The sequence below is a fragment of the Cetorhinus maximus genome, chromosome 29, assembly GCF_964194155.1.
Source record: "Cetorhinus maximus chromosome 29, sCetMax3.hap1.1, whole genome shotgun sequence".
Lineage (NCBI taxonomy): Eukaryota > Metazoa > Chordata > Chondrichthyes > Lamniformes > Cetorhinidae > Cetorhinus > Cetorhinus maximus.
The window spans coordinates 4,805,171-4,876,890 of record NC_135907.1 but is presented as its reverse complement, the minus strand read 5'-3'; the positions used below and the strand labels follow the sequence as shown (position 1 = coordinate 4,876,890).

General features: G+C 49.6%; 7 pseudogenes; all 7 read left to right on the top strand.

Moving 5' to 3' along the window:
* The first annotated feature begins 23,689 nt into the window (after positions 1-23,689).
* LOC144669807 (U1 spliceosomal RNA) lies at positions 23,690-23,833 on the top strand (annotated as a pseudogene).
* Positions 23,834-28,959: 5,126 nt separating this feature from the next.
* LOC144669723 (U2 spliceosomal RNA) lies at positions 28,960-29,140 on the top strand (annotated as a pseudogene).
* Positions 29,141-38,317: 9,177 nt separating this feature from the next.
* LOC144669706 (U2 spliceosomal RNA) lies at positions 38,318-38,497 on the top strand (annotated as a pseudogene).
* A 9,039-nt stretch (positions 38,498-47,536) lies between these two features.
* LOC144669682 (U2 spliceosomal RNA) lies at positions 47,537-47,716 on the top strand (annotated as a pseudogene).
* A 5,351-nt stretch (positions 47,717-53,067) lies between these two features.
* LOC144669641 (U2 spliceosomal RNA) lies at positions 53,068-53,246 on the top strand (annotated as a pseudogene).
* A 5,888-nt stretch (positions 53,247-59,134) lies between these two features.
* Positions 59,135-59,311, top strand: LOC144669714 (U2 spliceosomal RNA; annotated as a pseudogene).
* Positions 59,312-68,338: 9,027 nt separating this feature from the next.
* LOC144669681 (U2 spliceosomal RNA) lies at positions 68,339-68,518 on the top strand (annotated as a pseudogene).
* Positions 68,519-71,720: the final 3,202 nt, after the last annotated feature.

The window sequence follows — 71,720 nt, the reverse complement described above, 5'->3', positions numbered from 1 at the left end:
GTCTGGTCATGGTGTATCACCAATTCCAGAGCGGATTCGACCCGATTGGCGATGACCTTGGACAGAATCTTATAGTCCACATTCAACAGTGAAATGGGTCGCCAAATTCTAATTTCCTCCCTTTCTTCCTTGTGCTTGTAGATGAGGGTGATGATGCCTTTCCTCATGGATTCTGACATGCTGCCGGCCAGGAGCATACTCTCGTACACTTCTAGTAGGTCTGGGCCCTTCCTGTCCCACAGAGCCGAATACAACTCCACCGGCAAGCCGTCGCTTCTGGGGAGATTTACTCTTCTCGAAGGACTCAAGGGCCTAAGTCAGTTCGTCAGGAGTTCGCGGTTTGTCAAGCCTCTCCCGTGTACTGTCGACTAAGACCTCCGTGATAGAGGACAAGAAGGACTGGGAGGCCGTGCTGCCCGTGGGCTTCACGTCATACAATCCGGCATAAAACGATTTGCTGATCCTCAAAATGTCGGACTGCGCTGACTTTACTGAGCCGTCTTCTTCCTTCAGGCTGCTGATCACAGAGCTCTCTCTCTGTACCTTTTCGAAGAAGAAACGTGAGCACGTCTCATCCTGCTCCACGGAGCGCGCTCCGGAATGGAAGATGTTCTTGGAGGCAAAGGGCTAGGCTTGCTGGCTCTTCACCTCTTAGAGTTCCTCCTTGACATCGACCCCCACCGACTGCAGCCGGAGCAGATTCTGCATGTATTTCAGGAGTCGGGACATTTCCCTCTGTTCCTTTCTAGCTTTCTGGGTGCCTTTGACGATGAAAAACCTCTTGATGTTTCCCTTGATCGCTTCCCACCAATGTGTCAGGGACTCAAAGAGGGGTTTCATGGTTCTCCAACCTTTGTAATCCCTCTTGAGCTCCTCAATGTTCTCTGGGGTCAGCAGTTGCACGTTTAGCTTCCATGCCCCCCTGCCCACCCTCTGGTCTTCCTCTAAGTGACAGTCAACCAGTAGGAGGCAGTGGTCAGAGAACACCGGCTTGACATCGGTGAATCTGACTGCGAATGCGCGGGACACAAACAGTTAGTCTATCCTGAAACGGATGGACCCGTCTGGTCGCGACCGGGTGTATCTATGCTGTGCTCAGTCTGCAGGGTTGCTGAAGACGTCGTGCAGCTTGGCATCCTTAACTGTTTCCATCGGGGATCTGGACGTAGCGTCCAACCTTCTGTCGGCCCTGCCGGATCGTCCAGCCGCATCGATGTTGCAGTTGAAGTCACCGCCCACAATGACCGGCCTGGACGTCACCAACAGCAGTGGGAGCTGCTGAAAAACCGCCAGCCGGGCGGTCTTTTGTGCCGGGGCATACACGTTAATTAACCGGAGTGGAGCATTCTTGTACATTACTTTTGCTACGAGGAGGCACCCACCCATGACCTCCTTAACCTCGGAGACAGTGAAGTTGCCTCCCCGCAGCAGAATACCAAGGCCGGAGGAACGAGAGTCGTATCCGTCCGATCAGATCGATGGCCCGTATGACCACCACCGTGACCATTGTCTGTAGTAGCTGAGGTGCGGTATCGCACACTCCTGCAGAAACAACAGGTCAGCTTTGACCTTGGCAAGGTAATCCAAGGTCGCTACACATCGCGTAGTTGATTTAATGCTATGCACATTTATGGATACCATCTTTACACCCATTTTAAAGCATTTAGTCTCTTACCAAACCTGTTGCCTCTGAGAGTCCCAGGCCTTTGGTCTGCTCCTGCATACCCATAGTGTTTACAAATTGCCTCACTTTGGATGGGCTGAGGAAACTGTCCTGAACATCCCCATTGGCAATGTTCTGCTCAGGTGGCATCTGGGGTTCGTGCAGAGAATGGGATTTGAAATGTCCTCTGTTGGAGAAGCTTCTCCAATCCTCTCCCTCTCTGGGGCGTTGCTACTCCCGGCTTCCCGGAGCTGGGGTGCGCTGAGCGCCTCACTGCTCCCAGATTCCTGGGGCTGGGATGCGCTGGCCTCTTCGGGTTGTGGGCAAAGTTGGGGTGCGCTGGTCTCCTCATTGTCTCCAATGTTCTGGAGCTCAGGTGTCTCGTCCTCCAACTCCCTAGAGCTTTGCCGCTTCTTCTGCAGGTGTCGCCCAGGCACTTCTTCGTCCGAAGAGCAGCTGCCCTTGTTATCCGTGTCGGATGGGAGACGCCTCTTGCCTCTTGTCTGGGAAGTGGCTTGGTCCCTTCTTCCTTTTGGCTCTCTTCACCAGCTGCCACTCCCCCTGCTGATTTTCCGCTGCTTCCTCCTCCTCCATTGATTCGCTCTCCTGAGGAGTGGGAGGTTCAGGGGGCAGTGCTGTTGATCGGTTGTCTGCTGCCTCAATCTTTTCCTCCACCTTGTCTCTCCCTGTGTCCTCCTTTGTCCCCTTGTTTTCACTGGGGGCCATGGTGGTTGGAGTGTTGCAAGTGTCCTTGGTAGTGGTGACTCGAAGCATTTCTGCTGCTTCCCCCTCTTTGGCTTTGGCTGCCTGTGCATAATTGAGGCAGCGTTTGGGGCAGGTCCTGTAGAGGTGAGCTGCCTCGCCACACAGGTTGCAGCTCTTAGTCTGTTTGCAATCCTTTGTCTGGTGCCCTTCCTGTTTGCAGTTCTTGCAGAGGGCGCCGATGCAGTTGGCCGCCACATGACCAGACTTGCCGCATGAGCAACAAAGTTTGGGTTGCCCAGCGTAAACAAAGTAGCCATGGCTTCTCCCGATAGCGAAGCTGGAAGGAGGGTGGAAGATGGTTCCCTTACCGTCGGGGTCTTGAGCGTGACCTTAACCTGGCGTTTGCATGTCCAAATCCTGAAGGCGTCTCTATCCTCGCTGGAGCTCCCAACTTTGTTGACGTACCTGGCGAGGAAGGTGAACACGTCGGCGACAGGGTCGTAGGGGTTACAGAGACGCACCGTCACCACATGGTCCCGTTGCAACGGCGGAGCAAAGAGCGGCTCCACCGTCAGGATCTTCATCTCCGGCTGGTCTCTGTTCTCCTCGAACACCTTCAGGAACGTGACGCAAGCTGCCACTCGCTTGAAAGTCACATCGAAATGTCCAGCGCTTGGGAAGTCTTGCAGGGAGTAGATCTCCTCCGCTTCAAATCCACATGCCTTCAACAGGATCCGCTTGATGAAGAAGGCCCGATCCATGGGTGCTCCTCCTTCGCTGCCCTTCACCGTCACCCGAACAGTGTTACGTACCCCATCATATGGGGCTCGACTGGTTATAGCCATCGCTTCACGACTACACTTGATCTTAGCCAAAAGGCCGAGTCAATCGAATGTTGGCCAACAAATCCCAAAATGAAGAGCTGGTACCGGCAAAAAATCTCATGTCAGTTTCGGCAGCTTTACCACAGCCACCAGTAGCTGCACAATACGCAGATAATATAGATTGGAACGGGCTGGTGCAACAGGCAGCAGGATATGAGGAACAACGGGAAGCAGGTTGGGAATCACCACCCCCATAACCCGTGGCCCCAATTAAGATAGAGCATGTGCCCCCGGTGTCCGGACAACCAGGCAGACCAGCTCAAGCGGCCGTACCGGCACAAAATGGGCAGCCGGCCCAGGCGCCAATACACGGACAGAGAGCTATAACGGGGGGTTCCTGGCGCAACTGAGAACCACGTATGTGTCCCTGTCACCTAGCGACACTATGAAGCTATTGGAAATAAATTACCCCAACTAAAACCTAGACACGGAATGAGTCGTTTTGGCAAAAATTGAGGGAAATAAGGCAATGCCACCGTCTCCATAACAGGGACGTTCGCGGGTTAGTCCGGATAAAACTACCTGAGGCGTTTTGGGGACGGCTGCGGCGAGCGTATCAGGACGGAACCTGGTGTAATGATATCGCTGCAGACCAGGCACAGCAGCAAGCTGATTTCCGAGCCTTTAGAGCAGAAATGGCACAAGTCTTAGGGCAAGCCCCAGTTAATTGGAATACAGTGACTGGAGTAAAACAAGAAAAGGGCGAGAGTGCCCATGAATATGGCAATTGGAAGTTTGAGGCATATTGTAACTACGGGGGTGTAGGTGCACTGGAGGTTCACTAGAGCTTTCCCCACCAGGGACTGCAACGCCACCACGGCCACAAAGATCCTCGCTTTTGAAGTAGTACCAAGGTGGGGAATCCCTTTACAGATAGATTCGGATCAAGGAGCGCATTTTACGGACAGTATTATGAAAAGGACGTGTGAGCTGCTCGGAGTAAAACAGAAATTTCACGTACCTTACCATCCACAAAGCTCAGGAATGGAAGAATGTATGAACCGCACGTTAAAAAATGCTATTGCAATGGCAAACACAGCAACTAGTAGGGGATGGGTGGATGTGCTCCCCCGCATATTGATGCGACTGAGGGCTACCCCCAACAGGACAACTGGTTTAACCCCTTATGAGTGGATGACCGGGAGGGCAATGCGCTTGCCAGAGGGCAGAGCCACCGGAAGTGAGGATATGGGACCCATCAGAGATAAAATTAAAAACGATATTAAGCAATTGGATGGACAGCTAAAGGAATTACAACAGGAAGTGAAGGACCAACAGGCTATCAGGGATTTAGAAGAGAGGACAAAAGGGGGACCCCCGTCACCACCGGCTGAGGTCGGAGACATGGTGTTTGTTCAAATCACCCCTAGCCAACCAGGTTTTGCCCCAAAATGGACTGGACCGTACGGAATTATTCACGTGCCTGCGTCGATATGAAGGGAAAAGCTAGGTGGAAACACTGGTCGCAACTGAAAAGGTATGATGTAAGTAAGAAAGACTAAATTACCAGGCAGCGGGGGGAAAACAGGCAACGAGCAGTCCGTACTGTGTTAGCCAAGTGGTTTAGGATTCATTCCCGATCTGGAGGACTGGCCATCTGAAAGACAAAAGGGGGAATCCTCAACTACGGGCAGGGTCACCGTGGGCTGTGCACAAGGAGGCACGTAAAGGAGAAAGCTGCCTCTTATATCCAACCTAAACCCTGGTGATCACCAGCAGTGTGCTTCATTACAGAAATAACAATAACCGGGTAACCTCCACGCCAAGATGGAAAAAAGCTGGGTGTCCATGATCATTACCAGGGCCCTGGCTATCGCAGCCACCGGCATACAGAATGTAAACCGTGAAGCAGTGGCCGGTATGGGCTTATACTACAAGAATGTCAGCGACGGATATTGCGTGAAAGGTGTGAATGTCACAACGGAAAGGTCAATGCTCTTCAAGTGTGGCACCGGGCTTACGCAACTATCCATTGGAACGAGCGATGGTGAGAGCCTAGGGCAGAGCTCGCATTCGGGAACGGAACTCCGATGGAAAAATGAGGGTCCACTATGCTTCCAGATCAGCGATGGTTCGGACGGACCCTGGACATGTGCGAAGGGGGCACAGGTCCAGATACAGTGTGTGAGAGATTTTTCGCAATTTACCTTCACAAGGAGGACTTGGGAATGACAGATACCTGGCATTGGATCTTGAGGGCCAAACACGGAGAGTTGACTGCAACGGCGGATCCCCGGACCGACACCACCCCGCTATCACAGGACGCGACGACACCAAAGAGACTATCTTGCCCAGACATGACCCCTGGGCCACAGAATGGACTGCTACTGTATACGGACGGTGAACTCTTGTATGATAATTTTAAACATGAAATTGTACAAGTAATTGTGAACCTGGCAGGTATGCGACTGCCTGAGTATTGCAGTAACCAAGCACCTCTACGAAAACTATACAAATTACTGAGTAAGGCTGTGATTAATCAGGCGGCCGACGCCACGGGTGCCACTAGATTCAGGGGACATCCTGCTTTCCACCGCCAGAAGAGAGAGTTAGTGTGGAAGAATAAAATACATCTACAGGTCAACTAAGGGTTAAACAGTTAGCACCATCGTGGAATACTACAGCACTGTTCCCTCTCTCGTTAGCACCATCGTGGAATACTACAGCACTGTTCCCTCTCTCGTTAGCACCATCGTGGAATACTACAGCACTGTTCCCTCTCTCGTTAGCACCATCGTGGAATACTACAGCACTGTTCCCTCTTTTGTTCTAGCAGGTACACCTGCAGCTGCCAGCTAATTGAGCAGGAGGGGAGAAAGGGAGTGTCATGGGCAGGCTTCCTGGAGTCATTAAGACGGGGCTGGGATGTCTGCCCCCAACACAAGGAGACAGGATCAAGCAATGGTCATCTGTTCTCTAGAGTGTACACTGCCTAGCACTAAAGATAAGGTCAAGCATGGTTATCTATTCTCTGTCTCACTTTTTATTAGTACGTGAGCTTCCCCTAATATCCTGTATAGTCATAAACTTAGAATAGACTAATTGTGTGACAATGATTCTCAATGTAATTGATCATTGAAAGTTAGACAGTCTTATCACCTTCAAGCTCTTTGATATGTACAACCTCTACTATAAATATGTGTGTGCTCTGATGCTTCCTCAGAGTGTGCTTGTATGTTACTGGGCTCTCCGTGATATCACGATTAATAAAGGCTTCCGAGACAAACCTCCTGGGTCTGAGTGTTCACTCCGATTTCCGCGACAGTTAGTTAACAATGTACTGACAGGGGTGAACACAGGGACTTCCCTGGTAAACTCTCTCGACATTCAAGGAATCAACTCCGAGGTCACGAATCTTAAAGGGATCATGAGGCAGCTTGCTCATAAGAGTAGCGAGGGGTGGTGAAACGGCAGCGGCCCTAGGGGGCAAGAGTGTGGCATCTGTATTGGAAAGCGTACACGTTATAGAGACCCATGCTAAAGCCACCAGCCAATTAACAGAAAGGGAGGAACGACAAGAGGGCAGCACCTAAAAAAGCCAGCTTACGGCCAGTGGCTGATCGGGCAATTAAGACACAATCTGGGCCAGATCCAAAGGGGGGAGGTACCGGGCTGGATCAACAGTGCCCGGTTGTGGGGGATGGCCAAGAACCCAGGCATCATCGACGCATGTACATTGAAAGGAGTGACCAGGGTGTATGCGGTGATTCAGAAGTGCACCTCAAACCAAATGAACGTGATAGGTATGGGCAATCCCCTCAGTCACAGCAGACACGGGCCCACACCCTCAGTACCAAGTGGAGAACATTGGGTTAATCTGAGACAATGACTCCCTCCGGTACTACCCCATAGATATGCATGCCATACGCAAGAATGAGGGCATACACAGGGTATCACTGAGCGGGTGCAGGAGGAAAGGTAGCCTCAATTTGCTCCCATCCAGTTGGAACGGGGGTGGTGCTGGACAAATGTGGGTACAACCGAATGGAGGGTTGTATATTAGAAATTACCCACAGAGGAAACCATCACACCCGCTCAGGATACAAGGGAACCCCGGCTCCCAGTTACTATCAGACACAGCGTGAATAATGTACGTCCAACAAAGGGGTCAGGTCTCAGTCAACGCCTCCGACACACTCCACCATACCCTGGAACACTATGACGAACCTAAGCAGGCCCCAATTCCCCACCTTCCCAAAAGTCTGACAAAGTTTGAAGGTGACTTATGAAAGGTGAGGAATCAGCATTACGTGTTACAGGCGGTGTTTAAAAGGCTAATCAATGATACGGAAGAGCACTTGAGAGATCAAGGGGAATGTCCCCCCACCCACTCAGGGAATGGCTCAGGGAATCCCCCCCCCCACCACACATGTAGCTCTCAGCGATTGCGAGCGAGCATCACGCTGCCCGGGCCTTAATTGGCCCACCCACATAAAATGGCAACTCGCCCCCGATTGGGGGCGTCAATTGGGTTCACGCCGGCCCCTGCACAACTCCCCCCCCCCCGATGGGGGGAAGATTCAGCCCATGAATATATTTCAATCTGCGTCACTCGGCAGTGAGAGAAAAGCTGAAAGGATCAATGATATCCTCAGGCTCGGTGTTCATACTTGAATTGTTGGCCTTTGTGTCATCGCATATCACATTTGGACAAAATGCTTTATAGTAAGGTTGATATAAATTGGAACTATTTCTTCCCTTCTATCACTTTACAGATAAACTGCTTTATGCAATGTGCTGCTGACAGTGGAGAATGGCCTTGGCTGACCTCTTTCTCCGGACATGCTTATTCGTACTGTCCACTTTAACAGGCTTCTCGTGGAACCCGCTCAACAGCTACCACCCAGCAAAATAGATGTGGCTGACTTCTTACCTTCCCACTAACTTCCTCATTTTTAAATTAATCCACTGGCCGTCGACATTTTGTTCAAATCGATGGGATTTTACTTTGTCCGAAAGCCTTGCAGATCCGACTAATAATAATGGATCTTTCTGATGGTGATCAGAGAAACAATGAGCGGGACATCCATCGATGTTTGTCCCCCTGTTGGAGCCACTGTCCTGGGTCATGGGAGAAACTCCGTTTCCTGACCACTGTTTCCATCCCTGGCATCTGTCGAAATCTGAGCTCCTTTATTGACAAGAAATCTTGACCCCAAGATGAGCTTCTGAACACTGAGCTGGACCCGGATTTTCCTCCACTCGTTTCTTTCCGCCCACCCAGCCTTTTTCCAGCTCCCACAAACTCTAATTTTCCTAATGACGGTTTTCCTTTCATTCCCCAATAGCTTGTGACTCCAGCCCCCTCCCCGCCGCCGCCGCCCACCGACTTGCTCCCCCCCCTCCCCCACCCCCCAGTCTCCCGCCCCGGAGTTCTCTCTCCCCCCCCACCACACCCCCGTCTTCCCCTCCGAGCTCTCTTCCCCCAACCCCGAGCTCCCCTTCCCAGCCCCCTGCGCTCCCTCTCTCCCTCCACCCCCCAGAGTTCTCCTCCCCCCCCGCGCCGAGCTCTCTCTCCCCCCCGCCAACCACACCCCCCCCCGAGCTCCCCTTCCCCCCGCCCCACCCAAGATCCCCTCCCCTCCACCCGAGCTCCCCTCCTCCCACACCCCCCAACAAGCTCCCCTCTTCCCACAACCCCCCGAGCTCTCCACCCCCCCGCCCCCTTCCCCCCGAGCTCACTCTCTCTCCTCCCCCCGCAGAGCTCTCTCTCCCCCTCCGAGCTCCCCTTCCCCCCCCAGCTCTCCTCCTCCCCCTACCCCCTGAGCTCCCCCTCCTCCCCTCCACCTCTCCCCCGAGCTCTCCCCTCCCCCGCTCCCTCCTCCCCCCCAGCACTTCGCCACGCCCCCCCGAGCTCCCCTCCTCCCTCCCAGCTCCCCTCCTCCCCCTCCAGCTGTACCCCCCACCCGAGCTCCCCTTCTCCCCCCCCAGCTCTCTTCCCCCCCCCCAGCTCTCTTCCCCCCCCCCAGCTCTCTTCCCCCCACACCCCGAGTTCTCTCTCTCCCCCCACCCCCACCCCGAGTTCTCTCTCTCCCCCCACCCCCACCCCGAGTTCTCTCTCTCTTCCCCCCCTCCCCCCGAGTTCTCTCACTCTTCCCCCCCCTCCCCCCGAGTTCTCTCTCTCTTCCCCCCCCTCCCCGAGTTCTCTCTCTCTCCCCCCCAACCCCCGAGTTCTCTCCCCTCCCCCCCCACTCCCCCGAGTTCTCTCCCCTCCCCCCCCACTCCCCCGAGTTCTCTCTCTCTCCCCCCCAACCCCCGAGTTCTCTCCCCTCCCCCCCCACTCCCCCGAGTTCTCTCCCCTCCCCCCCCACTCCCCCGAGTTCTCTCCCCTCCCCCCCCACTGCCCCGAGTTCTCTCCCCTCCCCCCCCACTCCCCTGAGTTCGCTCCCCTCCCCCCCCCCCGAGTTCTCTCCCCTCCCCCCCCACCCCCCCGAGTTCTCTCCCCTCCCCCCCCACCCCCCCGAGTTCTCTCCCCTCCCCCCCCCCACCCCCCCGAGTTCTCTCCGCCCCCCCACCCCCCTCCGAGTTCTCTCCGCTCCTCCGCTATTTCTATATTTTGCCCTCGGTCCTTTTCTCTCCCGTTTGATTCTCGATCGCCGCGTGCGCCATTCAGTTTACCGCCAAAACCAACCGCCGCCTCCCGATCCCCGGCAACGGCCGCGTGACCCGGCTCAAACCTCGCGAGAGGGCCCCGGAGCGGCATCACGTGACAATGGGTATTTAAGGCGCCGCCGGAGCCCCTGTCTCTCCAGCGGGCAGGGTTTGGGAATTTATGTCTTTGGGAACTCTCATTGGGGGGAAACTCTCAGGGAGGGAAAAACGGGCCGAATGGGCTTTAGTCCGATGAGGCTGTGTGGAGAGCTCGGGCTCGGCCACTGACATTAACACTCGATGTCCGGCTCTCTCCGCTCTTTCCAAAGCTTCTTGTGACATTCAGGCTTTTTCTTCTCTTTCCATCCGGATGAAGCAAATGTGGCTGCAACAAAACAAGGCCAATGCGGTCAGACATTGTGGAGAATGTACTGCCTGGAAAGATGCTGGAAGCCCATGCAATGATTTCCCTAAAGGAATTGGACATCAGCTTGAATTGGAACAATGGCTGGGGTTGGGGGGAGAGCAGAGGAATGGGATCAATTGGATCTTTTAAAGAGCCAGCACAGCCTCAATGGTCGAATAGCTGCCTTTTTTAATGTATGATTTTAGACACTGAAGAATCAATGGGAATCTGCATTGGTGCAAGAATTCATCACATTAATCCTCATTAATTTAGCATTTAATTAGTTCCCTGATTCAAGAAGCTGCTGATCATTTCCAGAGAGTATTTATATTTTCCTGATGCTCTGGACATTGGTGAGAAGTTGTGTAAACATCAACAGCTTGTGTTTTTGTGCAGGCTCTCCCCATAAAAGGATGCCCCAAACTGCTGAATTGTTTAAGTGCTGTCACTTATTGTAAAGAGTCAACACTAAAATGGAGGCCCTTTGGCAAAACTGTTCACTGATTTTAAACTCCTCAGGAGTTCCCTCCCACTCTGAACTGTTTCCACCTGCCTGTATTTCTCTATTCCCCTCAGGCTCCCCTTAAATGTTTGCAATCTGTTCTACTACTCTGTGGTAGTAAGTTTCATCAGAGTATGCAAGTATTTTCTCTTTAAAATCTTGATTTGATTTTAGTGGTTCTTGTATTCATTTAAGCAAATGTGGGACCCCTTTCCCTCAGCAGACTGTCACTGACAGCAATGAGTGTTCATCTGTCCTTGTCGTGTAATTGATCTCCCTATATTTTCTGAACATCAACTTGAATAGGCAAACAAAGCACCCCTCTCAACATCTTTTGCTTTTGGGGGATTTCTGATAGTACGGTGGACACGTGTTGGGGAGTAAGAAGCTGGGGGAAGTCTGGAGGGTATTAAATAATAAAAAGGTACATGTCTTTATTACATCATCTGATTTCTGGATTGTTTAAAAGAATGCAGTCTATTGCATTGAGCTAAAATGAATTGGTGCCAATATTCTACTCTTATTAGGAAGTGAAAACAATTTGGGTACAGTTTCCAGAGATGCTCAACTTGATTTCCAAACCATTAGTATTTTGGCTGTCAACACTGGCAGGGCACCTACAATCATGGCCCTTAAGGGTGTCAAAAATCAATTTCCAGACTTTGTAAACAAACATCCAGCTCTTGGTGCATGAATGGTTTCTTCAGAAGAGCCATTGCAAATCGTTGTAAAGCCTTTTTTATGGTGAAGGAGGGGCAACAAAAGAGAAGGGGCAGCATAGGACGTGAACATGTCCCAACACCGTGCCCTACCCTGCATAGAATGCAATGTACAGGTAACAAAATCACAAGGGCCTTGGTGAGATGTGCATTAGAATTGTATACCTCAACATAGGGGGTATATGTCATCTCTGCCACCTACTGCATGAAGACCAGCAGCTTATCACCTGTCCAGTTTGAAGGTGTTGACCAAAGTACGTTTATAGCACAGACTCTGAAATGGGGGGGCCTCTGGGACATCTCTGTAATGCCTGAGTCTGTGGGACAGGAGAGCAGGGAAACTGGTCACATTTGTCACCTCAGCAAAGTGGTAGCAAGATGTGGCCATTCAGTCTCACGAGGTCACTGGCTTACTTATGGTCCAGGCTACGTAACTAATGCCATCAATGTTGTGTTTCATTCTCAAATAGAAAAGCACCTCCAAAGGACTTTTACACCCAGAATATACATTGTGCGTGACAACACATGAGGTTTCGGTCAATGTGAAGGATGCTGGAAATTATGATGTGTTCCTTCCAAATTTCTCTTGATCTCATCTTCAAAACAAAATCATTTCAATGGATGGCTTGTGGTTGACCTAAGTTTAGCTCCTCTGCCATGGCTCTGACCTCCAGATGAGTGCTCCAAATGTTACCTGAGGTGTGCCAGTGACAAATTGTGTGTGTGCCTCTACAACAGGATTGGTCATTTACAGATTCTTTGGGATTTTAAAGGGGCCACTTTTGCTGCCTACACTAACCTGTAGAGGCTCTGCAGTATCTTTAGTTTGTGAATATGGGGATATTTGAAACCTACCGCATGCAGTACAAATTCATCATGCCAAAAAAAGGCCTGAGCTGCTTCATTTGAAGTGCTCGGTAGAACGCAGTTTACCTTGTTGTAGAAGGTGTTGAGCTTCTTGTGTTGTTGGAGCTGCACTCGTCCAGCCAAGTGGAGAGCATTTCATCACACTCCTGACTGGTGTCACAGAATTCCCTACACCCATTAGCAATAATGCCGGTAGTTGCAAACGTGTTACAAGAAATTAACAGCGAGTTGTCAACCCCCTGATCTTTCCTTCTAGTAGTTGACCCAGGCTGCTTGGCTAAGCACTTTTATTTTTATTTATTTATTTTTTTGCAACAATTTTTATACCATTGGATGGGCAGGATATTCCATTGACAAGGTCATTTTTAAAAAAATTCATTTATGGGATGTGGGCTTCGCTGGCTGGGCCAGCATTTATTGCCCATCCCTGAAGGAGGAGGAGGAGGAGGTGGTGGTGGTGGTGAGCTACCTTCTTGAACCACTGCAGTCCATGTGGTGAAGGTGTACCCATAGTGCTGTTAGGAAGGGAGTTCCAGGATTTTGACCCAGCTATGGTGAAGGAATAGCAATATATTTCCAAGCCAGGATAGTGAGTGGTTTGGAAGGGAACTTCTACGTGGTGGTTTTCTCATGTATCTGCTGCCCTTGTCCTTCAAGATGGTAGTAGTCGTGGGTTTGGAAGGTGCTGTCGAAGGAGCCTTGGCGAATTCCTGCAATGCATCTTGTAGATGGTACACGTTGCTACTGTGTGTTGATGGTTGAGGGAATGAATGTTTGTGGACAAGTGTAGCTTAAGCTCGATAGGACAACGTGCTCCTTCAGAGATCCAGCACTGATCTGATGGGTAGAATGTCCTCCAGTGCTGTAACCAATGATATTAGATACTCTGTCCATATCCTAGGCTTTCCCTGTCTATCATCCCAGCTGTGTATGATCTGATGGTGTTCCCTTCACAAGCCCCTGTCGAGGTGCTATGTGTTTGCCTTATTTCAATATTAACTGTGTGCAGTCTCTTTGACCTTATACTGTGACTGAGTGCTTGAGAAAGCAGTTCATACATCACCTTCCTCCCTCTTGAGACTTTGGCCTGCTCTGCAGAGCTCTTTCCATATCCAGAGTATTGATCTCAGTCAGACCTCCCACTCATACCATGCTAACTGGCACTAAGTCTCACTTTCTTATGCTGTGCTCAGCACTAAATTTCTTGGCGTTGTGGGTGTGTTTTCCATAGCCTGGCTCTTTCTTTTCCCAGGAAGCCTTCGTAAACGGCCTCAGCATACAATCTGGCAACGTGCTCTCTTTTCCCCAGCTGCTCTACAAAGGTGACAACTTTACACCCCTGGTGGCAGAAATGTTATTCTTGAATCTGCAGCCTTAGCTGAATGCAGCAATTTCTCAGTTGCAGGATGTACCTTTTTTTTTCCTGAGTGAGCTTGAGAATGAATGAAAATTTTTCAGAGCAAATGGATTTGCCATCCTCCTTCAAATTCCTCAGGAAGCGCACCCTTTTGTGAGCAGGGCTAGAAGGGGTGGAATGTACAGAAGAATGGGGAGAGAGCAGTCCCCTCGCGTGACTCAAGGGGTTCACACAGACTCGAGGGTCAAATGGCCTCCCTTTGCATTGTTACATTCCATGATGACTCCAAAGCAGGATGGTGTGTTACTCAGCAAGGCTTGCAGGCAATGCTATTGTGAACTGGGACAATCAAGATTGTCTGTCTGTACAATTTGTTGCAGCATCAACTACAGTTGTCATCTGAAGCTTCATATGGCAATGTTCATTTAGTGAAATGCTTCCTTAGAGTAGATCAGGCAGGCATCAATTTGCCCTAAAATCCTGGAGCTGTGTAAAGTCTGAACAAGTGCATGACCTAGATGTTAAGTGTTCTGAATGGGTGCATCACATTTACAACACTTGCATTTGGCAGGGCAGTGATGAGTTCATTTTTGTTTTAAAGAAAGGAAACATGGGCTAGGGCGAGTCCTGAGCTCTGGTAATTAGGACACAAGTGATGTGGTGGGCAGATGCTGATACTGGTCAGATGGAATATTGGAAGTGGAGATGGAGGTGAAATGGGTGCTGTGCCACCACCAATTTTAACATCATTTTAACTTCCCAGTGTTTAATGCAGTTTGTTCGTGTAATACAGGATTAAGTTTAAAAACAAACACTGGAATATGACCTTGGAAACTCAAAAAAAGCCCAAATTTTTAAAGAGCACTACTCTGGTTTGGTTTTCCCTTTTCTTTAACAGTAAGATATGGAGCTGTAACATGGGCCTTCTAAGCAGTGACTCTTGGCAGAATGTTTAGTGGCCAGTTTCTGCTGTGTGATTTCTAGCATTTCCAGCGACTTTCTGCCCTGGGGTTTCACCTCAGCATACGTATTGTGCACCTCTTGTGCACACTTCACAAGCTTGCTACTGCCAGGATTACTACTTTTGCTTTACTTTGCAAAGTAAGCTACACTTGACTGATCCTCTGCTCAGTGCTAATTTTGCTGTTTGGATGGCGCTGAATATGCTAAAGTTCATCCAGAGGCATCCAAGTCCATGATATTACCCTCGCTGCTTAAGCAACACTTGGCCATAGGCACATACCTGCTGCATAATCCATTTGGTCAGCATCAGCCCTGATAATTTTTGTGTGTTAAATAAACCAATATCATTAGAGGATGATGGTAATACTCAAAAGTATAGCACGCGTGCAATTTCCCTTGTTCTCCAGTCTGAAGTCGCTGGCCATTAGTGACTGATACTGATAAACATTTTGATTATTATCAATGACTCAGAATCCTTGCATTTGAAGAACACTCTTTTTTTTCAATTTGTGTGATTACGTCTAATAATGACCCTGGAACAAATTCCAGGCAGATTCTGTGAATCTGCTTTTACAAGCTCCGCTCCTTCTTCCAATCACAGCACCTCTTGCAGATGGAGAGCTTCAAATGCAAAGGGGAATGAGCTGGTTGAGTGGGTGAACCTGCTGAAAGTAATGTCTGGGAAGAGTGGAATCAGATTAAAGCTTAACTGTTTTTATTGTTAATTCAACAATTTACAGACTTTATTATATCCTTTGGGAGGAAGGGACTTGCCTGAAGGTGGCAGCTCCAAGTTTTACTTCGCAGACTTTTTTTGTACAATTATCACATGAGAGATCTGGATTTTGCTCATCGTGTCCAGAGGTGAAATGAGAACTAGCAGAATGTTGACTGAAGCTTTGCACTTTCACACCGATTTTAATTTGGCGGGGAGGTTTTCTTTCCGGGACAGAGATGAGCATTTTAGAAGATGCAGGCAGCAAATCAACTTGCAGATTCACACTGTCGGCATGAAGCTTAAATGACCAAATAGTGTCTATGGGGGAGAATTGTTGATACACGTACCTATAGGTCCTATAGGGTGTAATAGACAGAGATACCTTGATGTCAACTGACCCACAAGTTTCAGTTCCCAGCATGTGCACCTTTTGTATGGAAGCTCAGAGCTGGCAATGTGAATTCATAACTTGCACCTTTTATGGAGCCTGCTATTACATACTGACTCAGCTACAATTAACAATTAATGTTTTCAAAAGCACTTGAAGTTATTAAGCAATTAATTAATTAAGACATTAATTGCGTAAAAAGACAGACAATTAAGCACAGCTTGCTTTTGTGTCTGTCTGGGGGTTGAGTAACTGGAATTTTGATGTTGCTGAAATTGTCTGGAGTTGGATTCCAGACTTTGATTTTTCTTGCATCCCCTCCAAAACTTTCAAGAAAAGGATCATTAAAGGAAATTGCACGATGGTTCAAACCACAATGCAGGTGCTGTAGTGTCCGGACTGTCACATGACCGGCTGCGAGAGAAACACAGCTGGGAAGATGCTGGGTTAACAGCAGTGCAGTAATATTTTAACAGGAGCAATTACAGCACGAAGATATCGGGATTGGGAGGGTCCAAAATAACAGGCAACACTGAATTAACGCAAGAGTTATTTGAATTCATCTCTGAAAACAATACTGTTGTGACTTTCTTAATTCATTGGAGCACTTCTAATGCAGTAACTTTAAACTGGTGCTGAAAACTGACAGGTATGTTGGCTGTATATTTCTGCTCTGTTTCTCTGCAGCATCCTTCCTGCTGCACTAATACTGGTTTCAGGCTAGCTGAGCACTGATCAAACAATCAAACCATTACCAACTGAGGCAGGAGGGGATCTCCTAGAAAAGTTTCAGGTTCTCTTGACATATGAATGATTTCATATTTTGCAATTTACATTAACTAATGACGTGAATGTGTTCAATCCCAAGTACCAATACTTGATAGTAATGCAAAAGGGTTTCACCCTTACAGTAAACAGCTCTTAAACTGCTGTTGGAATTGATTTTTAGTTTCACCCTAGATGAAAGCCAATCCAGTAGATTCCAGATAAATTTTTCCATAAGCCCATTTTCATACTCATAGGTTGCTATATTATTCGATACGTAAACATTGCAAAGAATATGATCGAACCTCTCCAAAATATAGGATTGTGGGAGTGAACAAAGCATTTTGAGAAGCTCTTTGTCAGTATAAAAACTCGTGGTCTTAGATTGACAGGTGGCAATTAAACGGTGGAGTTATAATAGGCCCTGATATCTTGGAATGATTTAATAGTAAAAGACAGCCAAGAGTATAAACCGGTACCCAACACTTTCCCTTTCCATCCTCCTTTTTCACTGTCAGTGGTAAAGTAAGAGCTTTCAGCCCAGAGAGCAATTAGTGCAGAGGGATTACTGTACATTGAAAGACACGGCATGTCTAACCCAAGCAAACACTTTCAATGTTTCCTGTCATCCAGCCAGCAGTGATCTGCAGCTGGATATTATCATCTCCACACAGAATAGAATCATAGAAAGTTTATGGCACAAAGCGGCCACTTGGCCCATTGTGTCTGCTCGGGCTGAAAAACGAGCCACCCAGCCTAATCCCACTTTCCAGCATTTAGTCTGTAACCCTGCAGGTTCCGGCATTTTAAGGTGCATATCCAGACACGCTTTTAAATGAGTGTTTCTGCTTCTACTAATCTTCAAACTTCTTGATCATTCCCCCTACATTTACATCCAAATTATTAGATATACCTCAAAAAGCAGGGGATCTAATACACGTCAACCCACAAATGCAACTATTTATATGGAAGTATTTCTTCTAGAGCGGCTGAGGTGGGATGTGGTCGTGTTTTATGGAGAAGGTGATGGTTGGGACTGAGCACAAAAAGATCAGTTCTATTGATTTGAAATTTTCACTTGAAATAATAAAGTAATAACGAGCATCACTGCGGTCCTGCAGCTGAACCTTGTAGAGTTTAAAGACTTTCCATTCTGGAACTACCTCACTCATTAAAAATTGGTTCCAGTGTCATTATTAGACCTGCATGTTAAGGACTAGCTGACTACACCTTTTGTAGCCTTCATGTGTACTGTGTATGGAAAAGCCTCAAACCATCCTTGTTCCTGTGAAAGGTCTTTGCATTTTGGTGATGTTTCTTTAACAGGATGTGCACAGCAGCTTGACCAGCTCCAGCTCAAAGGATTTTCCCAGCAGTGGCTGCTCTCACTCCAGGCCTTTATCTGTACCTCAGATCAGCAGGAGCTGAATACAAGATTTGTGCCAGCAGGTACAGGCTAGGTTGGGAGTGGACAAAACTGCAGCATTTCAGGTTCTACTTGGAATTTACTCAGATATAAAGAGTCAAATGTTTCTCCTTTAGCAGCCACTACAAAAAGAGTACAGAGCACTGATCTATTACAGAGCATTGTAAACTGTGAGGAGGACAGTATAGAACTTCAAAAGAACATAGACAAGTTGGTAGAGTGGGCAGATAGGTGGCAGATGAAGCTCAATGCGGAGAAGTGTGAGGGGATGCACTTTGGTACAAAGAACATGGAGAGACAATATAAAATAAGGGGTACAATTCTTAAGGACGTGGCGGAGCAGAGGGATCGGGGTGTTTATGTGCATAGGTCATTGAAGGTGGCAGGACAGTGGTGCGAGCAGTTAGTAAAGCATGCAGTATCCTGGGCTTTATTAAGAGGAGCATAGAGTACAAGAGTGGAGAGGTTATGCTGAGCTCACATAAGATGCTATTTAGCCCTCAGCTGGAGTATTGTGTCCAGCTCTGGGCACCACACTATAGAACGGATGTGAACACATTGGAGAGAGTGCAGAAGAGGTTTACAAATATGTCTCCGGGGTAAGAAACTTCAGTTACGAAGATAGATTGGAAACGTTGGGACTGTTCTCCTTGGAGAAGAGAAGGCTAAGAGGAGATTTGATAGAGGTGTTCAAAATCATGAGGGGGCTGGATAGAGTAGATAGGAAGAATCTGTTCCCGCTCTGAAAAGGATCGAGACCGAGAGAGCACAGGTTTAAAGTGATTTACAAAAGAAGCAAACGTGATGTGAGAAAAATCTTTTTCACACAGCGAGTGGTTCGAGTATGGAATGCACTGCCTGGAAGTGTGGTGGAGGCAGGTTCAATCGAGGCATTCAAGAGGATTATCACTAGATGATTATTTGAATAGAAACAATGTGCAAGGGTAAGGGGAAAAGGGAGGAGAATGGTGCTAAGTCATAATGCTCATTCGGAGAGCTGGTGTAAATATGATGGGCCAAATGGTCTCCTTCTGAACCCTAACAATTCTGTGATTCTGTGACATTATCTGATTGGTTTTCCTTGTGGGAACTTTTATGTTTTTCATTCTAATGGTTCAGTTTCTGCTGTGTTTCTCAACCAAGAGGCAATCATTTCTATTCCTGCTCGCTACTGGATGGTGCAAAATACTTCAATCAATTAAATATTTTTGAAGTGCTGATATCTGTTGTGATGCTGGAAATGTGTCAGTTAATTTACTCACAGCAAAGTCCCACATACAGAAATGACATCATGACAAATAATGTTTTCAGTAATGTTGGTTGAAGGAGAAATATTGGCCAGGAGACCAGGGAGAATTCGGCCACTCTTTCTTGAATAGTGCCATGGAATATTTTGCATCCAGTTATGATGTTAGCTGGAATATCTGCTCAATTCTCTGGGGTGATACTAGATCTCACACAACCCTCTTCCCACAGAAAAACAGCAGTTTAGAGGTCTACTAATGGAAGTCAAATTACTTTTGGTTATTTTAATGGACTATCTCTTTAAATCTATGAGCAGTGGGCAGCCCAGCTCCACAAGCTTTTCACACACAATCTGGAAACAGGCTTTTTATTGGGGTGTGGGGAGCTGTGTAGCTGTTGGGATGAGGCTCTTTGTCAGAACACAGTACTCTCCAAACAAAGGGTCAAAGGGACTCGAAATGTTAGCTGTGTTTCTCTCTCCACAGATGCTGCTGGACCTGCTGAGCTTTTCCAGCATTTTTTGTTCTTGTTTCAGATTTCTATCTGCATCCAGCATCCATCAGCAGTATTTTGCATTTACTCTCTGATCAAATCATGAGTTGTCTGCAATTTTCCGTTTGAATGTCAGACCTGATCTGCAGGGTGTCTTTGTTTTCAATGTGTCTCACTTCTCACTTCCTTGCATGTCTGACCTATCCACATGTTCTTTGTTTTGCTAATGTCTTTAATTTCTTCAATGCTTCTTTCCATTGTTTCCATCTCACTCAACAATGCAGCAGTTTACATCACAGAAACGAGCTGAGATAATTTCACTTTGGGTACAATCGGGAAATTGCACGGGAAGAACACTTGAAATTGTGCAGGTTAGGTTAGGCTTCTGGCCACCAATTCATTTGGAAAATCATGAATGCAAAATCTCCCTGAACCAACGCAACAAGGCAGAATAATAAAAAGTAACTTTATTTTCTCTGTATTCCTTGATGCATTTGAATGGTAGGTGACAGATAATGTTTCAGTGATATATCTGAAACTGGTTTATTGTAATAAAATGAGAATTTGTAATCTGGGTGACCAGTTGTCCCTGAGTAAGCTGATTTAAAATGGCAGAAAAAAAATTATACTGAACCACTTAATTGTTTCATTGGGACACATCAGTAAGTTTCTTATTAAATTAAACAATTCTGATGCGACAAAAACTTTTAAAACATGCCGATGTCCACTACATGCTTTAACCTGGTCTTGCAGGGTATAGCAGAATGGTGCAACTCCCCTGTTTACGATGAGCAGATGTAACAGTCAACAGAACAATGTTTTTACAGCTGCCTGACCATGCTTTACATTTCTTCTGAAACTGCTCCTCATTAAGAGTTGCTTTTCTCACCTTCAATGTGCCATTTACATGTGGGTATTTGCGCTGAAGTTCAGCTCAGGGCCTTGCAATTTTTCTCCTGTGCAGCTAGGCCAGACACTGCCCCCTGTTGGATTTCTGTGCAACTGCAGGCACAACCACACTAAGGCAGTTGTCCACGTTAGAAAATAGGGTGACAGCACCTGTACCCCGCTTCACCCTGTTGGCTGCAGTTTCTTTTGCCTGTGCCAGCCTTCCTATCCTTTGTGCTGTACTCTCCTTCCCTCCACTTTCCTCAGCACAGCCTTAGCGAACCCAAGACCACGGCTCATTCTTCTAAACTCCAGAAAATATTGGCCACTCCATTCAATCTTTACTGAACCATTGTTGCATCCCTACTATGGAAAATATATCCTTCATTTGGTGAGGAGACCAAAACAATGGTACACAATACTCTGGGTATGATCTCGCCAAAGCTCCGTTTGTTGCAGCAAGAATTCATGTAAACACAAATAAGGATCCTCGGCTTTATAAATTGAGGCGTGGAGTCCAAAGGGAAGGAAGTTATGCCAAACCGTTATGATACACTGGTTAGGCTACAGCTGAAGGAACAGGAAGTGACGGAAGGTAAGAAATGCTTTATCTGATTGTGCTGTGCAGCAACACAAAGGTTGACAATTCTTCAGGTGTGAACCCTGGTGAGCACCACTGATCTTTTCCAACTATTAAACCACTGTCCAATAGCACAGAGTGAAATGTGCTCCTGTTACATTTTCCTGAAACTGAAGTCGGTTAAACACAGCAGCCCATGTTGAGCAATGTACATTGAGTTTGGCTGCTGGGTAGTGATGCAGCAATGATGTCATTAGCACAGTGACCTAAGACGCCCCAATGCTCAGGCCCAAGAATCCAGGCCCAAGTGTCACTCCGTGCTGAGATTCTACCTCTTCCCGGTGTTGGGAAGAATGGATATGGCTATGTTACCAGAGAACGCTCCATTCAGTTGGAACCTGCTGTATCACCTATCCCTTGTGGAACAGTTTATGCAGAAAAACCTGTTGACCACAAGTCCATCAGGCAGTGGGCTGCACATATTGTAATGTGGTCCTGCGGGAAAAGGAGATAGTGAATGCTGTCGGGTGGTTTCCTGAGCTGACTGTCAAAGTAATTTGGAAGAATGCCTCATCACCAAAACTTTCAAATTAGCATTAGGATGTAGCTTGGCTGATAGTGACAAAGGCCCTCCCCATCATGTGCATGACGGGTGTGGATACCTGCCTCATCAGCTTGGATCAGGAGAAGGCCTTTGACAGAATACCGCACACCTACATGGTGGAAGTGCTCTCCAAAATGGGGTTTGGGGAGGGAATTCGAAATTGGATCCAACTGCTCTACACTAACATCAGTAGCGCAGTCTCGATCAATGGGTGGGAATCAGATAGCTTTCCTATTAAATCTGGAGTCAGGCAGGGCTGCCCTCTCTCTACTGTCCTGTTTGTCTGTTGCATAGAACCCTTTACTGAGTCCATCAGGAAGGGTTCAGGCATAAGAGGAGTGACAATCCCAGGCAGTGGAGGCACTCAGGCCAAAGCCTCCCTGTACATGGACGATGTCACCGTCTTCTGCTCGGATCCGCTGTCGGTGCGCAGACTGATCCACATCTGCGACCAGTTGGAACTGGCCTCGGGAGCCAAGGTAAATCGTGGGAAGAGCGAGGCCATGTTCTCTGGGAACTGAGCTGACCGATCCTTTGTCCCCTTCACTGTCAGGGCTGACGGCCTGAAGGTGCAGGGGATATGGTTCGGAGGGAGCAGGGCATGCGTTAGAAACTGGAAGGAGCGAGTGTCTATGGTGAAAAGGAAACTGGGCATTTGGGAGCGACGCTCCCTCTCCATTGCGGGTAAGAACCTGGTCATCAGGTGTGAGGCACTCTCGCTGTTGCTGTAGGTGGCGCAGGTCTGGCCCATTCCAGACTCCTGCGCGATGGCGATCACTCGAGCCATCTTCCGCTTTATCTGGAGGTCAAAAATCGATCGTATCCGCAGGGACGCGATGTACAAGCCTCTAGATAAGGGGGAATAAAACATGCCCAACATCGCCCTCATACTGATGGCCACCTTTGTGTGTGGCTGCATCAAGCGGTGCGTAGACCCTCAGTACGCAAACACCAAGTGTCACTATGTGCTGAGGTTCTACCTGTCCCCGGTGTTGCGAAGGATGGGTCTGGCCACGCTGCCGCGGAACGCTCCAAGTAGTTGGACCGTGCCGTACCACCTGTCCCTCGTGGGAAAATTTATGCAGAGAAACACCTTTGACCACAAGTCCATCAGGCAGTGGTCGGCACGTAACGTCTTATAGTCCCTGCAGGGAAAAGAGAGGGTGGATCCTGTGGGATGGTACCCCGAGCAGACTGTCAAAGTCATTTGGCAGAATGCCTCATCGCCAGAACTTTCCAACAAGCACCAAGACGTAGCTTGGCTGGTGGTGAGAAAGGCCCTCCCCGTCAGATCCTTCCTACACGTCAGGAGTCTCACCCCCTCGGTACGTTGCCCTCGAGTTGGCTGTGGTGGGTATGAGACCGTTCTTCAACTCCTTGTAGATGGTGCCTTTGCAAAGAAGGTCTGGAGAGAGATGCAGTGGTTTCTGTCAAGGTTCATCCCGAGCAGTTCTGTGACACAGGACTCTGTGCTCTACGGGCTGTTCCCAGGGACGCACACCGAGACAAACATCAACTGCAGCTGGAGGATCATCAACTCGGTGAAAGACGCTCTTTGGTCTGCCCGAAACTTGTTGGTCTTCCAGCGCAAAGAGTTGTCTCCGACCGAGTGTTGCAGACTGGCACATTCCAAGGCCGAGGACTACGTGCTGAGGGACGCACTAAAGCTTGGGGCAGCCGCCGCAAAGGCGCAATGGGGAAGGGTCGCTGCCTAAGACCTTTCTGCCACAGCGCACCGAGGGACTGGGAACTGTTTAAAGCCCCTCGGGCTGTACAGCTCAAAATGAATGTCTGCAAAAGATAGTAATATTGTTTGTACTGATGCACCTGGTGATACATGTTGTAAAAGTTGAACCGGATTGTACCTTTGTAACGGTGTTTTTGAAATGGTTTGGAATGTGGTTGAAGACATTTTATGAATAAAGTATATTTTTGCAAAAAAAAAGGTTCTCCCAGGACGAGGCTAGCCCATTGCACTTCGGGTGTGCTAACGCCTGCGATGTCCCCAAATGCGGGATACTCGACTGCAAAATTTGTGGTATTGGGGGACTGCGTTCGCGCTCTCCCCTATTCACAATTCAAAGAATGGATTTCATCATATCTTTCATTTTGTGTTCTATTTCCTGTCAGCAACATTTTCTGACAAAAGAAATATATAACCCCCAATGTGTGCTCTTCAAAATCTATACTGGACTGGTTATTTAGTTTTTTCTTTCCTCCTCGCAAATATTATCCAACCCCCATTCTTTTCCTCCCTGTCATTATCAGCCGACAATTATTCCATCTCTGCATCATTTTCGCCAGACTGTTTGTTTTGTGGCTGCCAAATTACTCGCGCCATTTTTAACCCCACGTTTGCCCACTCAAAAATCTCTCTCAAACAACCCCCATCTAACACCCAACCCACCATCACAACAGTCCCCACACTCCCAGCACCGCCCCACCCCCTATCTCTCTGGACGTCTGTATAAATACAAACTCATATCAGTCAGCTATTAACTCATATGCATTCACCATTTTAAACATGTAGCAGCGACCCCTCACTATTTCAAACATGAACAAGCACCCTGTCCCCATGTTCATTCAAATTACCCCCCTCCGAAACGAACAGCAGCCTCCCACCTCCTCTGTATAATCTCCCCCTTAATCAGCCCCCTGTGTAACTCCTACCTTCTGAAACTCCTGCCTCCTCTCCCCATGTGTAAAGTCTTTCCCTGCCCCTTCTGCAGCTCACTTCCCCTGCTGTGGGTCCATCAATTCACCTGTGATTATTCCTTGAAGGCTTAAATAGCGCAAAGCGAAGAAATAAACAGAAAGAAAACTGGAGAAAGACAGATAGAAACCTAAACCCTCAGTAAAATGACCACCGGGAATCCCGTTTAACCGTCAGAATGATCGCACAGCCCAAATTACACGCATTATCCCTGAATTATAACAAGATTTTAGGCAGCTTCACTTTAGGACTTTTCATTTCCTCTTGTGGGGCTCCTGTTCCTCACACACTGGAGGCTAACATGTAAGTTTTAGATTGCAAGGCTGGGCTACTTTAACCCCAAGATTTTCTTTTTGAAACTCCAGGCCCACAGTCCAACAGGAACTGGTTAACCGGAGCCACCGAAAACCAGGGTCCCGGAGAGGAATTGAAATCTCGGGGTAAGAAACGGACACAAACTCACGTGGGCCCATGGAGCACGGCCTTGGAGAAGGTCTCAGGAAACTCCTGAAGAAGAAGAGTCCTTGTCCCAGTCTGGATCTTCAGATTGCAGGTTTCAAAATAAAAATTCTTTGAGGGGTGGGGGAGAAAATTAATTCCATTAAAACAGAGAGCAAAGAACATTTTCAAACAAAATAACGCAAGAGCCAATGAATCACTCTCAGTTACAACTCAGCAACATCCAAATACAAACAAGTCAAAGAGTTATAAAGCAGATTGAGACAGAGGGAACACACACGCACATTAAGCCAGAGTGGGGACTAGCTCCGCACTCTGGAGGCGGTTTTCGGATTGGGTTCCTAGCCAGGTATATCCTGAATGAGCAGTTTGCAGACTCCACCCCTGGCATGTTGGGATGTCTCTCAATCTGCTCCCCAGGAGGCCTGTCCATTGATATGTTAATCCCAGGGCAGGACAACTTTCTGATTCTTCCTGTCCTTTGACGTGTTCACCCCAGGAAAACAATGTTTCAGCCATTTTCTGGTTAATGTTAAAACTTTAACTCATCTTGTCGGGAATGTCACTGCAGTTCGAAATATCAAACACTAAACCCCCAACACAAGACTGTGCAAAGCATGTGGATTGTTACTGAGATTCCGTCTGTGAGTTTTAGTGATGTCAGTGTGGATTGTGTAATCGGTGTGTGTGTGAGTGTTGCTGGTCCCATAATGTAACGCAAATGTCTCCTCGCAGCCTCTCAGTACGCCACTCATGGTCCCCTGGTACTTTTTGGATTGTCTGGAGAAGACATTGAAAGAATTAGAGTTAAACAATGCTAACACTAGCTGCACTGCGACGAGTATATGAGAGCTTATTCTGATCCAGGGGTGTATGTCCACATTCAGCCCCCATTGCCACACTTGCTCCCACCGTCGGATCTCTCAAGTGCTCTTCCGTATCATTGATTAGCCTTTTAAACACCGCCTGCAACACGTAATGCTGATTCCTCACCTTTCGTAAGTCACCTTTAAACTTTGTCAGACTTTCGGGAAGGTGGGGAATTGGGGCCTGCTTAGGTTCCTCATAGTGTTCCAGGGCATGGTGGAGTGTGTCGGAGGCGTTGACTGAGACCTGACCCCTTTGTTGGACGTACATTATTCACGCTGTGTCTGATAGTAACTGGGAGCCGGGGTTCCCTTGTATCCTGAGCGGGTGTGATGGTTTCCTCTGTGGGTAATTTCTAATATACAACCCTCCGTTCGGTTGTACCCGCATTTGTCCAGCACCCCCCCCCCCGTTCCAACTGGATGGGAGCAAATTGTGAGGCTACCTTTCCTCCTGCACCCACTCAGTGATTCCCCGTGTATGCCCTCATTCTTGCGTATGGCATGCATATCTATGGGGTAGTACCGGAGGGAGTCATTGTCTCAGATTAACCCAATGTTCTCCACTTGGTACTGAGGGTGTGGGCCCGTGTCTGCTGTGACTGAGGGGATTGCCCATACCTATCACGTTCATTTGGTTTGAGGTGCACTTCTGAATCACCGCATACACCCTGGTCACTCCTTTCAATGTACATGCGTCGATGACGCCTGGGTTCTTGGCCATCCCCCACAACCGGGCACTGTTGATCCAGCCCGGTACCTCCCCACTTTGGATCTGGCCCAGATTGTGTCTTAATTGCCCGATCATCCACTGGCCGTAAGCTGGCTTTTTTGGGTGCTGTCCTTTTGTCGTTCCTCCCTTTCTGTTAATTGGCTGGTGGCTTTAGCATGGGTCTCTATAAAGTGTACGCTTTCCAATACAGATGCCACACTCTTGCCCCCTAGGGCCGTGCCGTTTCACCACCCCTCGCTACTCTTATGAGCAAGCTGCCTCATGATCCCTTTAAGATTCATGACCTCGGAGTTGATTCCTTGAATGTCGAGAGAGTTTACCAGGGAAGTCCCTGTGTTCACCCCTGTCAGTACATTGTTAACTAACTCTCTCTTCTGGCGGTGGAAAGCAGGATGTCCCCTGAATCTAGTGGCGCCCGTGGCGTCGGCCGCCTGATTAATCACAGCCTTACTCAGTAATTTGTACAGTTTTCGTGTGATCACAGCTCTGTGATCAGCAGCCTGAAGGAAGAAGACGGCTCAGTAAAGTCATCGCGGTCCGACATTTTGAGGATCAGCAAATCCTTTTGTGCCAGATTGTATGACGTGAAGCCCACAGAGAGCACGGCCTCCCAGTCCTTCCTGTCCTCTATCACGGAGGCCTTAGACGACAGTACACGGGAGAGCCTGGACAAACCGCTAACTCCTGACGAACTGACTAAGGCCCTTGAGTCCTTCGAGAAGAGTAAAACTCCCAGAAGCGACGGCTTGCCGGCGGAGTTGTATTGGGCTCTGTGGGACTGGATGGGCCCAGACCTGCTAGAAGTGTACGAGAGTATGCTCCTGGCCGGCAGTATGTCGGAATCCATGAGGAAAGGCATCATCACCCTCATCGACAAGCACAAGGGAGAAAGGGAGGAAATTAGAAATTGGCGACCCATTTCACTGTTGAATGTGGAATATAAGATTCTGTCCAAGGTCATCACCAACCGGGTCAAATCCGCTCTGGAATTGGTGATCCGCTCTGATCAGAGCTGCACTGTGCCGGGCAGGAAGATCTCGGACAGCCTCGCGCTGCTCAGTGATACGATTGCCTCTGTACAGGACAAGGGTGTGGATACCTGCCTCATCAGCTTGGATCAGGAGAAGGCCTTTGACAGAATATCGCACCCCTACATGGGGGATGTGCTCTCCAAAATGGGGTTTGGGGAAGGAATTCGAAATTGGATCCAACTACTCTACACTAACATCAGTAGCGCAGTCACGATCAATGGGTGGGAAACAGATAGCTTTCCGATTAAATCTGGAGTCAGGCAGGGCTGTGCTCTCTCGCCTGTTCTTTTCGTGTGTTGCATAGAACCCTTTGCCGAGTCCATCAGGACGGTTCCGGGCATAAGAGGAGTAACGATCCCAGGCAGTGGAGGCACTCAGGTTAAAGCCTCCCTGTACATGGACGACGTCACCGTCTTCACCAGGTGTCACTACGTGCTGAGGTTCTACCTGTCCCCGGTTTAGCGAAGGATGGGTGTGGCCACGCTGCCACGGAACGCTCCAAGTAGTTGGACCGTGCCATACCACCTGTCCCTGGTGGAAAACTTTATGCAGAAAAATACCTTTGACCACAAGTCCATCAGGCAGTGGTCAGCACGTAACGTCCTAGAGGCCCTGAGGGAAAAGGAGAGGGTGGACCCTGTGGGATGTTTCCCCGAGCAGACTGTCAAAGTCGTTTGGCAGAATGCCTCGTCTCCAGAACTTTCCAACAAGCACCAAGACGTAGCTTGGCTGGTGGTGAGAAAGGCCCTCCCCGTTAGATCCTTCCTACACGCCAGGAAGCTCACCCCCTCTACACGTTGCCCTCGAGGTGGCTGTGGTGGGGAAGAGACCGTTGTCCACCTCCTTGTGGATTGTGCCTTTGCAAAGAAAGTCTGGAGAGAGATGCAGTGGTTGCTGTCGAGGTTCATCCCGAGCAGTTCTGTGACACAGGACTCTGTGCTCTACGGGCTGTTCCCAGGGACACACACCGAGACAAACATCGACTGCAGCTGGAGGATCATCAACTCGGTGAAAGAGGCGCTTTGGTCTGCCCGAAACTTGTTGGTCTTCCAGCACAAAGAGTTGTCCCCGACCGATTGTTGCGGACTGGCACAATCCAAAGTCCAGGACTACGTGCTGAGGGACGCACTAAAGCTTGGGGCAGCTGCCGCAGAGTCGCAATGGGGAAGGGTCGCTGTCTAAGACCTTTCTACCACAGCGCACCGAGAGACTGGGAACTGTTTAGAGCCCCTCGGGCTGTACAGATCAAAATGAAAGGCTGTAAATGATTGTAATATTGTTTGTACTGATGCACCTGGTGATACATTTTGTAAAAGTTTAACCTGGATTGTACCCTTGTAATGTTGTTCTTGAAATGGTTTGGAATGTGATTGAAGATATTTTATGAATAAAGTATATTTTTACAAAAAAAAAAAAAAAAAATCTGTTCTTATCAGTTTAATATCTGATACGTCCCTTATCTGGGGACCATATATTAAATTGATTTTTGGAGCAGGGAGATGGAATAGGGGCTTGCTCCGTCCACTCCACGCATCGACCCGGTATTGCAGTATCTCTGGGAATGGTGCACCACCCCTTTCCAGGGGATTTTCAATGCTAAAAATAGTTTTCTTACAAACATCTGCTTTCTTTACTTTTCAAAACCCAACTTTCTTTCTTTCTCACTCACCCGCACCATCTACACACAAAAAACACGCACGCTCACCCAACGCTCACAGACACCACTCTCATCTCACAAACACTCTACCTCACTCATACAAAAACATCTTTCACTTGCAAATACACCTCTCAAACACTCTCTCAGCTGCACCTTTCGCCTCACAACATTTTCAACCAGCTCTCTGCTGCCGCTCCCGCCCGCTGCTGCTGCTGCTGCTGATACAGCAACAGTCAAAACTCACACCTCAAAGCTCACACACTTTACACAGCTACTCGGAAACGTCTACATCCACGTTCACACAATCCTTACACTGCACAAGGAGCCCATTCCGCCCGTCGTGACTGCACCAGCTCTCCCAATGAACATTTCACTTCGTGCCATTCTCCTGCCTTCTCCACGTAACCCAGCACATGCTTTCTTTTCAAATAATCATCTCATTCCCTCTTCAATTGAACCTGCCTCCGCCACGCTATCAGGCGGTGCATTCCAGACCCTGACCACTCGCTGCTCCTATCACTTTTGCTTCTTCTGCTAGTTACTTTAAACCTGTGCCCGCTCCTTCTCGATCCTTTCATCGGTGCAAGCAGTTTCTCCCTATCTACTCTCTCCAGATACCTCATGATTTTCAATACCTCTATCAAGTCTCCTCTCAGACTTCTTTTCCCCAAGGAATACAGTCCCAACTTCTCCAATCTTACTTCATAACTCAACTTCCTCGCCCCTGGAACCAAACTCGTAAACCTCTTCTGCACTCTCTCCAATGCCTTCACTACCCTCCTAAAATGCAAGTCAAAATGCAATCCATCAGAGTCAGCATGGCTTTATGAAGACAAATCGTGTTTGACTAAATTGCTAGAGTTCTTTGAAGATGTGACAAGCAAAGTGGATAATGGCGATCCTGTAGATGTAGTATGTCTGGACTTCCAGAAGGCATTTGATAAGGTGCCGCACAAAAGATTAATACACAAGATAAGATCACACGCAGCTAAGGGTAATATATTTGCTTGGATAGAGCTTTGGCTAACCAACAGAAAGCAGAGAGTCAGGATAAATGGGTCTTTTGTGGATGGCAAGCTGTAACTAGTGGGGTGCCACAGGGTTCGGTCCTTGGGCCCCAACTATTTACTTGGATTCAGGAGTAGAAGGTACCATAGCTAAATTTGCAGATGACACCAAAATAGGTGGGAAAGTAAGTTGCAGTGAAGAAATGAGAAATTTACAAATGGATATGGACAGGTTAGGTGAATGGGCCAAAATTTGGCAGATGGAGTTTAACGTGGATAAGTGAGGTTATCCAGTTCAGCTCCTACAGGCAATGGTCACGGTGGTGGTCCCACGGGCCATCGATCTGGTCGGGCGGAAACGACTCTCGTTCCTCCGGCCTGGGTATTCTGCTGCGGGGAGGCAACTTCACCGTCTCCGAGGTCAAGGAGGTGGTGGGCGGGCGACTCCTGGTAGCAGACGTAATGTACAAGAACGCTCCACTCCGGTTAATTAACGTGTATGGCCCGTCACAAGGAGCTGAGCGGCTGGAGGTTTTTCAGCAGCTCCCACTGCTGCTGGCGACCTCCAGGCCGGTCATTCTGGGCGGTGACTTCAACTGCATCATCGATGCGGCTGGACGATCCGGCAGGGCCGGAAGCAGATTGGACGCTACGTCCAGATCCCTGATGGAAACAGTTAAGGATGCCAAGCTGCACGACGTCTTCAGCAACCCTGCAGACGGAGCGCAGCGTAGATACACCTGGTCGCGGCCAGACGGGTCCATTCGTTCCAGGATAGACTTCCTGTTTGTGTCCCGTGCATTCACAGTCAGATCCACCGAGGTCAAGCCGGTGTTCTTCTCTGACCACTGCATCCTACTGGCGGACTGCCACTTGGAGAAGGACCTGAGGGTGGGCAGGGGGGCATGGAAGCTATTCGTGCAACTGCTGACCCCAGAGAACATTGAGGAGCTCAAGAGGGCTTATGAAGGTTGGAGAACCATGAAACCCCTCTTTGAGTCCCTGACACACTGGTGGGAAGCGATCAAGGGAAACACCAAGAGGTTTTTCATCCTCAAAAGCATCCAGAAAGCTAGAAAGGAAGAGAGGGAAATGTCCCGACTCCAGAAAAACATGCAGAATCTGCTCCGGCTGCAGTCGGTGGGGGTCGATGTCAAGGAAGAACTCCAAGAGGTGAAGAGCCAGCAAGCCTCGCACTTTGCCTCCAAGAACATCTTCCGTTCCAGAGTCCGCTCCGTGGAGCAGGATGAGACGTGCTCACGTTTCTTCTTCCAAAAGGAACAGAGAGAGAGCTCTGTGTTCAGCAGCCTGAATGAAGAAGACAGATCAGTAAAGTCAGCGCAGTCCGACATTTTGAGGATCAGCAAATCCTTTTATGCCGGATTTTATGACGTGAAGCCGACGGACAGCACGGCCTCCCAGTCCTCCTTGTCCTCTATCACGGAGGTCTTAGGCGACAGTACACGGGAGAGGCTGGACAAACCGCGAACTCCTGACGAACTGACTTAGGCCCTTGAGTCCTTCGAGAAGAGTAAATCTCCCCAGAAGCGACGGCTTGCCGGCGGAGTTGTATTGGGCTCTGTGGGACTGGATGGGCCCAGACCTGCTAGGGGTGTACGAGAGTATGCTCCTGGCCGGTAGTATGTCAGAATCCATGAGGAAAGGCATCATCACCCTCATGTACAAGCACAAGGAAGAAAGGGAGGAAATTAGAAATTGGCGACCCATTTCACTGCTGAATGTGGACTATAAGATTCTGTCCAAGGTCATCGCCAATCGGGTCAAATCCGCTCTGGAATTGGTGATACACCCTGACCAGACCTGCACTGTGCCGGGCAGGAAGATCTCTGACAGCCTGGCGCTGCTCAGGGATACGATTGCCTATGTGCAGGACAGGGGTGTGGACACCTGCCTCATCAGCCTGGATTAGGAGAAAGCCTTTGACAGAATATCGCACACCTACATGGTGGATGTGCTCTCAAAATGGGGTTTGGGGAGGGAATTCGCAATTGGATCCAGTTGGATCCTACTCTACACTAACATCAGTAGCGCAGTCTCAATCAATGGGTGGGAATCAGATAGCTTTCCAATTAAATCTGGAGTCAGGCAGGGCTGTCCTCTCTCGCCTGTTCTTTGCTGAGTCCATCAGGAAGGATCCGGGCATTAGAGGAGTTACGATCCCAGGCAGTGGAGGCACTCAGATCAAAGCCTCCCTGTACATGGACGATGTCGCCGTCTTCTGTTCTGATCCGCTGTCGGTGTGCAGACTGATCCACATCTGCGACCAGTTCGAACTGGACTCGGGAGCCAAGGTAAATCGTGGGAAGAGCGAGGCCGTGTTCTTTGGGAACTGGGCTGACCGATCCTTTGTCCCCTTCACCGTCAGTGCTGACGGCCTGAAGGTGCTGGGGATATGGTTCGGAGGGACCGGGGTATGCGTTAGAAACTGGAAGGATCCAGTGTCTATGGTGAAAAGGAAACTGGGAATCTGGGAGCGACGCTTCCTCTCCGTTGCGGGTAAGAACCTGGTCATCAGGTGTGAGGCACTCTCGCTGTTGCTGTACATGGCGCAGGTCTGGCCCATTCCAGACTGCTGCGCGACGGCAATCACCCGAGCCATCTTCCGCTTTATCTGGAGGTCGAAAATGGATCGTGTCCGCAGGGACGCGCTGTATAAGCCTCTAGATAAAGGGGGAATAAACGTGCCCAACATCGCCCTCACACTGATGGCCACCTTTGTGTGCGGCTGTATCAAGCTGTGCGTAGACCCTCGGTACGCAAACACCAGGTGTCACTACGTGCTGAGGTTCTACCTGTCCCCGGTTTAGCGAAGGATGGGTGTGGCCACGCTGCCGCGGAACGCTCCAAGTAGTTGGACCGTGCCGTACCACCTGTCCCTGGTGGAAAACTTTATGCAGAAAAACACCTTTGACCCCAAGTCCATCAGGCAGTGGTCGGCACGTAACGTCCTATAGGCCCTGCGGGGAAAGGAGATGGTGGATCCTGTGCGATGTTTCCCCGAGCAGACTGTCAAAGTCGTTTGGCAGAATGCCTCGTCTCCAGAACTTTCCAACAAGCACCAAGACGTAGCTTGGCTGGTGGTGAGAAATGCCCTCCCCGTCAGATCCTTCCTGAAGTCTCACCCTCTCTGCATGTTGACCTCGAGGTGGCTGTCGTGGGGACGAGACCGTTGTTCACCTCTTTGTGGAATGTGCGTTTGCAAAGAAGGTCTGCAGAGAGTTGCCGTGGTTTTTGTCGCGGTTCATCCCAAGCAGTTCTGTGACACAGGTCTCTGTGCTCTACGTGTTGATCCCAGGGACAGGGACGCACATCGAGACAAGCAGGTGGAGGATCATCTACTCGGTGAAAGACGCTCTTTGGTCTGCCCGAAACTTGTTGGTCTTCCAGTGCAATGAGTTGTCCCCAGCAGAGTGTTGCAGACTGGCTGGCACATTCCAAGGCCGAGGACTACGTGCTGAGGGACGCACTAAAGCTTGGGGCAGCCGCCACAAATGCGCAGTGGGGAACGGTCGCTGTCTAAGACCTTTCAGCCATAGTGCACCGAGGGACTGGGAAAGGTATGGACCCCTCGGCCTGAAAGACTCACATTGAATGTATGCGGTGAATATTACATTTATCACAATTGTATTGAAGCACCTCAGAGTGCAACATGATCTATGTAGATAACTTGAATACTATTGCACTGTCTGACTGCCTGTAATGAGCATGTTGAAATGTCTGTAATGTTCATTGATCGTATTGAAGCGTCGCAGGGTGCGACATGATCTATTTGAAAAACTGGAATATGATTGCACTTTTTGCGATGGCCATTTTGAAATGTTTTGTAATGTTCTTTCAGATATTTTATGGATAAGGTATATTTTTCCACAAAAAAACGACAACAGTTACAAAGAAAACCAACAGCAGCAACAACAGCTCTTCTCCACAGTCTGAATTAGAATTTCAGAGTCAGAAAACAGAGCAAAAAAACACGCAGCGTCCTGAAATGACAAACCTGAAATGAAAGTGTACTTAGTGTATCAAGCCTTTAAACTGCATTGCTGAAAACTCCTTCCTGCCTGCTAGTGCAACAAGATGCTGCAAAGTATATTACACAGCGAATCAGGCCTTCAGTCGTCTTGACTTGTGCAGCTCCAGTGACTTCAGGCCTCCAAAAGCAGGCCAGTATTTGAAAGGGCTCCTCTTGACAAGTGTAAGACCCTGATCAAACTAAATATTTTAATTTTCTTAACCAGTGAGATTGAACGAACCGTGATGCATGTCCAAGACAAAATAGAATATAAAGCAATGTAAAGTAAATTAATAACAAATTGAGAAAGTAAATATGGAACACAAAATATTTTAAAACTAGGGCACAGGTTAAAAACATGATCCTAATTTCTGTTGAACTGAATGAGGCGAGTCATTACAGTGCGTGACCGATTTGTTTAAGTGTGCGGGCCCATTAAACTTTTTGCACAGCCGCGCAAATTTAAAGGGGCTTATGTGGCGGTGTGTCTGTGAGGAAACCTCTCCTCATATCTTGTATCCCACTGTGAAATCGTCTTCAGCTCCCAAATTGCACTCAGACAATGTGCTACATTTGCATATTGTGCAGGAGTCGGGGGAGGGGTCATGGGGCTGCCCCTTGTCTCTGTACTTGAAATGGCAGCCAGGCAGCAACTGTAGTGCTTCCTCAAATCCAACCTGAAGAAAAGGCAAGACATGTTGGGTGCTGAGAGGGAGAAGCATTGCCACTTTAGGTTCTACTTGGATTTTACTGAGGTAAAAGGTGATTGAAAAAGTCAAGCCTTTCTCCCCTAGCAGTTACCACTGAGGACAGAAATAATACCGAGCGCTGATCTATCACCGAGCACTGAGGCCGGCCAAGGGGAGGCATCTGAAAGCTGCAGAGAGAGCAAGAAGCCAGGATGGACGACTGAGAATACTGGCTGAGATAGACAGCAAAAACTGTGACACAAGCTCAGGTAAGCGTGGTGTTTTGCAGTTCAAGTTCATCACTTTGTGACAGTATAGGTATTTTTCACTTTCCTAGGATAAGGCTGTTCCCTTTCTAGAAGTTAGAAACAGCCGTGCAGATGTATTTTCTGCGCTCCTTTGCTTGCCTGCTGAATAGGACTGATGGGAGGGGAAAAGGTGATTAAAAGAGAGCCGACATCATTGCAGGCTGGCAGATGGTGTGCTGTGCTGTGCACGCAGGTGGTTTTGTTGTTTGGCTTGTGTGTGACTTCTGGTTGAAGCTGAAAGATTTCTAAAATTTTGAAGGAAATAATCTTCGAGAAGGGGAGAAACATTTTCAACATTTTAACAGGATCTAAGGCTGTTCGCTGTGTCGTACCTGTACTTATCCTTGCTGCCACCTGCCTTCTCACTGCTGATCATCATCTTGTGTTATTATAATGATATAATGCATTGGACTTATTTACTGTGACTTCATAACATGACACATTTCCCTTCTGGTGATGTCATGCTGACATCCCGTAAAGGAAATAGACCAACAGTCAGCCCAAAAGAAGGCCCAATGCCAAGCAAAGGAAGCCCATAAACGAGGATGCTAGACAGCTCGTACAAAAGAAAGCAGGGCATCAGGAAACAACTCAACAGCAGCTGACGTAGTACTCTCCAGGTTCAGTGCAGGAGAAGCACTGGAATCAGTAAAAAGTAATGCCCCTACATGTCTGAACATACAACTTAGGAGCAGGAGTAGGCCACTGGGCCCCAAGAGCCTGCTCCACTACTCAGAAGATCATGGCTGATCCGATTGTAACCTCAACCCCACATTCCTGCCTACCAGCGATAACCTTCCAACCCCGCCTTGTTAATCTATCCAGCTCTGTCTTGAAAATATTCAAAGACTCTGTTTCCACCACCTTTCGAGGAAGAGAGTTCCAAGGACTCTCTACACTCTGGGAGAAACGCTGCTGACTTTGCCTTCCCTGTAGATGTGGAAGGACTTTAGCTGCATACCTGGTCAGCTGGCAAGCTCCACAGACCGATCGGCGCAGGCTTGGAGGGCCGAAGGGCCTGTTCCTGTGCTGTACTTTTTTTTCTTCTTTGTTCTTTGACTGCTCAAGCTGAAAGCAAAGACAAAAATACAGCAGGCCTCGATCGAAGAACTCCTCTGCACTGTGAGCTAGTTGCTCACGCGGAAACTCAGCTACAAAGACTCATGGATTGTCTCTCATGCCTGTCACGTGTTCTCCCTTGTGACTGAGTGTTTCTCGAAATTTTCCATTACCTGCCAGTTACACGACACATCTAGCGCAACCGTAGACAGCGACCTTTCTCCATTACGCCTTTGCCCCAAACTTTAGTGCGTCCCTCAGCACGTAGTCCTGGACCTTGGAATGTGCCAACTCTTTGCAATGGAAGACCAACAAGTTTCGGACAGCCAAAGAGTGTCTTTCACCGAGTGGATCCTCCGGCGGTAGTTGATGTTTGTCTCGGCGTGTGTCCCTGGGAACAGCCCCTGGAGCACAGAGTCCATACCTGTGTCACGGAACTGCTCGGGATGCACCTCGACAAGAACCACGGCCACTCTCTTCAGAGTTCTGGTGATGAGGCATTCTGCCAAATGACCCTGACGGTCTGTTCGGCGAACCGTCCGCCGGAATCCACCATCTCCTTTTCCCGCAGGGCCTCTAGGGTGATACGTGCTAACCACTGCCTGATGGACTTGCGGACAAAGGTGTTTCTCTGCATAAGTTTTTCCACACGGGGCAGGTGATACGGCACTTGGAGCGTTCCTCGGCAGGGTGGCCAGACCCATCCTTCGCAACACCAGGGACAGGTAGAACCTCAGCACGTAGTGACGCTTGGTGTTTGGGTCTACACACAGCTTGATACTGCCATACACAAAGGTGGCCATCAGGATGAGGGTGATGTTGGGCATGTTTTTTCCCCCTTCATCCAGAGTTTTTTTACATCATGTCCCTGCAAACAGGATCCACTTTTGACCTCCAGATAAAGCGGAAGATGGCTGGCGTGATCGCCACAGCGCAGGAGTGAGGAATGGGCCAGACCTGCGCCACGTACAGCAACACCTGTCCCTGGTGGAAAAATTTATGCAGAAAAACACCTTTGACCACAAGTCCATCAGGCAGTGGTCAGCACGTAACGTCCTAGAGGCCCTGAGGGAAAAGGAGAGGGTGGACCCTGTGGGATGGTTCCCCGAGCAGACTGTCAAAGTCATTTGGCAGAATGCCTCATCGCCAGAACTTTCCAACAAGCACCAAGACGTAGCTTGGCTGGTGGTGAGAAAGGCCCTCCCCGTCAGATCCTTCCTACACGCCAGGAGGCTCACCCCCTCTGCACGTTGCCCTCGAGGTGGCTGTGGTGGGGAAGAGACCGTTGTTCACCTCCTTGTGGATTGTGCCTTTGCAAAGAAAGTCTGGAGAGAGATGCAGTGGTTGCTGTCGAGGTTCATCCCGAGCAGTTCTGTGACACAGGACTCTGTGCTCTACGGGCTGTTCCCAGGGACACACACCGAGACAAACATCGACTGCAGCTGGAGGATCATCAACTCGGTGAAAGAGGCGCTTTGGTCTGCCCGAAACTTGTTGGTCTTCCAGCACAAAGAGTTGTCCCCGACCGATTGTTGCGGACTGGCACAATCCAAAGTCCAGGACTACGTGCTGAGGGACGCACTAAAGCTTGGGGCAGCTGCCGCAAAGGCGCAATGGGGAAGGGTCGCTGTCTAAGACCTTTCTACCACAGCGCACCGAGAGACTGGGAACTGTTTAGAGCCCCTCGGGCTGTACAGATCAAAATGAAAGGCTGTAAATGATTGTAATATTGTTTGTACTGATGCACCTGGTGATACATTTTGTAAAAGTTTAACCTGGATTGTACCCTTGTAATGTTGTTTTTGAAATGGTTTGGAATGTGATTGAAGATATTTTATGAATAAAGTATATTTTTACAAAAAAAAAAAAAAAAATCTGTTCTTATTGTTTGTACTGATGCACCTGGTGATACATTTTGTAAAAGTTTAACCTGGATTGTACCCTTGTAATGTTGTTTTTGAAATGTTTTGGAATGTGATTGAAGATATTTTATGAATAAAGTATATTTTTACAAAAAAAAAAAAAAAAATCTGTTCTTATCAGTTTAATATCTGATACGTCCCTTATCTGGGGACCATATATTAAATTGATTTTTGGAGCAGGGAGATGGAATAGGGGCTTGCTCCGTCCACTCCACGCATCGACCCGGTATTGCAGTATCTCTGGGAATGGTGCACCACCCCTTTCCAGGGGATTTTCAATGCTAAAAATAGTTTTCTTACAAACATCTGCTTTCTTTACTTTTCAACATGCACATCTTTCAAAACACAACTTTCTTTCTTTCTCACTCACCCGCACCATCTACACACAAAAAACACGCACGCTCACCCAACGCTCACAGACACCACTCTCATCTCACAAACACTCTACCTCACTCATACAAAAACATCTTTCACTTGCAAATACACCTCTCAAACACTCTCTCAGCTGCACCTTTCGCCTCACAACACTTTCAACCAGCTCTCTGCTGCCGCTCCCGCCCGCTGCTGCTGCTGCTGCTGATACAGCAACAGTCAAAACTCACACCTCAAAGCTCACACACTTTACACAGCTACTCGGAAACGTCTACATCCACGTTCACACAATCCTTACACTGCACAAGGAGCCCATTCCGCCCGTCGTGACTGCACCAGCTCTCCCAATGAACATTTCACTTCGTGCCATTCTCCTGCCTTCTCCACGTAACCCAGCACATGCTTTCTTTTCAAATAATCATCTCATTCCCTCTTCAATTGAACCTGCCTCCGCCACGCTATCAGGCGGTGCATTCCAGACCCTGACCACTCGCTGCTCCTATCACTTTTGCTTCTTCTGCTAGTTACTTTAAACCTGTGCCCGCTCCTTCTCGATCCTTTCATCGGTGCAAGCAGTTTCTCCCTATCTACTCTCTCCAGATACCTCATGATTTTCAATACCTCTATCAAGTCTCCTCTCAGACTTCTTTTCCCCAAGGAATACAGTCCCAACTTCTCCAATCTTACTTCATAACTCAACTTCCTCGCCCCTGGAACCAAACTCGTAAACCTCTTCTGCACTCTCTCCAATGCCTTCACTACCCTCCTAAAATGCAAGTCAAAATGCAATCCATCAGAGTCAGCATGGCTTTATGAAGACTAAATCGTGTTTGACTAAATTGCTACAGTTCTTTGAAGATGTGACAAGCAAAGTGGATAATGGCGATCCTGTAGATGTAGTATGTCTGGACTTCCAGAAGGCATTTGATAAGGTGCCGCACAAAAGATTAATACACAAGATAAGATCACACGCAGCTAAGGGTAATATATTTGCTTGGATAGAGCTTTGGCTAACCAACAGAAAGCAGAGAGTCAGGATAAATGGGTCTTTTGTGGATGGCAAGCTGTAACTAGTGGGGTGCCACAGGGTTCGGTCCTTGGGCCCCAACTATTTACTTGGATTCAGGAGTAGAAGGTACCATAGCTAAATTTGCAGATGACACCAAAATAGGTGGGAAAGTAAGTTGCAGTGAAGAAATGAGAAATTTACAAATGGATATGGACAGGTTAGGTGAATGGGCCAAAATTTGGCAGATGGAGTTTAACGTGGATAAGTGAGGTTATCCAGTTCAGCTCCTACAGGCAATGGTCACGGTGGTGGTCCCACGGGCCATCGATCTGGTCGGGCGGAAACGACTCTCGTTCCTCCGGCCTGGGTATTCTGCTGCGGGGAGGCAACTTCACCGTCTCCGAGGTCAAGGAGGTGGTGGGCGGGCGACTCCTCGTAGCAGACGTAATGTACAAGAACGCTCCACTCCGGTTAATTAACGTGTATGGCCCGTCACAAGGAGCTGAGCGGCTGGAGGTTTTTCAGCAGCTCCCACTGCTGCTGGCGACCTCCAGGCCGGTCATTCTGGGCGGGGACTTCAACTGCATCATCGATGCGGCTGGACGATCCGGCAGGGCCGGAAGCAGATTGGACGCTACGTCCAGATCCCTGATGGAAACAGTTAAGGATGCCAAGCTGCACGACGTCTTCAGCAACCCTGCAGACGGAGCGCAGCGTAGATACACCTGGTCGCGGCCAGACGGGTCCATTCGTTCCAGGATAGACTTCCTCTTTGTGTCCCGTGCATTCACAGTCAGATCCACCGAGGTCAAGCCGGTGTTCTTCTCTGACCACTGCATCCTACTGGCGGACTGCCACTTGGAGAAGGACCTGAGGGTGGGCAGGGGGGCATGGAAGCTATTCGTGCAACTGCTGACCCCAGAGAACATTGAGGAGCTCAAGAGGGCTTATGAAGGTTGGAGAACCATGAAACCCCTCTTTGAGTCCCTGACACACTGGTGGGAAGCGATCAAGGGAAACACCAAGAGGTTTTTCATCCTCAAAAGCATCCAGAAAGCTAGAAAGGAAGAGAGGGAAATGTCCCGACTCCAGAAAAAGATGCAGAATCTGCTCCGGCTGCAGTCGGTGGGGGTCGATGTCAAGGAAGAACTCCAAGAGGTGAAGAGCCAGCAAGCCTCGCACTTTGCCTCCAAGAACATCTTCCGTTCCAGAGTCCGCTCCGTGGAGCAGGATGAGACGTGCTCACGTTTCTTCTTCCAAAAGGAACAGAGAGAGAGCTCTGTGTTCAGCAGCCTGAATGAAGAAGACAGATCAGTAAAGTCAGCGCAGTCCGACATTTTGAGGATCAGCAAATCCTTTTATGCCGGATTTTATGACGTGAAGCCGACGGACAGCACGGCCTCCCAGTCCTCCTTGTCCTCTATCACGGAGGTCTTAGGCGACAGTACACGGGAGAGGCTGGACAAACCGCGAACTCCTGACGAACTGACTTAGGCCCTTGAGTCCTTCGAGAAGAGTAAATCTCCCCAGAAGCGACGGCTTGCCGGCGGAGTTGTATTGGGCTCTGTGGGACTGGATGGGCCCAGACCTGCTAGGGGTGTACGAGAGTATGCTCCTGGCCGGCAGTATGTCAGAATCCATGAGGAAAGGCATCATCACCCTCATGTACAAGCACAAGGAAGAAAGGGAGGAAATTAGAAATTGGCGACCCATTTCACTGTTGAATGTGGACTATAAGATTCTGTCCAAGGTCATCGCCAATCGGGTCAAATCCGCTCTGGAATTGGTGATACACCCTGACCAGACCTGCACTGTGCCGGGCAGGAAGATCTCTGACAGCCTGGCGCTGCTCAGGGATACGATTGCCTATGTGCAGGACAGGGGTGTGGACACCTGCCTCATCAGCCTGGATTAGGAGAAAGCCTTTGACAGAATATCGCACACCTACATGGTGGATGTGCTCTCAAAATGGGGTTTGGGGAGGGAATTCGCAATTGGATCCAGTTGGATCCTACTCTACACTAACATCAGTAGCGCAGTCTCAATCAATGGGTGGGAATCAGATAGCTTTCCAATTAAATCTGGAGTCAGGCAGGGCTGTCCTCTCTCGCCTGTTCTTTGCTGAGTCCATCAGGAAGGATCCGGGCATTAGAGGAGTTACGATCCCAGGCAGTGGAGGCACTCAGATCAAAGCCTCCCTGTACATGGACGATGTCGCCGTCTTCTGTTCTGATCCGCTGTCGGTGTGCAGACTGATCCACATCTGCGACCAGTTCGAACTGGACTCGGGAGCCAAGGTAAATCGTGGGAAGAGCGAGGCCGTGTTCTTTGGGAACTGGGCTGACCGATCCTTTGTCCCCTTCACCGTCAGTGCTGACGGCCTGAAGGTGCTGGGGATATGGTTCAGAGGGACCGGGGTATGCGTTAGAAACTGGAAGGATCCAGTGTCTATGGTGAAAAGGAAACTGGGAATCTGGGAGCGACGCTTCCTCTCCGTTGCGGGTAAGAACCTGGTCATCAGGTGTGAGGCACTCTCGCTGTTGCTGTACATGGCGCAGGTCTGGCCCATTCCAGACTGCTGCGCGACGGCGATCACCCGAGCCATCTTCCGCTTTATCTGGAGGTCGAAAATGGATCGTGTCCGCAGGGACGCGCTGTATAAGCCTCTAGATAAAGGGGGAATAAACGTGCCCAACATCGCCCTCACACTGATGGCCACCTTTGTGTGCGGCTGTATCAAGCTGTGCGTAGACCCTCGGTACGCAAACACCAGGTGTCACTACGTGCTGAGGTTCTACCTGTCCCCGGTTTAGCGAAGGATGGGTGTGGCCACGCTGCCGCGGAACGCTCCAAGTAGTTGGACCGTGCCGTACCACCTGTCCCTGGTGGAAAACTTTATGCAGAAAAACACCTTTGACCCCAAGTCCATCAGGCAGTGGTCGGCACGTAACGTCCTATAGGCCCTGCGGGGAAAGGAGATGGTGGATCCTGTGCGATGTTTCCCCGAGCAGACTGTCAAAGTCGTTTGGCAGAATGCCTCGTCTCCAGAACTTTCCAACAAGCACCAAGACGTAGCTTGGCTGGTGGTGAGAAATGCCCTCCCCGTCAGATCCTTCCTGAAGTCTCACCCTCTCTGCATGTTGACCTCGAGGTGGCTGTCGTGGGGACGAGACCGTTGTTCACCTCTTTGTGGAATGTGCGTTTGCAAAGAAGGTCTGCAGAGAGTTGCCGTGGTTTTTGTCGCGGTTCATCCCAAGCAGTTCTGTGACACAGGTCTCTGTGCTCTACGTGTTGATCCCAGGGACAGGGACGCACATCGAGACAAGCAGGTGGAGGATCATCTACTCGGTGAAAGACGCTCTTTGGTCTGCCCGAAACTTGTTGGTCTTCCAGTGCAATGAGTTGTCCCCAGCAGAGTGTTGCAGACTGGCTGGCACATTCCAAGGCCGAGGACTACGTGCTGAGGGACGCACTAAAGCTTGGGGCAGCCGCCACAAATGCGCAGTGGGGAACGGTCGCTGTCTAAGACCTTTCAGCCATAGTGCACCGAGGGACTGGGAAAGGTATGGACCCCTCGGCCTGAAAGACTCACATTGAATGTATGCAGTGAATATTACATTTATCACAATTGTATTGAAGCACCTCAGAGTGCAACATGATCTATGTAGATAACTTGAATACTATTGCACTGTCTGACTGCCTGTAATGAGCATGTTGAAATGTCTGTAATGTTCATTGATCGTATTGAAGCGTCGCAGGGTGCGACATGATCTATTTGAAAAACTGGAATATGATTGCACTTTTTGCGATGGCCATTTTGAAATGTTTTGTAATGTTCTTTCAGATATTTTATGGATAAGGTATATTTTTCCACAAAAAAACGACAACAGTTACAAAGAAAACCAACAGCAGCAACAACAGCTCTTCTCCACAGTCTGAATTAGAATTTCAGAGTCAGAAAACAGAGCAAAAAAACACGCAGCGTCCTGAAATGACAAACCTGAAATGAAAGTGTACTTAGTGTATCAAGCCTTTAAACTGCATTGCTGAAAACTCCTTCCTGCCTGCTAGTGCAACAAGATGCTGCAAAGTATATTACACAGCGAATCAGGCCTTCAGTCGTCTTGACTTGTGCAGCTCCAGTGACTTCAGGCCTCCAAAAGCAGGCCAGTATTTGAAAGGGCTCCTCTTGACAAGTGTAAGACCCTGATCAAACTAAATATTTTAATTTTCTTAACCAGTGAGATTGAACGAACCGTGATGCATGTCCAAGACAAAATAGAATATAAAGCAATGTAAAGTAAATTAATAACAAATTGAGAAAGTAAATATGGAACACAAAATATTTTAAAACTAGGGCACAGGTTAAAAACATGATCCTAATTTCTGTTGAACTGAATGAGGCGAGTCATTACAGTGCGTGACCGATTTGTTTAAGTGTGCGGGCCCATTAAACTTTTTGCACAGCCGCGCAAATTTAAAGGGGCTTATGTGGCGGTGTGTCTGTGAGGAAACCTCTCCTCATATCTTGTATCCCACTGTGAAATCGTCTTCAGCTCCCAAATTGCACTCAGACAATGTGCTACATTTGCATATTGTGCAGGAGTCGGGGGAGGGGTCATGGGGCTGCCCCTTGTCTCTGTACTTGAAATGGCAGCCAGGCAGCAACTGTAGTGCTTCCTCAAATCCAACCTGAAGAAAAGGCAAGACATGTTGGGTGCTGAGAGGGAGAAGCATTGCCACTTTAGGTTCTACTTGGATTTTACTGAGGTAAAAGGTGATTGAAAAAGTCAAGCCTTTCTCCCCTAGCAGTTACCACTGAGGACAGAAATAATACCGAGCGCTGATCTATCACCGAGCACTGAGGCCGGCCAAGGGGAGGCATCTGAAAGCTGCAGAGAGAGCAAGAAGCCAGGATGGACGACTGAGAATACTGGCTGAGATAGACAGCAAAAACTGTGACACAAGCTCAGGTAAGCGTGGTGTTTTGCAGTTCAAGTTCATCACTTTGTGACAGTATAGGTATTTTTCACTTTCCTAGGATAAGGCTGTTCCCTTTCTAGAAGTTAGAAACAGCCGTGCAGATGTATTTTCTGCGCTCCTTTGCTTGCCTGCTGAATAGGACTGATGGGAGGGGAAAAGGTGATTAAAAGAGAGCCGACATCATTGCAGGCTGGCAGATGGTGTGCTGTGCTGTGCACGCAGGTGGTTTTGTTGTTTGGCTTGTGTGTGACTTCTGGTTGAAGCTGAAAGATTTCTAAAATTTTGAAGGAAATAATCTTCGAGAAGGGGAGAAACATTTTCAACATTTTAACAGGATCTAAGGCTGTTCGCTGTGTCGTACCTGTACTTATCCTTGCTGCCACCTGCCTTCTCACTGCTGATCATCATCTTGTGTTATTATAATGATATAATGCATTGGACTTATTTACTGTGACTTCATAACATGACACATTTCCCTTCTGGTGATGTCATGCTGACATCCCGTAAAGGAAATAGACCAACAGTCAGCCCAAAAGAAGGCCCAATGCCAAGCAAAGGAAGCCCATAAACGAGGATGCTAGACAGCTCGTACAAAAGAAAGCAGGGCATCAGGAAACAACTCAACAGCAGCTGACGTAGTACTCTCCAGGTTCAGTGCAGGAGAAGCACTGGAATCAGTAAAAAGTAATGCCCCTACATGTCTGAACATACAACTTAGGAGCAGGAGTAGGCCACTGGGCCCCAAGAGCCTGCTCCACTACTCAGAAGATCATGGCTGATCCGATTGTAACCTCAACCCCACATTCCTGCCTACCAGCGATAACCTTCCAACCCCGCCTTGTTAATCTATCCAGCTCTGTCTTGAAAATATTCAAAGACTCTGTTTCCACCACCTTTCGAGGAAGAGAGTTCCAAGGACTCTCTACACTCTGGGAGAAACGCTGCTGACTTTGCCTTCCCTGTAGATGTGGAAGGACTTTAGCTGCATACCTGGTCAGCTGGCAAGCTCCACAGACCGATCGGCGCAGGCTTGGAGGGCCGAAGGGCCTGTTCCTGTGCTGTACTTTTTTTTCTTCTTTGTTCTTTGACTGCTCAAGCTGAAAGCAAAGACAAAAATACAGCAGGCCTCGATCGAAGAACTCCTCTGCGCTGTGAGCTAGTTGCTCACACGGAAACTCAGCTACAAAGACTCATGGATTGTCTCTCATGCCTGTCACGTGTTCTCCCTTGTGACTGAGTGTTTCTCGAAATTTTCCATTACCTGCCAGTTACACGACACATCTAGCGCAACCGTAGACAGCGACCTTTCTCCATTATGCCTTTGCCCCAAACTTTAGTGCGTCCCTCAGCACGTAGTCCTGGACCTTGGAATGTGCCAACTCTTTGCAATGGAAGACCAACAAGTTTCGGACAGCCAAAGAGTGTCTTTCACCGAGTGGATCCTCCGGCGGTAGTTGATGTTTGTCTCGGCGTGTGTCCCTGGGAACAGCCCCTGGAGCACAGAGTCCATACCTGTGTCACGGAACTGCTCGGGATGCACCTCGACAAGAACCACGGCCACTCTCTTCAGAGTTCTGGTGATGAGGCATTCTGCCAAATGACCCTGACGGTCTGTTCGGCGAACCGTCCGCCGGAATCCACCATCTCCTTTTCCCGCAGGGCCTCTAGGGTGATACGTGCTAACCACTGCCTGATGGACTTGCGGACAAAGGTGTTTCTCTGCATAAGTTTTTCCACACGGGGCAGGTGATACGGCACTTGGAGCGTTCCGCGGCAGGGTGGCCAGACCCATCCTTCGCAACACCAGGGACAGGTAGAACCTCAGCACGTAGTGACGCTTGGTGTTTGGGTCTACACACAGCTTGATACTGCCATACACAAAGGTGGCCATCAGGATGAGGGTGATGTTGGGCATGTTTTTTCCCCCTTCATCCAGAGTTTTTTTACATCATGTCCCTGCAAACAGGATCCACTTTTGACCTCCAGATAAAGCGGAAGATGGCTGGCGTGATCGCCACAGCGCAGGAGTGAGGAATGGGCCAGACCTGCGCCACGTACAGCAACACCTGTCCCTGGTGGAAAAATTTATGCAGAAAAACACCTTTGACCACAAGTCCATCAGGCAGTGGTCAGCACGTAACGTCCTAGAGGCCCTGAGGGAAAAGGAGAGGGTGGACCCTGTGGGATGGTTCCCCGAGCAGACTGTCAAAGTCATTTGGCAGAATGCCTCATCGCCAGAACTTTCCAACAAGCACCAAGACGTAGCTTGGCTGGTGGTGAGAAAGGCCCTCCCTGTCAGATCCTTCCTACACGCCAGGAGGCTCACCCCCTCTGCACGTTGCCCTCGAGGTGGCTGTGGTGGGGAAGAGACCGTTGTTCACCTCCTTGTGGATTGTGCCTTTGCAAAGAAAGTCTGGAGAGAGATGCAGTGGTTGCTGTCGAGGTTCATCCCGAGCAGTTCTGTGACACAGGACTCTGTGCTCTACGGGCTGTTCCCAGGGACACACACCGAGACAAACATCGACTGCAGCTGGAGGATCATCAACTCGGTGAAAGACGCGCTTTGGTCTGCCCGAAACTTGTTGGTCTTCCAGCACAAAGAGTTGTCCCCGACCGATTGTTGCGGACTGGCACAATCCAAAGTCCAGGACTACGTGCTGAGGGACGCACTAAAGCTTGGGGCAGCTGCCGCCAAGGCGCAATGGGGAAGGGTCGCTGTCTAAGACCTTTCTACCACAGCGCACCGAGAGACTGGGAACTGTTTAGAGCCCCTCGGGCTGTACAGATCAAAATGAAAGGCTGTAAATGATTGTAATATTGTTTGTACTGATGCACCTGGTGATACATTTTGTAAAAGTTTAACCTGGATTGTACCCTTGTAATGTTGTTTTTGAAATGGTTTTGAATGTGATTGAAGATTTTTTATGAATAAAGTATATTTTTACAAAAAGAAAAAAAAAAATCTGTTCTTATCAGTTTAATATCTGATACGTCCCTTATCTGGGGACCATATATTAAATTGATTTTTGGAGCAGGGAGATGGAATAGGGGCTTGCTCCGCCCACTCCACGCATCGACCCGGTATTGCAGTATCTCTGGGAATGGTGCACCACCCCTTTCCAGGGGATTTTCAATGCTAAAAATAGATTTCTTACAAACATCTGCTTTCTTTACTTTTCAACATGCACATCTTTCAAAACACAACTTTCTTTCTTTCTCATCGCTTCTCGGCCTTTTGGCTAAGATCAAGTGTAGTGTTGCAGGGGCGACACCATGGTCCTGCCAAGGCAAGGTCGGGATGGAAGGGCGATAACCAATCGCAATCCGAATCCATACCGTGGGTTACCTATCACCGTCCGAGTCACGGTGAACCACAGTGACGAAGGAGGATCACCTATGGATCGGGGCTTCTTCACCAGGAGGATCCTGTTGAAGGCGTGCGGCTTCCAAGCTACGGAGATCTTCACCCTGCACGACTCCCGCAAAGGTGGTTATTTCGACGTGACTTTCAAGCGAGTGGCAGACTGCGTCCGGCTCCTGAGGGTGTTCGAGGAGAAGAGAGACCTGCCGGAGATGAAGATCCTGACGGCGGAGCCGCACTTTTCTCTGCCGTTGCAACGGGAACGTGAGGTGATGGTGCATGTGTACAACCCCTTCGTCCCTGTCGCCGACGTGGTCACCTTCCTCACCAGGTACTTCGATAAGGTGGGGAGCGGCACCGAGATTCGAGACGACTTGGGGATCTGGACAGGCAAACGCCTGTTTAAGGTCACGCTAAAGACCGATGGTAAGGGAGCCATTTTCCACCCTCCCTCCAGTTTCGCCATCGGGGGAAACCGGGGCTACCTGGTCTACGCTGGGCAACCCAAGCATTGTCGCTCATGCGGCAAGGCTGGTCATGTGGCGGCCAACTGCAGCGCCTCCCTCTGCAAGATCTGCAAACAGGAAGGGCACCAGACAAAAGACTGCAAACAGGCCAAGTGCTGCAACCTGTGTGGCGAGGCAAGTCACCTCTACAGGACCTGCCCCAAACGCTGCCGTACTTACGCACAGGCAGCCAAAGCCGACCAGGGGGAAGCAGAAGAAATGTTCCGTGTCACTCCAACCACCAAGGCCCCCAGGGAGCTCAACGGGACAAAGGAGGACACAGAGAGAGACAAGGTGGAGAAAGAGATTGAGGCAACAGAGAGCCAATCAACAGCACTACCCCCTGAACCTTCCAGTCCTCAGGACAGCGAATCAATGGAGGAGGAGGCAGCAGTGGAAAAGCAGCAGGGGGAGTGGCGGACGGTGAAGAACAAGAAAAGTAAGAGGGAGCGAAGAAGAAGCAAAGGCGTTTCCCAGAGAAGCGGCAAGAGGCGTCTCCCATCCGACACGGATGACATGGGCAGCAGCTCTTCGGATGATGAAGTGCCAGAGCGGCACCGACAGAAGAGGCGGCAAAGCTCCAGGGCGTTGGAGGACGAGACACCCGAACTCCAGAAAATTGGAGACAACAAGGAGCCCAGCGCACCCCAACTTAGCCTGCAACCTGAGGAGGCCAGTGCACCACAGCCCCTGGAATCTGGGAGCAGTGAGGCAATCATCGCACCCCAGCTCCAGGAAGCCGGGAACAGCAACCCCCCAGAGGGGGTGAGTTTTGGAGAAGCTTCTCCAGCAAAGGTCACCTCAAAACCCGCTCACTACGTGAACCTCCAGATGCCACTGGAGCAGAACACGGCCAAGGAGATCTACCTCAGCCCATCCAAAGTGAAGGAATTTGAGCTCACTACGGGTATGAAGGAGCAGACTAAAGGTCTGGGACTCTCAGAGACAGTGGGTTTGGTAGGAGAATAAATGCTTTAAAATGGGTTTAAAGATTGTATCCATAAATGTGCGTAGCATTAAATCTACTACGCGATGTGTTGCGACCTTGGACTACCTAGCCAAGGTCAAAGCTGACCTGTTGTTTCTGCAGGAGTGTGCGATACCGCACCTCAGCTCCTACAGGCAATGGTCACGATGGTGGTCCCACGGGCCATCGATCTGGTCGGGCGGAAACGACTCTCGTTCCTCCGGCCTGGGTATTCTGCTGCGGGGAGGCAACTTCACCGTCTCCGAGGTCAAGGAGGTGGTGGGCGGGCGACTCCTGGTAGCAGACGTAATGTACAAGAACGCTCCACTCCGGTTAATTAACGTGTATGGGCCGGCACAAGGGGCTGAGCGGCTGGAGGTTTTTCAGCAGCTCCCACTGCTGCTGGCGACCTCCAGGCCGGTCATTCTGGGCGGGGACTTCAACTGCATCATCGATGCGGCTGGACGATCCGGCAGGGCCGGAAGCAGATTGGACGCTACGTCCAGATCCCTGATGGAAACAGTTAAGGATGCCAAGCTGCACGACGTCTTCAGCAACCCTGCAGACGGAGCGCAGCGTAGATACACCTGGTCGCGGCCAGACGGGTCCATTCGTTCCAGGATAGACTTCCTGTTTGTGTCCCGTGTATTCACAGTCAGATCCACCGAGGTCAAGCCGGTGTTCTTCTCTGACCACTGCCTCCTACTGGCGGACTGCCACTTGGAGGAAGACCTGAGGGTGGGCAGGGGGGCATGGAAGCTAAATGTGCAACTGCTGACCCCAGAGAACATTGAGGAGCTCAAGAGGGATTACAAAGGTTGGAGAACCGTGAAACCCCTCTTTGAGTCCCTGACACACTGGTGGGAAGTGATCAAGGGAAGCATCAAGAGGTTTTTCATCCGCAAAGGCACCCAGAAAGCTAGAAAGGAACAGAGGGAAATGTCCCGACTCCAGGAAAAGATGCAGAATCTGCTCCGGCTGCGGTCGATGGGGGTCGATGTCAAGCAGGAGCTCCAAGAGGTGAAAGGCCAGCAAGCCTCGCACTTTGCCTCGGAGGCCTCCAAGATCATCTTCCGTTCCAGAGTCCGCTCCGTGGAGCAGGATGAGACGTGCTCACGTTTCTTCTTCCAAAAGGTACACAGAGAGCGCTCTGTGATCAGCAGCCTGAAGGAAGAAGACGGCTCAGTAAAGTCATCACGGTCCGACATTCTGAGGATCAGCAAATCCTTTTATGCCGGACTGTATGACGTGAAGCCCACGGACAGCACGGCCTCCCAGTCCTTCCTGTCCTCTATCACGGAGGTCTTAGACCACAGTACGCGGGAGAGCCTAGACAAACCGCTAACTCCTGACGAACTGACTAAGGCCCTCGAGTCCTTCGAGAAGAGTAAAACCCCCGGAAGCGACGGCCTGCCGGCGGAGTTGTATTCGGCTCTGTGGGACTTGATCGGCCCAGACCTGCTAGAAGTGTACGAGAGTATGCTCCTGGCCGGCAGCATGTCAGAATCCATGAGGAAAGGCATCATCACCCTCATCTACAAGCACAAGGGGGAAAGGGAGGAAATTAGAAATTGGCGACCCATTTCACTGTTGAATGTGGACTATAAGATTCTGTCCAAGGTCATCGCCAACCGGGTCAAATCCGCTCTGGAATTGGTGATTCACCCTGACCAGACCTGCTCTGTGCCAGGCAGGAAGATCTCTGACAGCCTGGCGCTGCTCAGGGATACGATTGCCTATGTACAGGACAGGGGTGTGGATACCTGCCTCATCAGCTTGGATCAGGAGAAGGCCTTTGACAGAATATCGCACACCTACATGGGGGATGTGCTCTCCAAAATGGGCTTTGGGGAGGGAATTCGAAATTGGATCCAACTGCTCTACGCTAACATCAGTAGCGCAGTCTCAATCAATGGGTGGGAAACAGATAGCTTCCCGATTAAATCTGGAGTCAGGCAGGGCTGTCCTCTCTCGCCTGTCCTTTTCGTGTGCTGCATAGAACCCTTTGCCGAGTCCATCAGGAAGGATCCGGGCATAAGAGGAGTGACGATCCCAGGCAGTGGAGGCACTCAGGTAAAAGCCTCCCTGTACATGGACGACGTCGCCGTTTTCTGCTCGGATCCGCTGTCGGTGCGCAGACTGATGCACGTCTGCGACCAGTTCGAACTGGCCTCGGGAGCCAAGGTAAATCGTGGGAAGAGCGAGGCCATGTTCTTTGGGAACTGGGCTGACCGATCCTTTGTCCCCTTCACTGTCAGGGCTGACGGCCTGAAGGTGCTGGGGATATGGTTCGGAGGGACCGGGGCATGCGTTAGAAACTGGAAGGAGCGAGTGGCTATGGTGAAAAGGAAACTGGGCATGTGGGAGCGACGCTCCCTCTCCATTGCGGGTAAGAACCTGGTCATCAGGTGTGAGGTACTCTCGCTGTTGCTGTACGTGGCGCAGGTCTGGCCCATTCCACACTCCTGTGCGATGGCGATCACTCGAGCCATCTTCCGCTTTATCTGGAGGTCGAAAATGGATCGTGTCTGCAGGGACGCGATGTACAAGCCTCTAGATAAAGGGGGAAAAAACGTGCCCAACATCGCCCTCATACTGATGGCCACCTTTGTGTGTGGCTGCATCAAGCGGTGCGTAGACCCTCAGTACGCAAACACCAAGTGTCACTACGTGCTGAGGTTCTACCTGTCCCCGGTGTTGCGAAGGATGGGTCTGGCCACGCTGCCGCGGAACGCTCCAAGTAGTTGGACCGTGCCGTACCACCTGTCCCTGGTGGAAAAATTTATGCAGAAAAACACCTTTGACCACAAGTCCATCAGGCAGTGGTCAGCACGTAACGTCCTAGAGGCCCTGAGGGAAAAGGAGAGGGTGGACCCTGTGGGATGGTTCCCCGAGCAGACTGTCAAAGTCATTTGGCAGAATGCCTCATCGCCAGAACTTTCCAACAAGCACCAAGACGTAGCTTGGCTGGTGGTGAGAAAGGCCCTCCCCGTCAGATCCTTCCTACACGCCAGGAGTCTCACCCCCTCTGCACGTTGCCCTCGAGGTGGCTGTGGTGGGGAAGAGACCGTTGTTCACCTCCTTGTGGATTGTGCCTTTGCAAAGAAAGTCTGGAGAGAGATGCAGTGGTTGCTGTCGAGGTTCATCCCGAGCAGTTCTGTGACACAGGACTCTGTGCTCTACGGGCTGTTCCCAGGGACACACACCGAGACAAACATCGACTGCAGCTGGAGGATCATCAACTCGGTGAAAGAGGCGCTTTGGTCTGCCCGAAACTTGTTGGTCTTCCAGCACAAAGAGTTGTCCCCGACCGATTGTTGCGGACTGGCACAATCCAAAGTCCAGGACTACGTGCTGAGGGACGCACTAAAGCTTGGGGCAGCTGCCGCAAAGGCGCAATGGGGAAGGGTCGCTGTCTAAGACCTTTCTACCACAGCGCACCGAGAGACTGGGAACTGTTTAGAGCCCCTCGGGCTGTACAGATCAAAATGAAGGGCTGTAAATGATTGTAATATTGTTTGTACTGATGCACCTGGTGATACATTTTGTAAAAGTTTAACCTGGATTGTAAGCTTGTAATGTTGTTTTTGAAATGGTTTTGAATGTGATTGAAGATTTTTTATGAATAAAGCATATTTTTACAAAAAAAAAATAAAAATCTGTTCTTATCAGTTTAATATCTGATACGTCCCTTATCTGGGGACCATATATTAAATTGATTTTTGGAGCAGGGAGATGGAATAGGGGCTTGCTCCGTCCACTCCACGCATCGACCCGGTATTGCAGTATCTCTGGGAATGGTGCACCACCCCTTTCCAGGGGATTTTCAATGCTAAAAATAGTTTTCTTACAAACATCTGCTTTCTTTACTTTTCAACATGCACATCTTTCAAAACACAACTTTCTTTCTTTCTCATCGCCAAGGTAAATCGTGGGAAGAGCGAGGCCATGTTCTTTGGGAACTGGGCTGACCGATCCTTTGTCCCCTTCACTGTCAGGGCTGACGGCCTGAAGGTGCTGGGGATATGGTTCGGAGGGACCGGGGCATGCGTTAGAAACTGGAAGGAGCGAGTGGCTATGGTGAAAAGGAAACTGGGCATGTGGGAGCGACGCTCCCTCTCCATTGCGGGTAAGAACCTGGTCATCAGGTGTGAGGTACTCTCGCTGTTGCTGTACGTGGCGCAGGTCTGGCCCATTCCACACTCCTGCGCGATGGCGATCACCCGAGCCATCTTCCGCTTTATCTGGAGGTCGACAATGGATCGTGTCTGCAGGGACGCGATGTACAAGCCTCTAGATAAAGGGGGAATAAACGTGCCCAACATCGCCCTCACACTGATGGCCACCTTTGTGTGCGGCTGTATCAAGCTGTGCGTAGACCCTCGGTACGCAAACACCAGGTGTCACTACGTGCTGAGGTTCTACCTGTCCCCGGTTTAGCGAAGGATGGGTGTGGGCACGCTGCCGCGGAACGCTCCAAGTAGTTGGACCGTGCCGTACCACCTGTCCCTGGTGGAAAACTTTATGCAGAAAAACACCTTTGACCCCAAGTCCATCAGGCAGTGGTCGGCACGTAACGTCCTATAGGCCCTGCGGGGAAAGGAGATGGTGGATCCTGTGCGATGTTTCCCCGAGCAGACTGTCAAAGTCGTTTGGCAGAATGCCTCGTCTCCAGAACTTTCCAACAAGCACCAAGACGTAGCTTGGCTGGTGGTGAGAAATGCCCTCCCCGTCAGATCCTTCCTGAAGTCTCACCCTCTCTGCATGTTGACCTCGAGGTGGCTGTCGTGGGGACGAGACCGTTGTTCACCTCTTTGTGGAATGTGCGTTTGCAAAGAAGGTCTGCAGAGAGTTGCCGTGGTTTTTGTCGCGGTTCATCCCAAGCAGTTCTGTGACACAGGTCTCTGTGCTCTACGTGTTGATCCCAGGGACAGGGACGCACATCGAGACAAGCAGGTGGAGGATCATCTACTCGGTGAAAGACGCTCTTTGGTCTGCCCGAAACTTGTTGGTCTTCCAGTGCGATGAGTTGTCCCCAGCAGAGTGTTGCAGACTGGCTGGCACATTCCAAGGCCGAGGACTACGTGCTGAGGGACGCACTAAAGCTTGGGGCAGCCGCCACAAATGCGCAGTGGGGAACGGTCGCTGTCTAAGACCTTTCAGCCATAGTGCACCGAGGGACTGGGAAAGGTATAGACCCCTCGGCCTGAAAGACTCACATTGAATGTATGCAGTGAATATTACATTTATCACAATTGTATTGAAGCACCTCAGAGTGCAACATGATCTATGTAGATAACTTGAATACTATTGCACTGTCTGACTGCCTGTAATGAGCATGTTGAAATGTCTGTAATGTTCATTGATCGTATTGAAGCGTCGCAGGGTGCGACATGATCTATTTGAAAAACTGGAATATGATTGCACTTTTTGCGATGGCCATTTTGAAATGTTTTGTAATGTTCTTTCAGATATTTTATGGATAAGGTATATTTTTCCACAAAAAAACGACAACAGTTACAAAGAAAACCAACAGCAGCAACAACAGCTCTTCTCCACAGTCTGAATTAGAATTTCAGAGTCAGAAAACAGAGCAAAAAAACACGCAGCGTCCTGAAATGACAAACCTGAAATGAAAGTGTACTTAGTGTATCAAGCCTTTAAACTGCATTGCTGAAAACTCCTTCCTGCCTGCTAGTGCAACAAGATGCTGCAAAGTATATTACACAGCGAATCAGGCCTTCAGTCGTCTTGACTTGTGCAGCTCCAGTGACTTCAGGCCTCCAAAAGCAGGCCAGTATTTGAAAGGGCTCCTCTTGACAAGTGTAAGACCCTGATCAAACTAAATATTTTAATTTTCTTAACCAGTGAGATTGAACGAACCGTGATGCATGTCCAAGACAAAATAGAATATAAAGCAATGTAAAGTAAATTAATAACAAATTGAGAAAGTAAATATGGAACACAAAATATTTTAAAACTAGGGCACAGGTTAAAAACATGATCCTAATTTCTGTTGAACTGAATGAGGCGAGTCATTACAGTGCGTGACCGATTTGTTTAAGTGTGCGGGCCCATTAAACTTTTTGCACAGCCGCGCAAATTTAAAGGGGCTTATGTGGCGGTGTGTCTGTGAGGAAACCTCTCCTCATATCTTGTATCCCACTGTGAAACCGTCTTCAGCTCCCAAATTGCACTCAGACAATGTGCTACATTTGCATATTGTGCAGGAGTCGGGGGAGGGGTCATGGGGCTGCCCCTTGTCTCTGTACTTGAAATGGCAGCCAGGCAGCAACTGTAGTGCTTCCTCAAATCCATCCTGAAGAAAAGGCAAGACATGTTGGGTGCTGAGAGGGAGAAGCATTGCCACTTTAGGTTCTACTTGGATTTTACTGAGGTAAAAGGTGATTGAAAAAGTCAAGCCTTTCTCCCCTAGCAGTTACCACTGAGGACAGAAATAATACCGAGCGCTGATCTATCACCGAGCACTGAGGCCGGCCAAGGGGAGGCATCTGAAAGCTGCAGAGAGAGCAAGAAGCCAGGATGGACGACTGAGAATACTGGCTGAGATAGACAGCAAAAACTGTGACACAAGCTCAGGTAAGCGTGGTGTTTTGCAGTTCAAGTTCATCACTTTGTGACAGTATAGGTATTTTTCACTTTCCTAGGATAAGGCTGTTCCCTTTCTAGAAGTTAGAAACAGCCGTGCAGATGTATTTTCTGCGCTCCTTTGCTTGCCTGCTGAATAGGACTGATGGGAGGGGAAAAGGTGATTAAAAGAGAGCCGACATCATTGCAGGCTGGCAGATGGTGTGCTGTGCTGTGCACGCAGGTGGTTTTGTTGTTTGGCTTGTGTGTGACTTCTGGTTGAAGCTGAAAGATTTCTAAAATTTTGAAGGAAATAATCTTCGAGAAGGGGAGAAACATTTTCAACATTTTAACAGGATCTAAGGCTGTTCGCTGTGTCGTACCTGTACTTATCCTTGCTGCCACCTGCCTTCTCACTGCTGATCATCATCTTGTGTTATTATAATGATATAATGCATTGGACTTATTTACTGTGACTTCATAACATGACACATTTCCCTTCTGGTGATGTCATGCTGACATCCCGTAAAGGAAATAGACCAACAGTCAGCCCAAAAGAAGGCCCAATGCCAAGCAAAGGAAGCCCATAAACGAGGATGCTAGACAGCTCGTACAAAAGAAAGCAGGGCATCAGGAAACAACTCAACAGCAGCTGACGTAGTACTCTCCAGGTTCAGTGCAGGAGAAGCACTGGAATCAGTAAAAAGTAATGCCCCTACATGTCTGAACATACAACTTAGGAGCAGGAGTAGGCCACTGGGCCCCAAGAGCCTGCTCCACTACTCAGAAGATCATGGCTGATCCGATTGTAACCTCAACCCCACATTCCTGCCTACCAGCGATAACCTTCCAACCCCGCCTTGTTAATCTATCCAGCTCTGTCTTGAAAATATTCAAAGACTCTGTTTCCACCACCTTTCGAGGAAGAGAGTTCCAAGGACTCTCTACACTCTGGGAGAAACGCTGCTGACTTTGCCTTCCCTGTAGATGTGGAAGGACTTTAGCTGCATACCTGGTCAGCTGGCAAGCTCCACAGACCGATCGGCGCAGGCTTGGAGGGCCGAAGGGCCTGTTCCTGTGCTGTACTTTTTTTTCTTCTTTGTTCTTTGACTGCTCAAGCTGAAAGCAAAGACAAAAATACAGCAGGCCTCGATCGAAGAACTCCTCTGCGCTGTGAGCTAGTTGCTCACACGGAAACTCAGCTACAAAGACTCATGGATTGTCTCTCATGCCTGTCACGTGTTCTCCCTTGTGACTGAGTGTTTCTCGAAATTTTCCATTACCTGCCAGTTACACGACACATCTAGCGCAACCGTAGACAGCGACCTTTCTCCATTACGCCTTTGCCCCAAACTTTAGTGCGTCCCTCAGCACGTAGTCCTGGACCTTGGAATGTGCCAACTCTTTGCAATGGAAGACCAACAAGTTTCGGACAGCCAAAGAGTGTCTTTCACCGAGTGGATCCTCCGGCGGTAGTTGATGTTTGTCTCGGCGTGTGTCCCTGGGAACAGCCCCTGGAGCACAGAGTCCATACCTGTGTCACGGAACTGCTCGGGATGCACCTCGACAAGAACCACGGCCACTCTCTTCAGAGTTCTGGTGATGAGGCATTCTGCCAAATGACCCTGACGGTCTGTTCGGCGAACCGTCCGCCGGAATCCACCATCTCCTTTTCCCGCAGGGCCTCTAGGGTGATACGTGCTAACCACTGCCTGATGGACTTGCGGACAAAGGTGTTTCTCTGCATAAGTTTTTCCACACGGGGCAGGTGATACGGCACTTGGAGCGTTCCTCGGCAGGGTGGCCAGACCCATCCTTCGCAACACCAGGGACAGGTAGAACCTCAGCACGTAGTGACGCTTGGTGTTTGGGTCTACACACAGCTTGATACTGCCATACACAAAGGTGGCCATCAGGATGAGGGTGATGTTGGGCATGTTTTTTCCCCCTTCATCCAGAGTTTTTTTACATCATGTCCCTGCAAACAGGATCAACTTTTGACCTCCAGATAAAGCGGAAGATGGCTGGCGTGATCGCCACAGCGCAGGAGTGAGGAATGGGCCAGACCTGCGCCACGTACAGCAACACCTGTCCCTGGTGGAAAAATTTATGCAGAAAAACACCTTTGACCACAAGTCCATCAGGCAGTGGTCAGCACGTAACGTCCTAGAGGCCCTGAGGGAAAAGGAGAGGGTGGACCCTGTGGGATGGTTCCCCGAGCAGACTGTCAAAGTCATTTGGCAGAATGCCTCATCGCCAGAACTTTCCAACAAGCACCAAGACGTAGCTTGGCTGGTGGTGAGAAAGGCCCTCCCCGTCAGATCCTTCCTACACGCCAGGAGGCTCACCCCCTCTGCACGTTGCCCTCGAGGTGGCTGTGGTGGGGAAGAGACCGTTGTTCACCTCCTTGTGGATTGTGCCTTTGCAAAGAAAGTCTGGAGAGAGATGCAGTGGTTGCTGTCGAGGTTCATCCCGAGCAGTTCTGTGACACAGGACTCTGTGCTCTACGGGCTGTTCCCAGGGACACACACCGAGACAAACATCGACTGCAGCTGGAGGATCATCAACTCGGTGAAAGAGGCGCTTTGGTCTGCCCGAAACTTGTTGGTCTTCCAGCACAAAGAGTTGTCCCCGACCGATTGTTGCGGACTGGCACAATCCAAAGTCCAGGACTACGTGCTGAGGGACGCACTAAAGCTTGGGGCAGCTGCCGCAAAGGCGCAATGGGGAAGGGTCGCTGTCTAAGACCTTTCTACCACAGCGCACCGAGAGACTGGGAACTGTTTAGAGCCCCTCGGGCTGTACAGATCAAAATGAAAGGCTGTAAATGATTGTAATATTGTTTGTACTGATGCACCTGGTGATACATTTTGTAAAAGTTTAACCTGGATTGTACCCTTGTAATGTTGTTTTTGAAATGGTTTGGAATGTGATTGAAGATATTTTATGAATAAAGTATATTTTTACAAAAAAAAAAAAAAAATCTGTTCTTATTGTTTGTACTGATGCACCTGGTGATACATTTTGTAAAAGTTTAACCTGGATTGTACCCTTGTAATGTTGTTTTTGAAATGGTTTGGAATGTGATTGAAGATATTTTATGAATAAAGTATATTTTTACAAAAAAAAAAAAAATCTGTTCTTATCAGTTTAATATCTGATACGTCCCTTATCTGGGGACCATATATTAAATTGATTTTTGGAGCAGGGAGATGGAATAGGGGCTTGCTCCGTCCACTCCACGCATCGACCCGGTATTGCAGTATCTCTGGGAATGGTGCACCACCCCTTTCCAGGGGATTTTCAATGCTAAAAATAGTTTTCTTACAAACATCTGCTTTCTTTACTTTTCAACATGCACATCTTTCAAAACACAACTTTCTTTCTTTCTCACTCACCCGCACCATCTACACACAAAAAACACGCACGCTCACCCAACGCTCACAGACACCACTCTCATCTCACAAACACTCTACCTCACTCATACAAAAACATCTTTCACTTGCAAATACACCTCTCAAACACTCTCTCAGCTGCACCTTTCGCCTCACAACACTTTCAACCAGCTCTCTGCTGCCGCTCCCGCCCGCTGCTGCTGCTGCTGCTGATACAGCAACAGTCAAAACTCACACCTCAAAGCTCACACACTTTACACAGCTACTCGGAAACGTCTACATCCACGTTCACACAATCCTTACGCTGCACAAGGAGCCCATTCCGCCCGTCGTGACTGCACCAGCTCTCCCAATGAACATTTCACTTCGTGCCATTCTCCTGCCTTCTCCACGTAACCCAGCACATGCTTTCTTTTCAAATAATCATCTCATTCCCTCTTCAATTGAACCTGCCTCCGCCACGCTATCAGGCGGTGCATTCCAGACCCTGACCACTCGCTGCTCCTATCACTTTTGCTTCTTCTGCTAGTTACTTTAAACCTGTGCCCGCTCCTTCTCGATCCTTTCATCGGTGCAAGCAGTTTCTCCCTATCTACTCTCTCCAGATACCTCATGATTTTCAATACCTCTATCAAGTCTCCTCTCAGACTTCTTTTCCCCAAGGAATACAGTCCCAACTTCTCCAATCTTACTTCATAACTCAACTTCCTCGCCCCTGGAACCAAACTCGTAAACCTCTTCTGCACTCTCTCCAATGCCTTCACTACCCTCCTAAAATGCAAGTCAAAATGCAATCCATCAGAGTCAGCATGGCTTTATGAAGACTAAATCGTGTTTGACTAAATCGCTAGAGTTCTTTGAAGATGTGACAAGCAAAGTGGATAATGGCGATCCTGTAGATGTAGTATGTCTGGACTTCCAGAAGGCATTTGATAAGGTGCCGCACAAAAGATTAATACACAAGATAAGATCACACGCAGCTAAGGGTAATATATTTGCTTGGATAGAGCTTTGGCTAACCAACAGAAAGCAGAGAGTCAGGATAAATGGGTCTTTTGTGGATGGCAAGCTGTAACTAGTGGGGTGCCACAGGGTTCGGTCCTTGGGCCCCAACTATTTACTTGGATTCAGGAGTAGAAGGTACCATAGCTAAATTTGCAGATGACACCAAAATAGGTGGGAAAGTAAGTTGCAGTGAAGAAATGAGAAATTTACAAATGGATATGGACAGGTTAGGTGAATGGGCCAAAATTTGGCAGATGGAGTTTAACGTGGATAAGTGAGGTTATCCAGTTCAGCTCCTACAGGCAATGGTCACGGTGGTGGTCCCACGGGCCATCGATCTGGTCGGGCGGAAACGACTCTCGTTCCTCCGGCCTGGGTATTCTGCTGCGGGGAGGCAACTTCACCGTCTCCGAGGTCAAGGAGGTGGTGGGCGGGCGACTCCTCGTAGCAGACGTAATGTACAAGAACGCTCCACTCCGGTTAATTAACGTGTATGGCCCGTCACAAGGAGCTGAGCGGCTGGAGGTTTTTCAGCAGCTCCCACTGCTGCTGGCGACCTCCAGGCCGGTCATTCTGGGCGGGGACTTCAACTGCATCATCGATGCGGCTGGACGATCCGGCAGGGCCGGAAGCAGATTGGACGCTACGTCCAGATCCCTGATGGAAACAGTTAAGGATGCCAAGCTGCACGACGTCTTCAGCAACCCTGCAGACGGAGCGCAGCGTAGATACACCTGGTCGCGGCCAGACGGGTCCATTCGTTCCAGGATAGACTTCCTCTTTGTGTCCCGTGCATTCACAGTCAGATCCACCGAGGTCAAGCCGGTGTTCTTCTCTGACCACTGCATCCTACTGGCGGACTGCCACTTGGAGAAGGACCTGAGGGTGGGCAGGGGGGCATGGAAGCTATTCGTGCAACTGCTGACCCCAGAGAACATTGAGGAGCTCAAGAGGGCTTATGAAGGTTGGAGAACCATGAAACCCCTCTTTGAGTCCCTGACACACTGGTGGGAAGCGATCAAGGGAAACACCAAGAGGTTTTTCATCCTCAAAAGCATCCAGAAAGCTAGAAAGGAAGAGAGGGAAATGTCCCGACTCCAGAAAAAGATGCAGAATCTGCTCCGGCTGCAGTCGGTGGGGGTCGATGTCAAGGAAGAACTCCAAGAGGTGAAGAGCCAGCAAGCCTCGCACTTTGCCTCCAAGAACATCTTCCGTTCCAGAGTCCGCTCCGTGGAGCAGGATGAGACGTGCTCACGTTTCTTCTTCCAAAAGGAACAGAGAGAGAGCTCTGTGTTCAGCAGCCTGAATGAAGAAGACAGATCAGTAAAGTCAGCGCAGTCCGACATTTTGAGGATCAGCAAATCCTTTTATGCCGGATTTTATGACGTGAAGCCGACGGACAGCACGGCCTCCCAGTCCTCCTTGTCCTCTATCACGGAGGTCTTAGGCGACAGTACACGGGAGAGGCTGGACAAACCGCGAACTCCTGACGAACTGACTTAGGCCCTTGAGTCCTTCGAGAAGAGTAAATCTCCCCAGAAGCGACGGCTTGCCGGCGGAGTTGTATTGGGCTCTGTGGGACTGGATGGGCCCAGACCTGCTAGGGGTGTACGAGAGTATGCTCCTGGCCGGCAGTATGTCAGAATCCATGAGGAAAGGCATCATCACCCTCATGTACAAGCACAAGGAAGAAAGGGCGGAAATTAGAAATTGGCGACCCATTTCACTGTTGAATGTGGACTATAAGATTCTGTCCAAGGTCATCGCCAATCGGGTCAAATCCGCTCTGGAATTGGTGATACACCCTGACCAGACCTGCACTGTGCCGGGCAGGAAGATCTCTGACAGCCTGGCGCTGCTCAGGGATACGATTGCCTATGTGCAGGACAGGGGTGTGGACACCTGCCTCATCAGCCTGGATTAGGAGAAAGCCTTTGACAGAATATCGCACACCTACATGGTGGATGTGCTCTCAAAATGGGGTTTGGGGAGGGAATTCGCAATTGGATCCAGTTGGATCCTACTCTACACTAACATCAGTAGCGCAGTCTCAATCAATGGGTGGGAATCAGATAGCTTTCCAATTAAATCTGGAGTCAGGCAGGGCTGTCCTCTCTCGCCTGTTCTTTGCTGAGTCCATCAGGAAGGATCCGGGCATTAGAGGAGTTACGATCCCAGGCAGTGGAGGCACTCAGATCAAAGCCTCCCTGTACATGGACGATGTCGCCGTCTTCTGTTCTGATCCGCTGTCGGTGTGCAGACTGATCCACATCTGCGACCAGTTCGAACTGGACTCGGGAGCCAAGGTAAATCGTGGGAAGAGCGAGGCCGTGTTCTTTGGGAACTGGGCTGACCGATCCTTTGTCCCCTTCACCGTCAGTGCTGACGGCCTGAAGGTGCTGGGGATATGGTTCAGAGGGACCGGGGTATGCGTTAGAAACTGGAAGGATCCAGTGTCTATGGTGAAAAGGAAACTGGGAATCTGGGAGCGACGCTTCCTCTCCGTTGCGGGTAAGAACCTGGTCATCAGGTGTGAGGCACTCTCGCTGTTGCTGTACATGGCGCAGGTCTGGCCCATTCCAGACTGCTGCGCGACGGCAATCACCCGAGCCATCTTCCGCTTTATCTGGAGGTCGAAAATGGATCGTGTCCGCAGGGACGCGCTGTATAAGCCTCTAGATAAAGGGGGAATAAACGTGCCCAACATCGCCCTCACACTGATGGCCACCTTTGTGTGCGGCTGTATCAAGCTGTGCGTAGACCCTCGGTACGCAAACACCAGGTGTCACTACGTGCTGAGGTTCTACCTGTCCCCGGTTTAGCGAAGGATGGGTGTGGCCACGCTGCCGCGGAACGCTCCAAGTAGTTGGACCGTGCCGTACCACCTGTCCCTGGTGGAAAACTTTATGCAGAAAAACACCTTTGACCCCAAGTCCATCAGGCAGTGGTCGGCACGTAACGTCCTATAGGCCCTGCGGGGAAAGGAGATGGTGGATCCTGTGCGATGTTTCCCCGAGCAGACTGTCAAAGTCGTTTGGCAGAATGCCTCGTCTCCAGAACTTTCCAACAAGCACCAAGACGTAGCTTGGCTGGTGGTGAGAAATGCCCTCCCCGTCAGATCCTTCCTGAAGTCTCACCCTCTCTGCATGTTGACCTCGAGGTGGCTGTCGTGGGGACGAGACCGTTGTTCACCTCTTTGTGGAATGTGCGTTTGCAAAGAAGGTCTGCAGAGAGTTGCCGTGGTTTTTGTCGCGGTTCATCCCAAGCAGTTCTGTGACACAGGTCTCTGTGCTCTACGTGTTGATCCCAGGGACAGGGACGCACATCGAGACAAGCAGGTGGAGGATCATCTACTCGGTGAAAGACGCTCTTTGGTCTGCCCGAAACTTGTTGGTCTTCCAGTGCAATGAGTTGTCCCCAGCAGAGTGTTGCAGACTGGCTGGCACATTCCAAGGCCGAGGACTACGTGCTGAGGGACGCACTAAAGCTTGGGGCAGCCGCCACAAATGCGCAGTGGGGAACGGTCGCTGTCTAAGACCTTTCAGCCATAGTGCACCGAGGGACTGGGAAAGGTATGGACCCCTCGGCCTGAAAGACTCACATTGAATGTATGCAGTGAATATTACATTTATCACAATTGTATTGAAGCACCTCAGAGTGCAACATGATCTATGTAGATAACTTGAATACTATTGCACTGTCTGACTGCCTGTAATGAGCATGTTGAAATGTCTGTAATGTTCATTGATCGTATTGAAGCGTCGCAGGGTGCGACATGATCTATTTGAAAAACTGGAATATGATTGCACTTTTTGCGATGGCCATTTTGAAATGTTTTGTAATGTTCTTTCAGATATTTTATGGATAAGGTATATTTTTCCACAAAAAAACGACAACAGTTACAAAGAAAACCAACAGCAGCAACAACAGCTCTTCTCCACAGTCTGAATTAGAATTTCAGAGTCAGAAAACAGAGCAAAAAAACACGCAGCGTCCTGAAATGACAAACCTGAAATGAAAGTGTACTTAGTGTATCAAGCCTTTAAACTGCATTGCTGAAAACTCCTTCCTGCCTGCTAGTGCAACAAGATGCTGCAAAGTATATTACACAGCGAATCAGGCCTTCAGTCGTCTTGACTTGTGCAGCTCCAGTGACTTCAGGCCTCCAAAAGCAGGCCAGTATTTGAAAGGGCTCCTCTTGACAAGTGTAAGACCCTGATCAAACTAAATATTTTAATTTTCTTAACCAGTGAGATTGAACGAACCGTGATGCATGTCCAAGACAAAATAGAATATAAAGCAATGTAAAGTAAATTAATAACAAATTGAGAAAGTAAATATGGAACACAAAATATTTTAAAACTAGGGCACAGGTTAAAAACATGATCCTAATTTCTGTTGAACTGAATGAGGCGAGTCATTACAGTGCGTGACCGATTTGTTTAAGTGTGCGGGCCCATTAAACTTTTTGCACAGCCGCGCAAATTTAAAGGGGCTTATGTGGCGGTGTGTCTGTGAGGAAACCTCTCCTCATATCTTGTATCCCACTGTGAAATCGTCTTCAGCTCCCAAATTGCACTCAGACAATGTGCTACATTTGCATATTGTGCAGGAGTCGGGGGAGGGGTCATGGGGCTGCCCCTTGTCTCTGTACTTGAAATGGCAGCCAGGCAGCAACTGTAGTGCTTCCTCAAATCCAACCTGAAGAAAAGGCAAGACATGTTGGGTGCTGAGAGGGAGAAGCATTGCCACTTTAGGTTCTACTTGGATTTTACTGAGGTAAAAGGTGATTGAAAAAGTCAAGCCTTTCTCCCCTAGCAGTTACCACTGAGGACAGAAATAATACCGAGCGCTGATCTATCACCGAGCACTGAGGCCGGCCAAGGGGAGGCATCTGAAAGCTGCAGAGAGAGCAAGAAGCCAGGATGGACGACTGAGAATACTGGCTGAGATAGACAGCAAAAACTGTGACACAAGCTCAGGTAAGCGTGGTGTTTTGCAGTTCAAGTTCATCACTTTGTGACAGTATAGGTATTTTTCACTTTCCTAGGATAAGGCTGTTCCCTTTCTAGAAGTTAGAAACAGCCGTGCAGATGTATTTTCTGCGCTCCTTTGCTTGCCTGCTGAATAGGACTGATGGGAGGGGAAAAGGTGATTAAAAGAGAGCCGACATCATTGCAGGCTGGCAGATGGTGTGCTGTGCTGTGCACGCAGGTGGTTTTGTTGTTTGGCTTGTGTGTGACTTCTGGTTGAAGCTGAAAGATTTCTAAAATTTTGAAGGAAATAATCTTCGAGAAGGGGAGAAACATTTTCAACATTTTAACAGGATCTAAGGCTGTTCGCTGTGTCGTACCTGTACTTATCCTTGCTGCCACCTGCCTTCTCACTGCTGATCATCATCTTGTGTTATTATAATGATATAATGCATTGGACTTATTTACTGTGACTTCATAACATGACACATTTCCCTTCTGGTGATGTCATGCTGACATCCCGTAAAGGAAATAGACCAACAGTCAGCCCAAAAGAAGGCCCAATGCCAAGCAAAGGAAGCCCATAAACGAGGATGCTAGACAGCTCGTACAAAAGAAAGCAGGGCATCAGGAAACAACTCAACAGCAACTGACGTAGTACTCTCCAGGTTCAGTGCAGGAGAAGCACTGGAATCAGTAAAAAGTAATGCCCCTACATGTCTGAACATACAACTTAGGAGCAGGAGTAGGCCACTGGGCCCCAAGAGCCTGCTCCACTACTCAGAAGATCATGGCTGATCCGATTGTAACCTCAACCCCACATTCCTGCCTACCAGCGATAACCTTCCAACCCCGCCTTGTTAATCTATCCAGCTCTGTCTTGAAAATATTCAAAGACTCTGTTTCCACCACCTTTCGAGGAAGAGAGTTCCAAGGACTCTCTACACTCTGGGAGAAACGCTGCTGACTTTGCCTTCCCTGTAGATGTGGAAGGACTTTAGCTGCATACCTGGTCAGCTGGCAAGCTCCACAGACCGATCGGCGCAGGCTTGGAGGGCCGAAGTGCTGTACTTTTTTTTCTTCTTTGTTCTTTGACTGCTCAAGCTGAAAGCAAAGACAAAAATACAGCAGGCCTCGATCGAAGAACTCCTCTGCGCTGTGAGCTAGTTGCTCACACGGAAACTCAGCTACAAAGACTCATGGATTGTCTCTCATGCCTGTCACGTGTTCTCCCTTGTGACTGAGTGTTTCTCGAAATTTTCCATTACCTGCCAGTTACACGACACATCTAGCGCAACCGTAGACAGCGACCTTTCTCCATTACGCCTTTGCCCCAAACTTTAGTGCGTCCCTCAGCACGTAGTCCTGGACCTTGGAATGTGCCAACTCTTTGCAATGGAAGACCAACAAGTTTCGGACAGCCAAAGAGTGTCTTTCACCGAGTGGATCCTCCGGCGGTAGTTGATGTTTGTCTCGGCGTGTGTCCCTGGGAACAGCCCCTGGAGCACAGAGTCCATACCTGTGTCACGGAACTGCTCGGGATGCACCTCGACAAGAACCACGGCCACTCTCTTCAGAGTTCTGGTGATGAGGCATTCTGCCAAATGACCCTGACGGTCTGTTCGGCGAACCGTCCGCCGGAATCCACCATCTCCTTTTCCCGCAGGGCCTCTAGGGTGATACGTGCTAACCACTGCCTGATGGACTTGCGGACAAAGGTGTTTCTCTGCATAAGTTTTTCCACACGGGGCAGGTGATACGGCACTTGGAGCGTTCCGCGGCAGGGTGGCCAGACCCATCCTTCGCAACACCAGGGACAGGTAGAACCTCAGCACGTAGTGACGCTTGGTGTTTGGGTCTACACACAGCTTGATACTGCCATACACAAAGGTGGCCATCAGGATGAGGGTGATGTTGGGCATGTTTTTTCCCCCTTCATCCAGAGTTTTTTTACATCATGTCCCTGCAAACAGGATCCACTTTTGACCTCCAGATAAAGCGGAAGATGGCTGGCGTGATCGCCACAGCGCAGGAGTGAGGAATGGGCCAGACCTGCGCCACGTACAGCAACACCTGTCCCTGGTGGAAAAATTTATGCAGAAAAACACCTTTGACCACAAGTCCATCAGGCAGTGGTCAGCACGTAACGTCCTAGAGGCCCTGAGGGAAAAGGAGAGGGTGGACCCTGTGGGATGGTTCCCCGAGCAGACTGTCAAAGTCATTTGGCAGAATGCCTCATCGCCAGAACTTTCCAACAAGCACCAAGACGTAGCTTGGCTGGTGGTGAGAAAGGCCCTCCCTGTCAGATCCTTCCTACACGCCAGGAGGCTCACCCCCTCTGCACGATGCCCTCGAGGTGGCTGTGGTGGGGAAGAGACCGTTGTTCACCTCCTTGTGGATTGTGCCTTTGCAAAGAAAGTCTGGAGAGAGATGCAGTGGTTGCTGTCGAGGTTCATCCCGAGCAGTTCTGTGACACAGGACTCTGTGCTCTACGGGCTGTTCCCAGGGACACACACCGAGACAAACATCGACTGCAGCTGGAGGATCATCAACTCGGTGAAAGAGGCGCTTTGGTCTGCCCGAAACTTGTTGGTCTTCCAGCACAAAGAGTTGTCCCCGACCGATTGTTGCGGACTGGCACAATCCAAAGTCCAGGACTACGTGCTGAGGGACGCACTAAAGCTTGGGGCAGCTGCCGCCAAGGCGCAATGGGGAAGGGTCGCTGTCTAAGACCTTTCTACCACAGCGCACCGAGAGACTGGGAACTGTTTAGAGCCCCTCGGGCTGTACAGATCAAAATGAAAGGCTGTAAATGATTGTAATATTGTTTGTACTGATGCACCTGGTGATACATTTTGTAAAAGTTTAACCTGGATTGTACCCTTGTAATGTTGTTTTTGAAATGGTTTTGAATGTGATTGAAGATTTTTTATGAATAAAGTATATTTTTACAAAAAGAAAAAAAAAAATCTGTTCTTATCAGTTTAATATCTGATACGTCCCTTATCTGGGGACCATATATTAAATTGATTTTTGGAGCAGGGAGATGGAATAGGGGCTTGCTCCGCCCACTCCACGCATCGACCCGGTATTGCAGTATCTCTGGGAATGGTGCACCACCCCTTTCCAGGGGATTTTCAATGCTAAAAATAGATTTCTTACAAACATCTGCTTTCTTTACTTTTCAACATGCACATCTTTCAAAACACAACTTTCTTTCTTTCTCATCGCTTCTCGGCCTTTTGGCTAAGATCAAGTGTAGTGTTGCAGGGGCGACACCATGGTCCTGCCAAGGCAAGGTCGGGATGGAAGGGCGATAACCAATCGCAATCCGAATCCATACCGTGGGTTACCTATCACCGTCCGAGTCACGGTGAACCACAGTGACGAAGGAGGATCACCTATGGATCGGGGCTTCTTCACCAGGAGGATCCTGTTGAAGGCGTGCGGCTTCCAAGCTACGGAGATCTTCACCCTGCACGACTCCCGCAAAGGTGGTTATTTCGACGTGACTTTCAAGCGAGTGGCAGACTGCGTCCGGCTCCTGAGGGTGTTCGAGGAGAAGAGAGACCTGCCGGAGATGAAGATCCTGACGGCGGAGCCGCACTTTTCTCTGCCGTTGCAACGGGAACGTGAGGTGATGGTGCATGTGTACAACCCCTTCGTCCCTGTCGCCGACGTGGTCACCTTCCTCACCAGGTACTTCGATAAGGTGGGGAGCGGCACCGAGATTCGAGACGACTTGGGGATCTGGACAGGCAAACGCCTGTTTAAGGTCACGCTAAAGACCGATGGTAAGGGAGCCATTTTCCACCCTCCCTCCAGTTTCGCCATCGGGGGAAACCGTGGCTACCTGGTCTACGCTGGGCAACCCAAGCATTGTCGCTCATGCGGCAAGGCTGGTCATGTGGCGGCCAACTGCAGCGCCTCCCTCTGCAAGATCTGCAAACAGGAAGGGCACCAGACAAAAGACTGCAAACAGGCCAAGTGCTGCAACCTGTGTGGCGAGGCAAGTCACCTCTACAGGACCTGCCCCAAACGCTGCCGTACTTACGCACAGGCAGCCAAAGCCGACCAGGGGGAAGCAGAAGAAATGTTCCGTGTCACTCCAACCACCAAGGCCCCCAGGGAGCTCAACGGGACAAAGGAGGACACAGAGAGAGACAAGGTGGAGAAAGAGATTGAGGCAACAGAGAGCCAATCAACAGCACTACCCCCTGAACCTTCCAGTCCTCAGGACAGCGAATCAATGGAGGAGGAGGCAGCAGTGGAAAAGCAGCAGGGGGAGTGGCGGACGGTGAAGAACAAGAAAAGTAAGAGGGAGCGAAGAAGAAGCAAAGGCGTTTCCCAGAGAAGCGGCAAGAGGCGTCTCCCATCCGACACGGATGACAAGGGCAGCAGCTCTTCGGATGATGAAGTGCCAGAGCGGCACCGACAGAAGAGGCGGCAAAGCTCTAGGGCGTTGGAGGACGAGACACCCGAGCTCCAGAAAATTGGAGACAACAAGGAGCCCAGCGCACCCCAACTTAGCCTGCAACCTGAGGAGGCCAGTGCACCACAGCCCCTGGAATCTGGGAGCAGTGAGGCAATCATCGCACCCCAGCTCCAGGAAGCCGGGAACAGCAACCCCCCAGAGGGGGTGAGTTTTGGAGAAGCTTCTCCAGCAAAGGTCACCTCAAAACCCGCTCACTACGTGAACCTCCAGATGCCACTGGAGCAGAACACGGCCAAGGAGATCTACCTCAGCCCATCCAAAGTGAAGGAATTTGAGCTCACTACGGGTATGAAGGAGCAGACTAAAGGTCTGGGACTCTCAGAGACAGTGGGTTTGGTAGGAGAATAAATGCTTTAAAATGGGTTTAAAGATTGTATCCATAAATGTGCGTAGCATTAAATCTACTACGCGATGTGTTGCGACCTTGGACTACCTAGCCAAGGTCAAAGCTGACCTGTTGTTTCTGCAGGAGTGTGCGATACCGCACCTCAGCTCCTACAGGCAATGGTCACGATGGTGGTCCCACGGGCCATCGATCTGGTCGGGCGGAAACGACTCTCGTTCCTCCGGCCTGGGTATTCTGCTGCGGGGAGGCAACTTCACCGTCTCCGAGGTCAAGGAGGTGGTGGGCGGGCGACTCCTGGTAGCAGACGTAATGTACAAGAACGCTCCACTCCGGTTAATTAACGTGTATGGGCCGGCACAAGGGGCTGAGCGGCTGGAGGTTTTTCAGCAGCTCCCACTGCTGCTGGCGACCTCCAGGCCGGTCATTCTGGGCGGGGACTTCAACTGCATCATCGATGCGGCTGGACGATCCGGCAGGGCCGGAAGCAGATTGGACGCTACGTCCAGATCCCTGATGGAAACAGTTAAGGATGCCAAGCTGCACGACGTCTTCAGCAACCCTGCAGACGGAGCGCAGCGTAGATACACCTGGTCGCGGCCAGACGGGTCCATTCGTTCCAGGATAGACTTCCTGTTTGTGTCCCGTGCATTCACAGTCAGATCCACCGAGGTCAAGCCGGTGTTCTTCTCTGACCACTGCCTCCTACTGGCGGACTGCCACTTGGAGGAAGACCTGAGGGTGGGCAGGGGGGCATGGAAGCTAAATGTGCAACTGCTGACCCCAGAGAACATTGAGGAGCTCAAGAGGGATTACAAAGGTTGGAGAACCGTGAAACCCCTCTTTGAGTCCCTGACACACTGGTGGGAAGTGATCAAGGGAAGCATCAAGAGGTTTTTCATCCGCAAAGGCACCCAGAAAGCTAGAAAGGAACAGAGGGAAATGTCCCGACTCCAGGAAAAGATGCAGAATCTGCTCCGGCTGCGGTCGATGGGGGTCGATGTCAAGGAGGAGCTCCAAGAGGTGAAGGGCCAGCAAGCCTCGCACTTTGCCTCGGAGGCCTCCAAGATCATCTTCCGTTCCAGAGTCCGCTCCGTGGAGCAGGATGAGACGTGCTCACGTTTCTTCTTCCAAAAGGTACACAGAGAGCGCTCTGTGATCAGCAGCCTGAAGGAAGAAGACGGCTCAGTAAAGTCATCACGGTCCGACATTCTGAGGATCAGCAAATCCTTTTATGCCGGACTGTATGACGTGAAGCCCACGGACAGCACGGCCTCCCAGTCCTTCCTGTCCTCTATCACGGAGGTCTTAGACCACAGTACGCGGGAGAGCCTAGACAAACCGCTAACCCCTGACGAACTGACTAAGGCCCTCGAGTCCTTCGAAAAGAGTAAAACCCCCGGAAGCGACGGCCTGCCGGCGGAGTTGTATTCGGCTCTGTGGGACTTGATCGGCCCAGACCTGCTAGAAGTGTACGAGAGTATGC